The 70,738-nt window shown below is 31.8% G+C and overlaps 1 long non-coding RNA gene across 2 annotated transcripts; it reads left to right on the top strand.

The window, feature by feature from the left end:
- Positions 1 to 12,125: 12,125 nt before the first annotated feature.
- LOC130675562 (uncharacterized) lies at positions 12,126 to 48,734 on the top strand. Of its 2 annotated transcripts, none has more exons than XR_008991312.1 (4): positions 12,126 to 12,148; positions 46,343 to 46,426; positions 48,484 to 48,549; positions 48,624 to 48,734. It is a non-coding gene; the product is annotated as an uncharacterized LOC130675562 (long non-coding RNA). The 2 variants fall into 2 exon arrangements; XR_008991311.1 differs by lacking the exon at positions 12,126 to 12,148 and adding an exon at positions 43,572 to 43,645.
- The last annotated feature ends 22,004 nt before the right edge of the window (positions 48,735 to 70,738 follow it).

Here is a 70,738-nt window from a genome sequence, read left to right as displayed (position 1 = left end):
ACCTCATTACAACCTCCATGCTACATTTATTTCCCTTTCTGCAGGTAGGAGGTTGAATTGAGGTTGAAATATAGGGGAAGGTAGCCCAAAGCGGGTACCCCGCCTAAAGCGGGTAGGCGCTTGTACGCCTACGCATGAAACGCAAGGGACAAGGTATGCATATGTCGAGGTTACCCGAGTACTGCCGAGTTTCGCTCAGTCCCAAACGAGCATTAATGAAGCGGTATGGCTTAATTACACGCAATTAAAAAAAAATTAATCATTTCTTAAAAAAATTAAAGGTATATATTTTCTGATTGTTCAAAAACGAATACACTTATTATATCGTTGATAATTTTCTATTATTTTGAGCCTATTTAAGTTAAGATTGAGGGAAAAATATTAGCGTTTTGTTTTGAATTATTTGAGTTTAGCATCACTTGAAGAAAAAACGGGTTCTCGGGCAAAGCGGGTAGGGCAAAAACTGCTAAAGACTAATTAAAATAGTCTAAAATTATTTTTTACCGATACCTGGTGCGTACTGTACAGTAATACACCAAAATCTGCAAAAGACTGAATAATTAGTCGAATATTATTATTTATATAATTAACAAAAAAATTTAATTACAAGTTACCGATTAAATAGTCATTTATATTGAAGTATTGCTATATTTAATAAGTTAGTCGTTTAAGTTGTTAAAGACTGATTAAATTAAACTAAAATTATTATTTAAATATCTAAAATAAGCATACTTTCCTTAATTGTAGTGCCAACCCGCTTTGCCCGCACGGATTACCCGCTTTAGCCCCCCCCCCCCCCTAGGGCCAAGCGGTTTTTGGGAGTGTTTTTTAATTTTAATGATAAATCATAAATTAATACAACTTTATACAATATTGCTTATAGATTTTAAAGTTCAATAAGTTCTCTACCAAAAAAAAAAAAAATCATTATTGTTATCATACAAATACTAGATTTTCTCGGCTCTTAACGTTAACATACCCGCTTTAGGCCACCTTCCCCTAATCTTAATTCAACATCTTCAACCTCTAGGTCGAGATGGCTTTGAGGTTGAAATGAGGTTATTTCAACCTCATTTCGACTTTATAAACCTCTATCACAAATATCAAATGACCTTTAGCTTGCTCTTCATAATAGGTATGATTAATTAATTTATTGATAATGATTAACTTGGCTGTTTTTACAGATGAATAAAAAATGTCAGTTCACATTTTAACGAAAATTAATTAAACTAATATATTTGTAAGAAAATAAACCGATATTTATTATTTATCTGTGAAAAACAGTAAAGTTTATCACCATCAATAAAGTAATTAATCGTACCTATTATGAAGAGCAAGCTAAAGGTCATTTGATATTTGTGATAGATATTTAAAAATCCAATCTTACCATATTATCGAGTTATGGGATATAAAAATTATAGGAAATAATTGAATAATTAAAAATGACATTCCCGAAAAAATCTTCACTTGTTTATTTTTATTAATTCAATATCATCTGATGCTAAAACATAAAAATTAGTACAGTAACAAATTACATCAAATAGTTGAAAAAAATCCTGTATACACACATAAATAATAATAATTATAATTCCTTAAGTACGATCAATTGTTATTGGTATTATTGTTATTATTATTATTATTATTATTATTATTATTATTATTATTATTATTATTATTATTATTATTATTATTATTATTATTATTATTATTGTTATTATTATTATTATTATTATTATAATTATTATAATTATTGGTATTACTTTCAATATTACTAGTTTCATTATTATCCAAATTAGTTGATCGGCTCAATGATCCAATGATTAAAGGTGATTCTGCAATCACTCGAGCAACTGTCTAAGCTGAATTTTTCAACGATGTTTATTTTCTTTTTTTTTTTTGTAGCATTAGTCTTCTGGTATTTAATAATATCACTCATAAAATTTTTTGATCCAAAATCTCTAGTGTTTCCATTGGTGTCAATCAACATTCAAAAGCTCAAGATTTTTTTGATCACCTGAAGAATTAATAATACCATTAATAATCATGAGCGTGAAAGTAGATGATTATTGAATTAGCAGACAACTACTTTGTAACCGTGCAGCAGCGATTTTAAGACGTGAGAGTGAGGCTCTCTCGCTTCTATTTGTTCTCTCTCTCTCTCTCTCTCGTATAATTTTCTCGTTTGCGAGTTTGGCTGAGTCTCGGCGCTAGTCTTAGCGCAGCAGGTGAGCGATTTTCAGTCACTGCGCATAATTTGGAGGGGTCAACACGAGGTGTTGACCCAAGACAATTAATCTGAAGACGACACTCAAGTTCAAGTGGTTGAACCGATCGGTCTTATTCACTTTACACTCTATAAAATTTGTCTTTTCCGTGTATCAATTTATATAAAGAATAGTTAAGTTTAAGCACACTTGAGTTCTAGTGTGCGAGCCGATCGGTCACTCTCTTCCACTTTATTATATTGCCTAAGTCTATATTAAATTAAACCTAGTGATTTGAGTTGTTTATTGTGTGGTTGATTAAAACCAAAAGTGCAACAGTTGGTCCTGTGCAATCCCATCTCCAAGAGTTAGCTACGTCGTCGAAGCAGACTTCACCAACTACAAGGACGTACCACTGGATACCGGAGGGATGAACCGACGACCAGTACCAGCTGTAAGTTTTCAATACTTTTGGTCGCCACCCATATAAAATTTATAATATTATATTTAGACGATTTATTCTCTCTCTTCAACGCGGAAATTTCCCGCCAATCTTTGCCCATTATTCTCACTCGTTATCAATTAATTCCCGCGCGTTTCGAGTCCGCGAATTCTTTTGAATTACTTGTATATATATATATAAAATTAAATTAGTTTTAAGGAAAAGGGGAAAACTGTATATAATGAGGGATCTTGGTTAAATAAATTTCATAAATTAAATTTATCCGAGTAGTAATTATTGACTATCACCAGAGTCCTTTATCTTTAAGTTTATTTTCAGCCGCGTGTCCGGTCAGGACGAGTACCCGCTTCCTGAGAGTTTTCCCGTCTTTGGAACCAGAACTTTAGAATAAATTAAGGAGAATTAATGATAGAAAATTTAAGTAAAATCAGCAATTTCGGGAAACACTAATTAACTGTGGTCCGTGGCTACTAGACACGGAGTAGCCAGGGCCCACCGTTATATTTGGCGCCCAACTCGTGTTCCTCGTCCTGAAAATTTTTTAGACCTGGTGATAGTAGATAATTTATAATTATACCAATTTATAATTATAAAAATCACAAATAAATTTTAAATTTTTCTTGTACCACCCTATTACCGTTGAAGAGAGAAATTTTATACAACCAAAAATTGTGTTTTATTACATTGGTTGCCCCAAAAATTTAATTATGTTATAAACTTAAATTTTAATAATAAAATAATAACTGGGAGAAATAAAATTTTAAGTATAAAGCGCGCGAAAAAAAAAAAAAAAAAAAAAAAAAAAAATCGATAAATTCCTGTAGCGCCGGTTAGACAAAGCGATACTCACCGGCTTACGCATCGGTCGCACGCGTCATCAGTAAACAATAACAAACACCGGTAGAGAAAATAAAATAAAATAAAATAAAATAAAATGAAATAAAATAAAATAAAGTAAAATAAAATAAAATAAAGTAAATTCTTTAGTAAAATAACAAAGAAAATAAAATTTCTTTGGTGACAGTGTCATCCAAAATAAAATCAGAAGAATAAATAAAAATTTTGTTGAAAATAATTTTCAAAATAAAATTTTAAATAAATAAAGTAGTACTTATCTGGTTTATTCTGGTTTAGAGTAAACCATTCTTTCGAATAACCGGTAATTTGAATTTATTTGACATATGAGTCACCATAAATAAATTATTCTAGTATAATAAATTAAAATTAGTAATTACCGGTCGAGAACAGTCGTTAAGATATTTGTTTGAGGAAGTTTATTCCAAAAGAATAATTAGATTTAGTATAAAATAAATAATTAAAATAAAGACAATACTGTCGTCCTAGTATTGACAATAATTATCCAAGTAATCGGATAAACGTTCTCCGGAAGTTAATTACGGTAAAATAATAAATTTTCTTGAGAACAAATAAAACTAAAGCTGTCATTTGGGGATTAAATATTAGTCATCGGTTTAGATAAAATAAAATTTTAATCCGGAAATAAAAATTATCCGTGTATATATTGATAATTGTGCTTCGTCATTATTTGTTTAAATTTAAGTCTATTTGGGCTCGTAAGCTGATAATAGCCATCGAGTAAAAATAAATAATTGAGAATTAAGTTGTTTGAAAATGAGTAATACGCGACCATTGACGCGCCAAAATTCTAAACAACAGAATAGGCAGGATAGCGGGGAGGTAATATTTGACGGGGTTGGTTCATCGAACCAGAGTAATCAATCCAGGGTAGTACATTCACCACCTTCGAGTACTACCGTTTCGTCCGCGAACTCGACAATGTCGGTTCCCCCTCCCACGGTACCCAGTATACCAAGCTTGGTTGTCACTGCAGGCACGCCGCTGCAAAACAGACCACCAGTCAGGCGTAGTTTAGGAAATAATTTAGCGACGGTACCAAGTACCACGTCAATGGTCACCACGTTGACCACAACTATCGTTACAACCACACCGAGTACAGTAACAACTACACCGGTTACAACAATACATACACCGATAACAACTACTACTGTATCGGGGTTAGTCAGAACGAATAATTCACCGGCAATAAATTCGAATGCGCAAATAAACCAAAGAATAAATAATAATAATTCACAAGCGTCTGTGGACGGGGTATTTGTTGAAAACCCCCCACCGGTACATTTACCACCGATTCAGCCTAATGCGGGATTCGTTTCTTATCCTGGCACCGCTTCAGTTTCCGCACAAGCTGAACAAGGGGTTTCTCAAACAGCGATAACTCAACTTATGAGTTGCATCCAAAATTTGACCCTTGCTTTAAACTCGCAGCGGGAAAATACTTTACAAGTGCCTGTACAACTTAACACACAAACTGTTCGCACCGTAACTCACAGTTTTGGCGACGGGGAGTGTGGTACAGGACACTTGACACAAGATACTAGGGCTATGACGTCTTCAGCCCTCCCGGCGTACGAACAACCTGGTACCAGTGGAACCATGAATGTCCACAGTAACTTAGCAGGAATAAATAATAATATAAATAATAATTCAAATATTGATTCGAATGCAAATCCAAATAATTACCCACCACAAAACAACAATTTAAACAATAATATTAATGTAGATAATAATTTTAACAACAATAATCACCCGATCGGGCCACAAATTAATAATGTAAACGATAATAATTATTGCGAACTAAGAAATAATAATAATTATCGCCCGATGAATAATTACGGGAATAACGGTAATGATAATTATGATATATTGGGGGAAAACTTAGGAACCGGTGGCTACCATGACAGATATTTAAATAATAATGGCAGTGAGAGATACCAAGGGTTTTTCGAGCAACCCAGAGCGAATAATTTAGCGTTACCAGATGTCGCGGCGGTCTCGTTACGTAAATGGCGGGATATAAGAGAAATCGTGAGATCTTGGCCTGTACGATACCCGCAAGGCGATTTATCCGCCAATAGTTTTCTGGCTTCATTTGAAGCCATGGCGTTTCGCGAGGGTTGGTTAATTACGGATTTAATAAAAATCCTCGGCTATATTTTTGTCGGTAAAGTTAATAAATGGTACGATACTTACAGTAGGCATTGGATAGATTATGACCATTTTAAGCGGGAATTTTTACGAGCATTTGGCTCACATAAAACAGATACGCAACTCTTAATGGAAATTGGTCAGTTAAGACCAGAAGCCGGTGAATCTTCAACCGACTTTGTTTTCCGAGTACAACAGAAATACGGTGAAATGCGCAACCCTCCTCCCGAATCTGAACAGGTGACGTGTATACGTAACCATCTACCTAGAAACTTATCAACGTTGGTATTTTCTAGGCTAGTAAATAATTATGATGACCTGTTATCGGTATTACATGAAGCTGCCGTATTATTAGAGGAGAACAAACGCACGTTAGAGTCATCCGAGAAGTCGAGTTCCAAAACGAAAGAAAAATCGCGTTTCTCAGCAGTACATACGTCACCGCGTAACTCTATTTTGGTTGATATGATGAACGGGAAACAACCACTGATTATTGAAGAAATTCGTGAGGGTGAGGACGGTCAATTTATTGTTTGCGCGTCGGCAGCAACGGTACAACCTCCTCAACAAAGTTTTTCATCCTATCGTCCTCAAAATAATAGAGCGCGAAATTCAAATAACGCGAGTAACAACGGTAGTTTTAACGTCGCACCGCGCTCGTATAGTGAAGTTACTGCTGGTCGGAATTTAGACCAAGATTTCTGTCACAATTGTGGACAAAATGGTCACACATTTGACCAGTGTAACAACATTAGAGTTGATGTCTGTAATTTTTGTTTTAGAGCAGGGCATATTAAACAAAACTGCTTTCAAGCAAACGGTGGTTCACCCAACAAAGGGTTTAACCAAAATTTTAATTCCCGTCGGTCGAATGGTCCTGCCCAAGTAAACTATAATAATAGAAATAATTATAATAATAATAATAGAAATAATTATAATAATAATAATAGAAATAATTATAATAATTCAAATGTAAATAGAAATAATTATAATAATAATTCGTATGTAAATAGAAATAATTTTAATCAAAATCGTGGGCAATCTGATTTTAATAACGCGAACAGATCAAACCCGAATTTTATCCCGGGTAATTTTAGAGTAAATGAAAACTGTAATGATATCGGTAATCAGTTTCATGAGAATAATCGGGCAATTTCTCATTCTCAAGGCGATAATAATTTAAATAATAATCGTAATAATAACCCCTCTAATTGCGTCGAAGTTCAGTCGACCAGTGCTGGCGATGCCAGTTACCCTCAGTCGTCAAAAAACTAATCTCGCCCTCCTATTCCCCGAGGAGAAAGGGCGCGAAATCCAGAAGATCTAGGAAACAAATAATATGGGGAAATCGGAGTCCTAGTAGCCATAATTCACACGCGAACTGGTTAAATAAACCAAATAAATTTAAGAATACTGTAGATAACAAAAATAAATTAAATACGGAATCAGACGGCGGCTTTGCGCGTACTGTCGATTCGAATGCTCAATTTAATTCAGAAAATTTTATAAATTTTAATCAGGAGTCAGACGGCGGCTTGGTGCGTACTGTCGACCCGATTGAATATCTTAATTTTGAAAATGTAATAAACTTAAATCCGGAGTCAGACGGCGGCTTGGTGCGTACTGTCGACCCGATTGAAGAAAATGAATTACCAGATTTATTAAATTTAAATTTAGAACCAGACGGCGGCTCGGTGCGTACTGTCGGTTCGTTTGAGGAAATTATTAAGGAAAATTTAATTGAGAAAAATTTAATTGTAAGACCTGACAGCATAGAGAGTACTGTCGGTCAAGTTGTTCTAACCAGTGGTGAACAAATTGGTGATATAATTTTAGAAAATCAAAATTTAAATTTCATTGGCTCCGATATATTTAATAGTAATAATTTTGAGACTGAGGTCGATCTAATTGACCTACGCGACCCAGTTACGGTCGAAAATAATTCTAATTTAGAGGTAGAAGATTTAATTAGCTTCGAGAATGAGGATGAAGATGATAGAATTGAGAACGAGTGTGCCAAAGAAGACACTTTCTCGGAATTTTGTAAAATATACGATAATGTAAACGGTTTATCGGTCTTTAATAATTTGTCTGTTTTAAATAAAGATTGCCCTATTTTAAATAATTTATTTGTTTTAAATACTGACGAAATTAACCGATGGAAAGGCTTGAGGGAAGAAGCACAGCCCACGGTTAATTTACCAGATTCTAATAATTTAATCGAAGATATTTATGAAAATTTTAATCGGGATAATTCTTATGAAGTTCCTCTAAATCTTTTGGAAAATTTTGAAGTTAGTGATTTCATTGAGTCAATTGGTTCTGATGAATCTGAGGAACCAGGTTCCGTTAATGTTCCTGGGGTGCCATATTTATGTGGATTGGAGCCACTCGAAAATGATGAGGAGACCGAAGAGACGTGGGAGGAAGAATTGGATCCAGGTTTTGAACCTGAAGATCCCGCGTTAACTGACTCTCCACCGTCTTGTCCTTCATCCCCACGTGCGTCGTATTTACCAGAAATATTTAAAGATAAAATATTACCCTCACGTATCGCAAATCGTATTGCATCTCGGACCAAATTTTATTCCGGTACTGGTCCAGCACCACCTATAATTACAGCACGAATACCTGTGTCCATTTGGATATTCGGGGTGCAAGTAAACGGTATAATTGATACGGGAAGTGAAAGGTCCTATATCAATCGGCGAGTTTATGACCAAATACGTGAGCTAAGCTCTGGTCAATTACAATCAGACGATACGAACCGTCGGGGAGTTCTTCTCGCGAATCACACCGAATGTAAAACTATCGGCGGGGCTCCATTCATTATTCAAATCAGTACGATAGCCGGAGAGCAGTATCTGAGTATCCTCGAGGACCTGAGCTATTCAGTAGTCCTGGGTATGGACTTTGCTCTTCAATTTGGCTTATTGATCGATTGTGCTAATAAAACTTGGAAATTTAAAGGCACTGATGAAAGTCATCCTTTTCAATTAATAAATTGTAATGATAATAAAACCCGTTGTCAATCACTAACTTCCAATGAACAAAAAGATTTCGATGAATTTTTAAAATCGGAAATGTCAAAATTCGCGGAGTTACCGAACCAAGGTCTAACTGACCTCGTGCAGCATACGATTACTTTACAGCCGGGAATAAAACCCATACAAATCCGTCCATATCGGCGTAGTCCTGTTATATCGGCGGAATTAAATAAACAAATAGACGAGCTGCTCGAGAAGGGTTATATAAGGCCCAGTAACAGTTTCTGGTCGTGTTCTCCGGTCATGGTGACCAAAGCCTCCGGCGATTGGCGTTTCTGCGTCGATTATCGACCAATCAACAAATATACTATTTTACCTGCTCACCCTCTTCCAAATATGCTACGTATTTTAAGTGCTTTACATGATGCAAAATATATAACTACGATGGACCTCAAGGAGGCGTTCCATCAAGTTTTAATGGCACCGGAGTCCATTCCTTACACTGCCTTCTCCGTAGAGGGTAGGGGGCAATTTGAATGGGTTCGTATGCCTTATGGGCTCGCGGGTGCACCATCAACTTTTCAAAAAGCGATGGATAAGCTCCGTGAACGTTTTGTAGCTAGAGTACATGAAAGAAATCTACCGAGGTCTTGGATAGACAAAGTTTTCGCGTACCTGGACGATTGGGTAATAATAAGCGAGACCTATAGCGAACATAAAGCTATTTTAACTCTAGTTTTTGAAATATTTCGCGAGGCTGGATTATTAATAAATCCAAGTAAATGTAAATTCGCGAGGTCGGAGGTGAAATTTCTTGGTTTTATAGTAGATAGGGAGGGTCTACGACCTGACCCTGAGAAAATAGCACCTATCGCGAATTTCCCGCGTCCGACGACTAGAAAACAGGTACGCAGTTTTTGTGGATTAGTTAACTGGTACCACAGGCATTTACAAAACGTCGCGAAGGTCCAAGGACCTCTAAATAAATTATGTAGCGTGAATACTGAGTGGAAGTGGGGAGATGAGGAAGAAAAGGCTTTCCAAGATCTTAAACAAGCTCTTGTTAACGCGAAACCGTTGGCTGTACCTCAGCCAAATCTTCCGTACTATTTATACACCGATGCGAGTGATACGGGTCTAGGCGCGTTCTTGGTTCAAAAAGAACCAGATACCGGGAAAGAGTTTCTTATTATATGTTTAAGTAGACCGTTGCGAGGCGCCGAAACACGCTATACTACAACCGAGAAAGAGTGTTTGGCGGTTGTATGGGCCGTAAGAAAATTAAGATGTTATTTGGAAGGATTTCCATTTGTCGTAGTTACTGACCACGCTTCGTTAAAATGGCTCCATACACTAAAAAACCCGAACGGTAGGCTTGCCCGTTGGGCAATGGAACTTTTGGCCCACCAGATCACGATTGAACACCGTCGTGGGACCGAGAACGAAGGCCCGGATGCCTTATCGCGCTTATACGAGGACCAGGAGCCCGTGGAGTGGTCCGAAGTCCTCGATGAAATTAAAAATAAAGGTGTAGATTTTGTACATATTCAAGTTCGCTCGTGGTACGACGTAAAGAAAGCAAATGTTAGAAAATACCCGAAAAATTTTGTTGATTGGCGAATAAATAATGAGGATAAACTAGAATATTATAAACCCGATTATCTAAAAGAATGTATAGATGATCAAGACGCGTGGAAATTGGTTTTAACTGAAAACGAGATTCCCGATATTTTAAAAGCAAATCATGATGTGCCAGATGCGGGACATTTGGGTCGCGATAAAATGTACCATCGGATACGTACACGTTATTATTGGCCTGGTATGTATCGCGATGTAGGCGAGTATGTAGATAATTGTGAGACGTGTAAAAAGGTCAAATATAAACAGACCTCGTCTCAAGCGCCGATGCGCACGCGACAACCAATTGAGCCCTGGGCCATTGTTGCAGCTGATGTGACTGGCCCATTTCCGCGATCTAAAACCGGCTATCAATATGTGTTAATAGTACAAGACCTATACACGCGATTTATTGAGGTCTTTAGACTTCGTAAGCAGACTGGATTAAATGTCAAGAAAAGTTTTCGTCGCGTTTTTTCACGTTGGGGATACCCTCTATTTTTAATCACCGATAATGGGAAAGAATTTATTAATCATGAAATTAAAGATTATTTAAAAGAAACGGGAATAAAATCTGTGCCAACAGCGATCGCGCATCCGCAAAGTAACCCGGTTGAAAGAATTAACCGTACTCTGAAACCAATGATACGGGCATTTATTTCGAAAGATCAGACGTCGTGGGATGAGCACTTAGGTGAGTTCCAGCTCGCCTACAATAGTAGTTACCATGCTTCATTACATATGTCGCCATATTATTTGGTTCATGGTAAAGAACCACGGCTGTCGGGTAAAATAACCGAACTAGAAATAGATGACTTAGATTCAGATGATAATTCGTGGCGCGATCGAGTAAATCGTCTTGATCAGTTACGACACAAAATTGAAGCTATAATGAAAGTAGAAAGTGAGAAACAAGCCGTATATCATGATAAGGGACTTAAAGAGCCGCCTAAATTACAAGTGGGTGATTCGGTATATTACCCAAACAGAAAATTAAGTAAGAAAATTGATAAATATTCGTCTAGTTTGGCTAACAAATTCTTGGGACCAGCCATTGTCAATAAAATCATCAGCCCTTTAGTTGTTGAGTTAAAATCAGATACTGGGAAAATTTTGGGCAATCATTATGTACCCGATTTAAAATTGCCCAGACGCAGTCAGAGGCTGATGAAGACCGTTTAATTTGTTGCCAAGAGAAGAGAGTGATCACCGAATCAATGGAAAATTGACTTAATCTTTTTCAGCTTCCGAGCCCCAATCTCAAGTCTGGCGACGGGGAGTGTAACCGTGCAGCAGCGATTTTAAGACGTGAGAGTGAGGCTCTCTCGCTTCTATTTGTTCTCTCTCTCTCTCTCTCTCGTATAATTTTCTCGTTTGCGAGTTTGGCTGAGTCTCGGCGCTAGTCTTAGCGCAGCAGGTGAGCGATTTTCAGTCACTGCGCATAATTTGGAGGGGTCAACACGAGGTGTTGACCCAAGACAATTAATCTGAAGACGACACTCAAGTTCAAGTGGTTGAACCGATCGGTCTTATTCACTTTACACTCTATAAAATTTGTCTTTTCCGTGTATCAATTTATATAAAGAATAGTTAAGTTTAAGCACACTTGAGTTCTAGTGTGCGAGCCGATCGGTCACTCTCTTCCACTTTATTATATTGCCTAAGTCTATATTAAATTAAACCTAGTGATTTGAGTTGTTTATTGTGTGGTTGATTAAAACCAAAAGTGCAACAGTTGGTCCTGTGCAATCCCATCTCCAAGAGTTAGCTACGTCGTCGAAGCAGACTTCACCAACTACAAGGACGTACCACTGGATACCGGAGGGATGAACCGACGACCAGTACCAGCTGTAAGTTTTCAATACTTTTGGTCGCCACCCATATAAAATTTATAATATTATATTTAGACGATTTATTCTCTCTCTTCAACGCGGAAATTTCCCGCCAATCTTTGCCCATTATTCTCACTCGTTATCAATTAATTCCCGCGCGTTTCGAGTCCGCGAATTCTTTTGAATTACTTGTATATATATATATAAAATTAAATTAGTTTTAAGGAAAAGGGGAAAACTGTATATAATGAGGGATCTTGGTTAAATAAATTTCATAAATTAAATTTATCCGAGTAGTAATTATTGACTATCACCAGAGTCCTTTATCTTTAAGTTTATTTTCAGCCGCGTGTCCGGTCAGGACGAGTACCCGCTTCCTGAGAGTTTTCCCGTCTTTGGAACCAGAACTTTAGAATAAATTAAGGAGAATTAATGATAGAAAATTTAAGTAAAATCAGCAATTTCGGGAAACACTAATTAACTGTGGTCCGTGGCTACTAGACACGGAGTAGCCAGGGCCCACCGTTATAACTTTTTGAAACTTTTTGGATATTTTTTAATCAAATAGTTTAGAAAAAAATCTAAAAAATTTAATAAGAAAAGTTTTTGAAATTTTACATGTGCAAAATAAAAAAAAAATTTTTATATTATTATTCTCATAACATGTAAATTCCCTGATTAAACAAAACGACTCACTCAATATTGAATGTATATCTATATTAGGGTGTGTCATTTTAAGGCTATATTTTTTTTTTACTGTTATACCAGAAAATCTGGTAGTATATAGAAAATAAAAAATTATGCCGCTGGGCTAAAGGGTTTAAGTCCAATAGCGGCTGAGCTCATCAAAAAATTCGATTTCCCATTTAAATAACACGGGAAATTTTTTTTTTTAACTTTGAGTATTTTTAACTCGTGAATAAATCAATAGATCGAATTGACTAATACATACTTTTGTAGGAAATTGAACGCTCTACAAAAAAGGTTTCTTATCATTTTTCGATCAATCGATCTGTTCTAAAGTTATTAGAGCTCGAAGTCAAATTATAGTAAATTTCTAGATCTTTTTACTTTTCCGGCAAAACTATCAGACTTATCGTAAAATGTTGTAGGTTCTTTTTTTTTGACAATCTTATTCTCTACAAATTATTATCAGTAAAATTTTTTCAAATTCCGCATTGTTTTCTAGTTATTTTTATTTTAATTTCAAGCTCTTAAAAAAGTAGTGTTCTGATCGATTTCAAGAGCTCGGCATTGAAATGAAAATAATTAGAAAACAATGCGGAATTTGAAAAAATTTTACTGATAATAATTTGTAGAGAATAAGATTGTCAACAAAAAAGAACCTACAACATTTTACGATAAGTCTGATAGTTTTGCCGGAAAAGTATAAAGATCTCGAAATTTACTATAACTTGACTTCGAGCTCTAATAACTTTAGAACAGATCGATTGATCGAAAAATGATAAGAAACCTTTTTTGTAGAGCGTTCAATTTCCTACAAAAGTATGTATTAGTCAATTCGATCTATTAATTTGTTCACGAGTGAAAAATACTCAAAGTTAAAAAAAAAAATTTCCCGTGTTATTTAAATGGGAAATCGAATTTTTTGATGAGCTAAGCCGCTATTGGACTTAAACCGATCAGCCCAGCGGCATAATTTTTTAATTTTTATATACTACCAGATTTTCGGGTATAGCAGTAAAAAAAAAATATAGCCTTAAAATGACACACCCTAATCTATATAGTAGTAGAATTGAATCGTTTTGAATTGTATTTAATCGTTTCCAATCATTTTGAATCGTTCGCTTCAATCAGGATTGTTTTTTATACATTATGGAAATAAAATTATTTGTATAAACATTTTTTGCAATAAAATTAAAATATCTCATATTTAGCGCCTACCACATTAATAAAATATTGTTAGTTATAGCAAAAATATTTATTCATCACAATAATCAAAGCAAATGTATCATCTTCATCGATGTTTAAAATATACCTCAAATAAAAATAATAGAATTAACTTTGCAAAAAATCATTTCCCAGTAAACACATTGACGTAAATTTGACGTCAGAGTGACGTTACGCTATGTCATCATTTACGTAAGGTATAAGTCACGAATGAGTCAGGTGTGACTCATTATTTCCCACTTTTTTACGTAAGATTATGATGTAAAACTAATGACGTATGCATGATGTAAATGTGATGTCTGTGTGACTTTCTATGACGTCAATATGACATATGGGTGATGTCAAAATTATCAATTCGGAAAAAATATTTTGAAAAATAAAAAAATAAAATGAAATACCGAATTTTTGATTTGACTATTACCGCACGAACGCATTGTGAATTCTGAAACAAGATTAGATAACGTTAAATGATGAAAAAATCCTGGGCGTCTGCTGGGTTCGAACACGGCTCCTCTTGGCTGGTAGTCCTGAACGTTGCTCACTGGTCCACATCACGAGAGTTCAAATCTCGTGCTTAATTGATGTATTTAGAGTGAAATGCCGGAAAAGACATAGTTAATAAGTTTTCGTGATGGATTTTTACAAAATTCAAAAAACTCCATGAACTTATATGAAATTTTATAGAAGCAATATTTGTCGACCTCGATGATAATTGTATAAAATTTCATTAAGTTTCATCAAATTTTGTAATTTTTTGTTGTAATGTGAAATTTAAAAAATCTTAAATAAAATTTTGCGAAACATTAAATAATTTCACAAAATCGTATGAAATTCAATCGATTGAAAAATTGTGATACTAAACTTTAAAATCATAATAGCAAAAGAGTTCAAACTGTCGTTACATTTTCTTTGTCATCCTAAATGATATTTTCGATACATCATTTAAAAAAATAAAGTTAATTTTTTTATGCTCACGCTATTGTTTTAATCTAAAACGTCTGAATGATCTATTATCGAGTTTATCGATTACTTTGACCCCAAAAATGTTCGACGTTTAGTTGTTATTTTTACACATTTATACATGTTTGAAAATTCATTCTATGATTGTTTTATTTCAATAAATAGATGATAAAAAACTATGACTCGGACATTACATCAGCATTGCGTAAAATACTGACTTGTCACTGATGTAAAGATATGATTTAAGAGTGGCATCCACATTACGTATAACCGTGACTTTGCTACTGACATAAATGTATGATTTTAAAATTACGTCATTATGATATACGGATAATGACTTTATTACTACATAACAATGTGATGTAGATTCTATGTCAAACGTACGTAATACATAAGACATAACTGTGACATAGTACAAGAGTCATGCTTACATCAAGATGATGTCACAAGCTTTACATCATATTAAAGTCATGTAGAACGTCAGATTGACATCAAATTTACATCAGATGTCGTGACATTGCTATGACCTACGTATGACGTCAAAATAAGGTCATGTGTTCACTGGGTTGCTATATGGATATATATAAAATATTAACGGTGAATTTTAAATGCTTTTTTCAAATTAAAAACATATACTCTGATTAGCTATTAGTAACTTCAAATCAAAAGATCGAGAATATTCGAGAATACAATACTTGATTCTAACCTCAAAAATTTAATTTTATTGCAAACATAATTTTTATTTTTTATATATTTGATAATACTAATTTCTTAGAGAGTATATTGTGAAATTAATAAATTTCTTACAGTTTAAGGTTAAAACTCGGATTCTCCTTTTAATACTGATATTTTTTTCTTTTTTTTCTCATTTTTAATTTGTAAGCAGCGTCCCCCTGATTGAAAAAAGTGATTTGAAACGATTCGAAATAAAAAATTTTAAATACTTTTTAATGCTTTTGAATACCTTGAATACTTTTGAATCCCTCTTCTTATGGGCATTTAACATTGCAAATCGTTTTAAATCGCTTTTTTTAATCAGGGCCACTTTTTGTTTCGTTTTAGGTAACTTCGAGGTAAAAATAATTTCTGTCTCTTCATAATCAATTCACCAATTAAGCCAAAGGGAGGAGTTGTTTTGGATATTTTGCACAATATTATTTTTATTAATTACGAATCAGTAGCAATTAAAAAATATTCATTAGGCGTCACTTTCAACCATGTTTTATTTTACGTCTTTATCTCGTAAACACCGGAAACCAATGCGCCATATGTGGCGACTTGGGGCACTAATTTCTTCGCCTTACCTATATATATATTATCGTATGAAACCTATTAGTTTCAATAATAATAATACTGATAATAATAATAATAATAATACGAATTATTGTAGTGAGGTTATTCAGGTTGAAATGATGTTGAGAAATGTATAAAAAATAAAACAAGATTAAGATATAATGAGGTTATAGAGGTTTGTTTGAGGTTGAAAGCAGTTACAGCGGATCTATGAAGTTCTTGAGGTTGGAAAGCGGGTGAGATTGAGGTTCGATAAAGTTATTGAGGTTGAAATTAGATTCAATATTCGACTCAGGCAAGTTATACAGGTTCATTTAAGGTTTCAATGCGGTTATGGAGGTTCAGTTAATGTTCTGTGAAGTTTTTGAGGTTGAAATGAGGGTAAATTTTTCGACTCGGGGACCGCCGCACCACCGCTGCACCACTACCGCACCATACCGCCGCACCATAGCTGTGATATTTTGTTGTAAATTATTTTTTATTAGTGATTTAAAAGTGGTATATTCTTTTCAATCTCATATAGCACAAGTAAACATAGTAGTCACTGTCGGTAGCGTAGCCTAGTCGTTAAAGCGTCGGTCTTTCGTGCGTAAGGTCCCGGGTTCGAATCCTACTAAATCGTGTGCGTTTGGTTGATATTTATAGCGTTTTTTTCCTAAATTAAAAATTTCTACTCGGTTAGAAATTAATTTCATCACAAATCTGATTGATTTCCGCATCGTCAAAGAAAAAAAAAAAACTACTAAAATTGAGTGAGTCTTTTTTTTTAATTTAGTTGAAATTTCTATACATGGCTATGTATATATTGAAAATTTTAATATATGGCCATATATAATTCACTTTTACCGGACAATTAAATTTCTCTCACCATAAACCGGGTAAATTAATTAATTAATCATAAGATATTTGGGCATATAAATGCCATTTTTTTTGTGAAATCGGCGTTATGCTCAAGCATTGGTGCGGCGGTCGTGCAGCGGTGATGCAGCGGTGGTGCGGTGGTCGATAAAAATTTATAATTTTTTCGTAAAAATAATAATTTCATTTTTACTTGGGATTTTTTTTTATCAATTCAAAAAAAAAATTTTGCCCAGTTGGGCTTATTTTACAAAATATCACTCTGGAAATTTTTGAGGATTTATAGACAACTTCAGTGTTTGACAAACTGAAATGAAGAAATTAATTGTAAGTGGTAATCCTCAAAAAAATTTTGATTTTTTTCAAAAAATAGAAAAAAAAAAATAGCAGATACATGTAAATAATTTTACTGTACTTTTTTTCAAAAATTACACCTGAAACTGAAGAGAAAAACAAAATTACCATTTGGTTTATTTTTAGGTAGATTTTTTTAAAAATCTAGGTATTGTATTTGTCCTCATGGTCGATTTTTCAAGGAATTTTGTCACAACCTATCATAATTAGTTGAGTAGAGTTCGAAAATACCATTCGTTGAAAAATTTATATATGTATGTATGTATATATATATATATATATATATATATATATATATATATATATATATATATATGTAATAGAACCAAGTTTTGAGAACACGATTGCGCCTAGAATCCTTATCGGATCCTAATGAAATTTTTTACACTTATTCTATGGGCGATTACCACGGTTAAGTTCGAAGATGGGCTAAATCGTTCGATTAGTTTAGAAGATATGGCTGTTTCAAATTCCCACGATTTTTCAAAAAAAAAAAATTTTATCCACTTTCAAGTTCATATAACTTTAAAACTAAAACTCATAGATAATTTCCGTAAAAAGTATTTGAAAGCTTGTCTAATAAGCTTTAATTTATGACCTTAAATTTGATGTTTTGACCATTTCTTCAAATAATTTGATAGCCTTGAAAATTTTAATGGAATCAAAAAATGTTGAAAATATGGTTTTCATTCAACATCATTTATGCATTTCCCATTATAATCAAATTTCGTCAGTTGTATTTTGTTGTGCACAAAATAACCTGTAAATTTCACAGCTATTTTATATTTTAAAAGTATTTCTTTTATTACTTATGATGTATCAAATGTACCTCTACGACGTATGATTATAGCTGGTCTTGTCATTACGATAGCACCTACAGTTCTTATCGGATCTTAATGAAATTTTCCACACTTATTCTATAGGCGATTATCTTGATCAAGTTCAAAGATGGGCTGAATCGTTCAAATATTTGTGAAGTTATGGCTGTTTGAAATTTCCACGAGTTTTCGAAAAAATCAGTTTTTATTCACTGTTGAAGTTCATATAACATTAAAACTAAAACTGATAGACAATTCCAGTAAAAAGTATTTAAAAGCTTTTCTAATAAGCTTTAATTAAAGACCTTCAACTTAATGTTTTGACCATTTCTTCCAATAATTTGATAGCCTTAAAAATTTTAATGGAATCAAAAAATGTTGAAACATGGTTTTCATTTCACATAACTTATGCATTTCCCATTATAATACAATTTTGTCAGTTGTATTATAGTGTGAACAAAATAACCTGTAAATTTCACTGCTATTTTATATTTTAAAAGTATTTTTTTTATTATTTATGCTGTTTCAATCGTACTTGTACGTCCTATAATTATAACTGATCTTGCCGTCGTAATAGTAATTACAATTATGATCTCATACTAATTAAAATTTCTATACTTTGTTTACGTGAAGGTTAGTTTAGTACATTACCTATATAATGTTTTGTCATATCAACTATCTGAAGTTCTCTATCGAAAATAGTCGTTGTCTTTTTTTTACTCTTACTCTTAGAAAACGAGCCTAATTTCATATCATGACTATACACTAACATGTATCACAAGATATGTATGTATGAAACTTTTTATATAGATTAATTGGAAAATCTACCTTCCATTTCGGCTGCCGAATGGCCTTTTTTTTACCATGTGGTTGATTTCGAAAAATAAATCTAACGCACACCGCTATTTCAAAAGCCTGTAACTTGGTCAAAAATACACTAAATGGCAATTTTATTTTTCATTCTCTTTAATTGCAGGTGTAGTTTTTGAAAAAAATTACAGTAAAACTATTGATGGTATCTTCTATTTTTTTTTTCAATTTTTTGAAAAAAATCCAAATTTTTTTGAGGATTACCACTTCCAATTAATTTCTTCATTTCAGTTTGTCAAACACTGAAGTTGTCTATAAATCCTCAAAAATTTCCAGAGTGATATTTTGTAAAATAAGCCCAACTGGGCAAAATTTTTTTTTGAATTGATAAAAAAAAATAGAAGAAAAAGTCCGCCCACTCTGGAATTGGCGGGAAAAATGGCAGAGTAAATTAAACTTTTTTTTGAGGAAATAAAAAATAAAATAAAAAATGGCGAACTTTAAAAAAATTACGGTTTTTCTCAAAAAAGCCGAAAATTTTATAGAGTTTAATATTTTTTAATTTTTTTGTATTTTTTTTCTAAAAAATTCATTTGAAGAGAAAAATTTTGAAAAAAAAAACGTCCCAATTAGTCAATTTTTGAAGAAGTTATAGCTATTTGGAAAAATCAAAGCCTTATTTTTGAAAAATCCATAACTTTTTTTGGGTTGAGTAAAAAAATTTGTTAATTTCCTGTAAAATGATTTTAATAGGGTAGAAGAGGAAAAAAAATTTTCAGGCAAATCTAGAGGGGTCGAGGTCAAAAGTGGTCGATTTGGCGTGGAATGCCCCATTTATAATTTTTATAAATAAATGCGTGTTGTTAGAGAACTATAACAGATAAACGTTAGGTTTAAAATTTATAAAAAAGCTTAACTCATACTGTATAAAAACGACTCGAAGGTCGAAAACTGTATCTGCAATAGTTGCAAAGTTACATCAATTTGTTTGTTGACAAATTGAGTCAGTGCTCGAGCTCTGTCGTACTCCAAAACCCAGATGTTTTTTTAAAAATTGAAAAAATTTCTATTTGCCATATTGTTGCAGGTTGCTGTTTTTGTAATTTTTTTATGTTCTAGAAAAAAATTAAAATAAAAAAAAAAGTTGTCAAACAAACAAATGAATAAATTGTTGAGAAAAAAATTTTTTTTTTGCCATTATATTTAGAAATGCAAATTATGATTAAAAAAAAAACGATTCCTTGATGAAAAAAACGATTATAAACAATAAGATATAGTTTTTAAGAAAATTTTGTTTTTCGAAATCATTATTTCCTTACGCTAACAATATGGTGAAAAAAATTTTTTCAATAATATTTAATTAATCCATTTGTTTATAAAAAATTTATTTGTTTATAAAAAAACAAAATTTTCTTAAAAACTATATCTTATTGTTTATAATCGTTTTTTTCATCAAGGAATCGTTTTTTTTTTAATCATAATTTGCATTTCTAAATATAATGGCAAAAAAAAAATTTTTTTCTCAACAATTTATTCATTTGTTTGTTTGACAACTTTTTTTTTTATTTTAATTTTTTTCTAGAGCATAAAAAAAATTACAAAAACAGCAACCTGCAACAATATGGCAAATAAAAATTTTTTCAATTGTTTAAAAAACATCTGGATTTTGGAGTACGACAGAGCTCGAGCACTGACTCAATTTGTCAACAGACAAATTGATGTAACTTTGCAACTATTGCAGATACAGTTTTCGACCTTCGAGTCGTTTTTATACAGTATGAGTTAAGCTTTTTTATAAATTTTAAACCTGACGTTTATCTGTTATAGTTCTCTAACAACACGCATTTATTTATAAAAATTATAAATGCATTTTTAAGAAAAAAATTTTTTTTTTTAAATTATTATTTCCTTACGCTAACAATATGGTGAACAAAAATTTTCCAAAAATATTTAATTAATCCATTTGTTTATAAAAAGATTATAAAGTTTATAAAATAGCATGAAAAATTTGAAAACTAATCATATAATGCCTAACAAGAATATTAAATCAGTAATAGCTTAAAATTAAAAAAAAACACTTGAGAATACAAAATAATAATGCTCACTGTACGTATCATTAGAGTACGACTGATATACTATATATATATTTATCATTTAAAGACGCCGTAAAGTATATATTACATACGGAGTGGGCCAAAAACATTGACTAATTTTTTCTGTCATAGCTATATCGAAAATATTATTCAGAATGACAAAAAAAAAATTTCATGAAAGTTTGAGCCCTTAATATTAATTTTAAGAGGTCTATCATCGCTATTTTTAATTTTAATTCATAATTTGATGTTTTACGTCAGAACTGCTAAAACATTGGAGTAAACAAAAATCATTTTTACTTATTCTTATGTAAATAGTAGATTGTATAGCGCGTGTGCAAGGAGAGAGATATCTTGATGAGCGTGATGCGCATGAACTGATAGCTTATGGCGCAGTCACATGAGTACGAGTGTGAATAACGCACGAGCCGTAGGCGAGTGTGGCTATTCACACGAGCTAATACACCATTTTTATATAGTGGAAACCTAAACATGCAAACATGCAAATAACCTTCTCAATAAGACAATTTATAGATAAATTGAGAAAAATATAGATAGCCCGAACTGGGAATCGAACCCAGACCAATTCGGTATCGCGCCGAGTGCTCTACCAGTTGAGCTATCCGGCCATATACTATATTCCATTCAATTTGATCTATAACTTATTGAGCCACACCGTCCATCGTACGGTAATACACCATTTTTATATAGTGGAAACCTAAACATGCAAACATGCAAATAACCTCAATAAGACAATTTATAGATAAATTGAGAAAAATATATTTGCCCCAGGTATCATGCGTAGGGCTAAAAATGAGCAAATGTATCGGATTTATAGTAATTAGACGAAAAAAAAAAAAAATTTTTATGAAATTCTGGAGGTGCCCCGTTTTGCCTACCCTACCCCTTTATGCCCCCCCCTCCTCTCCTATATGTATTAGGATGACCCAAAAAACCCGACTATTTTTTTTTTCGAGTCTCTTATGAAAATTTATTGGTTTATGATGTTTTAAGAAGTCGCTCTAAAAATCTGCTCTACAAAAAATTTCCAAAAGGTCGCTCACGAATTTGGAAAACATAAAAAATGATCGAAATTCGGATTTTTCGTTTCTAAATGTTTTTTTTTTTTCTCGTGGCAGCAATAGCTTATATTTGTAAAATCATGATTATGCTGAAAATTTCAGCTCAAAATTTGAATATTTAAACGGCGCTCAAGAATTTTTAACATTAACTGCATCTAAATTAAAAAAATAATAAAATAAAACGGAAACAATAATTATAATTAATCTAACAGTTTCTATTAATGACTAACTTTTATTTATGAATATGAACGAGTATGCTTAGTCATGTATGATCAAGCCTGAATTTTCATAAATATTTTTCACTATTTGCATATAACCGTGAAAGATTAAGGTTGACCAAACATAGCCTTGTACGATCATGTCTGCGCTGTGCATGATCATGGATGACAGAGTATGCTCAACCATGACCTTTTCCGAGGGATTACATCTCTGGATACAATTATTTCTAACGTAAGTCATGAGTAAGGTCAAGAATTTGGTTTTTTTAAAAGGGAGAGATAAAAGATGGGAGGAGCTGAATTTCTGATTGGTTGAATTTTTATAGATTTGTATTTGTTTATTTGAATGGACTGAAAAGAGCGATGAAACACAAATAAATTTAACCAATGCAAAACAAATATACTAATCACATAACCATGTATATTTGTAATCTTGATGTGGAACTTCTTATTCGTTGGTTGAAACTCTAAAATATGCAGTCAACTATATTTTGAATGAATAGAAGCTGTCCAGCGTGCAAATCATGTTCCAATTAAAGAAAAATTTTGTAATCCGTCGACTCAAGTAATATCATCTAAAATATTTGCAAAATAATACCCTTAGTTTAAATTCATTCAAAATATAGTTGGGTGCATATTTTAGAGTTTCAACCAATAAAGTTCTACATCAAAATTACAAATATACATGGTTATGTGACTAGTATATTTGTTTTGCATTGGTTAAACTTATTTTTGTATCATCGCTCTTTTCACTCCATTCAAATAAACAAATACAAATCTATAAAAATTCAACCAATCAGAAATTCAGCTCCTCCCATCTTTTATCTCTCCCTTCGAAAAAAACCAAATTCTTGGCCTTAGTCATGAGCAAGCCTGATCTATATAAAATGAATCATGCATGATCATGCTTGATCACGAATGAGTCATGCAATGAAGAAGCTTTATTATTAATATTCAAGGGTCGCTTAAAAACGTCCAAAAGACAGTACTCGGAAACATTCAAAATTCTTGAGCGATGTTTAAATATTTAATTTTTGGGCTGAAATTTTCAGAGCAGTCATGGTTTCACAAATATAAACTACAGCTGTCACGAGAAGGAAGAAATTTAGAACAAAAAAATCCGAATTTCAATCATTTTTGATATTTTTCCAAATTTGTGAGCGAAATTAGTTATTTAATAAATGTAAGGTAAAGAGTAAAAAAGAAAAATTTCCAAAAACGAGATAAAACAAGAATTTTTTTACTTCTTTTTTTTACGTTTTACTCGGCGGTTTTTTTTTTCGTTTTTTGGAAATTTTTTTTTTTTTCTCTTTATCTTACATTTACTGAGTAACTAACGCAAAAATGAAAGAAAATCCGAAAAAAATTAATTTTTTCATTTTGATAACGATTACACAATTTAAAGTCAATCTGAAAATCTGAAGATCAATCTGAAAATTTCGAAGGTTTTTGGTTTTTACATTAAGCTGTAAAATCACCCGGCAACATTGACCTTTCCATCAATATTTTAACTAAAAAACCAGAAAATGGTCATTCTTTGTGGGTTTTTCAAATTGATGTTAAGGATAAAAGAAATTTTTTTTTTTTTTAAATAAAAAATGTAGCCTGTAGGGAATTTATTCAAGTTTCTTAAACTGCCCTTCTAAGTACTGTGCAACCATTAGTTGCTGAGATATCGATAATCAAAGATAAAAGGATCCTTTTTCATTTGACGGCTGATATCTCAGCAGCAAATTGTTGTACAGAGAAACAAGAAAAGCAAATTGTAGCTGATTAAATTTCCTAAACGAACCATGAATTGGTTTTTTCGAAAAAAATTTTCCCGGCCCCGTAGACCTAAAAAACAAAACTAAAAAATTTTGTCTCGACCTTATTCTTACACTGAGAGAAAAAAAAATTAAATTCAAGTAACCATGTTTACTTAACTCATACTACTAAAAACAAGAAAAAATTTACTACATCGAAGTATAATATTTCTTATCTTTATAACAATTGTTTAAATCTACTCATAAATTTTCTACAGACAATGCATTTGTACTAAAATTAAGAAAATATTTACTTGGCACTATTTAAGTAAAATAATACTTAAATCAAGAAATTTTACTTGGAAATATACACTTTTTTCTCTCAGTGTATGATTCCGCAAAAACCGTGGCTGAAAAAATTATTTTGCTGAATTATCTTCAAACTAGAGATTTCAAGCTTCAATTTGCTTTTTTCATTTTTTTGATACGATCATTTTTCACGAAATTACAGTCTTCCAAAAATCACTAAAAAATTTAGAAAATTTTCTTGTTCCTTTAATTTTTTGGATAAGTGTATTAAAAAAATAATTTTTCATGTTCGAAAACCTGAAAAAAGCGCGATGTGCCGTTGACGCGAGTGAATTCGAGCGTTGAATTTGTTCGGATTTTCTGCGCAGTGTTGCCAATTACCACCAGCGACTCATTTCCAGCTCATTTAATTCATCTCTTTCTTTATTATTTTTATAAAAAATAACATAATAAAAACAGCTGTTGTATTTCAAGCCGCTTATCGATCATAATCACGACAATTAAAATAGTCAATGATAAAAAGGAACCCTTATTAAAAGAATCGATTTAAAACGATTAGAAAAAAAAAATTTTTTTAATACTTTTTAATGCTTTTGAATACTTTTAAATCACTCTTCTTATAGGAATTCAACATTGCAAATCGTTTCTTTTAATCAGGGAAGGAAAAATTAAAAGGGAAGTATAAATAAATAATCTATTGAATTAATTAATACTAAATTTTTATTTACTTACAGAAATATACATTTAAATGATTTATATTTACAATATTTAGTTCTTTTCGCTCTTTTTGCTGGTTCCAGAAACTGGTCCATTTCTAAGGGATCTTCCTTCCTCCCCTTTTTCGAATTGGACTGGACCAATCCTTCCTGACTGAGCAATTTTGCCTGGTTCTGTTTTCGGCATGTAGATATCGGCACAAAAAAAAAGTTATCTTGAGTCAAGATTAAATTTGAATCCCTTCAGAGCTCATTTATTTTCTTGGCTCATCATTTATTTTTTTGTGGGCGTTCCTTCAGCACTTTGTTTACTACTATCCCGCCCGCGTTTCCGTTGTAACCTCGTTCCCTTGTATGGACCAGAGTATGTTTTTACTGCAGGAGCTTTCGGCCTAGCACGTGCTTTCGGCCTAGCACGCGCTTTCTGACGACGCTCTTCATCCCTTAACTGACGAAGACGGTCTTCCTCCATTTTTTTTTCTAACTGATCTAATGTCGCCTTTAACCGCGCTCGCATTTCTACAGCCTCCCGAAGTTTATCGGAGGCAATGTAAATAGCCACAGTTGCAACATCTTGCAGATCTTGTCTGCAAGGTGGTGGTGATGGTGGTAACGGCGGTGGTGGAGATTGAGGTCCGTGAAGAATTCTTTGAACTGGCATAGCTGCAGTGATCTTCGACTGTGTAATCTTTGGCCCTCAACAAAACGAAATTCTTATTGATATAATATGGTAGTAGTACGTAGCCCACTATGGACGATGATTGAGAAGTACGAAAAAAAACGTAATGTGGTAGGTTCAATAAGTATTCTCACTTCCTTATTGTTTTCAGAATTCAAAGTGTAACAAACAACTTTTTATACATATAAGTATAAAACAGAATTGATGATCAAAAACACCTCGATGTTTTTATAAATGATAATTGAGAATCAGAACTGCACCAGAATATTGAATTCACGTACTTTATACTTGGCCACAAATGTATTCACTGATCGCTCAATTTACAATGAAGCTACACTGAGACTTGGCCAGACCGTGAGTAAAAATTTCCCCCTCCTAGCATCCTGCTCCGTGATAGTTTACCATGGGAAGGGGAAAATTCCTAGTCCTTATGCTGAAAAAGAGAGCCCGTGTTGGCAGGAAGCCTAGTACATGGTGGGGACAACTGAATCGGTCACAGCGCTAGCTGTGAGCACAATTTTGTTGAATCATGCTCTCGCCACGGGAAGGGGAAACTTCCCTTCAGTTACCATACAATAGGGACGGGCGATAAAAATCAATTTATGAAACTATCAATAGATTTACAAACAATCGACTACTATCTAAGCGATATTTTGTGCATTCAATTGATCTATTGTTGATATTTTGTTTGTTCCAAAAGATCGAAATTTGATAGGTAAGTTTTGAAAATTTTAAGGGGCCTACTTTGCTCCCTGGGGCCCACTTTGCCCCCTTCTCCCCTACATAATCCGAATCCCACCATCGGCCAGGGCTGAAAATTTCTAGAATTGATAGAAGTTTAACGTAAAAAAATTTCGAAAAAATCAACGAACACAAACAGTTTTAAAATCACGTTTAAAATGTTAGTTTTCAAAAATCATACAAAAAAACACTTGCTATAATTTATTTGTATTCTTTTTTGAAAACAACATTTTATAGCTTGAAATCTCTAGTATCGATGCATTTTCATCAAAAACGTTCAAGAGCTAGAGTTAATGCGTAAACAGGAGAAATATCGCGAGACAAAAATTTTCGAATTTTTTTTTTTTTCCAAAGAGTCCACGGGCCGTGGAAAAATTTTTCCAGCTGAACCAATTCATACGTTCATTGGCAAATTTATTCAGCTAATAATTCATTTTTTTTAACCTTGTAGGACAATTTGTCGCAGGTATATCAGCCAACAAACGAAAAAGGTTTTTTTTAGCTTCGATAATCGGTTTCTCAGCTACTAACGATTGATAATTAACATAATAAACAGGCCCTAATATATATTACTAGGCTTCGGATAATTCCATATCCAGTCAACTGAGTCGACTTGAAATTTAAATCAAAGTCAAACAAATATAAAAGAGAAAATATAAACTCTACAACGAATATAAAATAAAAACTATAAGCTCTACGACAAATATTAAAATATAAAATTTACTCATTAAAATGTATTTGTCTATTGATATTACTTAAACGAAAACTTCAAATAATAAGATTAAGTAAAATATTTGTAAATGAGAGATAGATAAAAATTGTAAAATTAAAATAAGTGTGAAGCAAAAGAAAGATTAGATAAACCCAAAACCGATGGAAACTGCTGATCTGTTCTAATTACTTATGGTCTAGACTTTATGTAAATCCTATTGTTAAAAGTGCGAACTTCAAGATGAGTGTCTGATAAGGTATAAGTCCGTCGGCTGAAGAGGAGAGCCTGTATAAATTTTGTTAGCACCAGCTAAACTCAACGTTTGTTTACGTATTTTGGGTCAAGGATCACGAAAATCGGGTCTATTTTGCTCAAAAGTGGTGCAAACAACAACAATTTAATTGTTTAAATCGAAATAACTCTCGAACCACTGGTTTGTTGGGACAGTTTATCGGAAACAAATTGTTTAAAATGAAAAAATACACAAAAAAGGTAACATAGTGTTTTTATGTATCTTAAATATTTCGCAAGATATGATAAAAAAACAAGCCAGGCGCTCGGACCTCTCCCTTTCGCACGAGCAGCTGCCTATCGGTCGCGCTCTCTCTCCGCCAAATCTCATCAGATGCTTGATAGGCTGAAGTTTTTTACATTAAAAATGAAAGAAAAAGAAAAATCGACAAAATGTCGATACCACCAATCGACAGAATTTTTTCTGAAACGAATTTCTATCGTATTGTCCACAGACGTTTTTTTTTTTTTTTTATTTTAAAATTAACGGATTTAAAATCCGTTTCAGAAAAAATGCTGTCGATTGCTGGTATCGACATTTTATCGATTTTCTCAATCCAATCTGGACTTTGAAAGAATACATTTGTTTATAACATTAGTTAACATAAAACAAAAACGTCTCTGGACGATACGATAGAAATTCGTTTTAGAAAAAATGCTGTCGATTGGTGGTATTGACATTTTGTCGATTTTTTTTTTCTTTCATTTTTAATGTAAAAAACTTGGCAAAATTCCAGCCTATCAAGCATCTGATGAGATTCGGCGGAGAGGGAGCGCGACCGATAGGCAGCTGCTCGTGCGAGAGGGAGAGGTCCGAGCGCCTGGCTCGTTTTTTCATCATATCTTGCGAAATATTTGAGATACATAAAAACACTGTGTTACTTTTTTTGTGTATTTTTTCATTTTAAACCTTTTTTTTCAATAAACTGTCCCAACAAACCAGTGGTTCGAGAGTTATTTCGATTTAAACAATTAAATTGTTATTAACAATTGTTTGCACCACTTTTGAGCAAAATGGACCTGATTTCCATGATCCTTGGCCCAAAATACGTAAGTAATCGTTGATTTTAGCTGGTGCCAACAAAATTTACACGGGCTTTCCTCTTCAGCCGAAGGACTAACATGTGTTTTCCGAAGAAAACGAAGTGAATTGTTATTTTCTTAATTTTTTACCGACGATATTCTCCGAACTAATTAACCGATTTTGATACTTGAGTCGGCATTCGACGTAGTTTTTCAGCCTCTCATGCTAAAACGTTATTCCGCCGTGCTAAGTACAGAAGCGGTAACTTGCTATCATGGTATTCCTATACAAATACACCGCTCCTGTGATGAGCACGGCAGTATTAGAATTAATAAGTTTTGCGATTATTGAGTTTATAAAAAAAAATACTTTTTTTAAATTCTTTCGACAATAATATCTCTTGAACAATTAATCCGATTTTAATTGTTGAGGCGGCATTCAACGCGGATTATAGAGTTTTAAAGCTGATTAGATTTTAAAATCGATCTATCAAGTACACTACAAGTTATCAAAAAAAAATATTTTGCAAAAAATTTTATTTTTGAAATAACTCTAATCGCACTGTATCGATCAATTTTGCATAACACCCTGAAATTGATGAACCGCTTAAAACGCCATCTCAAAAATCCAAATCGGTTTATTCGTTCATAAGTTACAAAATATTTACATACGTTCGTACACACACTCGGTCAAAACTCGGTTTTCAAAAATCGGACCGAAACTCATAACTTCCCCTTTTTTTTTTTTAATTTTCAATTTTTGCAGAAAGTTAAAAAAGTACACGGAGAGAAAATTATGGCAGCGGTTCCCATAATTTTGTGAAATTTTTTCCTATACCATCATAGGAATTACGACCATAAATTATGGGAATGGTTCCTATAATTTATAGTAACCATTCCCATAAATTATAGGAACCATTCCCATAATATTATGGGAATGGTTCCTATAAAAGTATGGGAACTATTCCCATAATATTATGGGAATGATTCCCATAATGCAATTGGAATGGTTCCTATACCATTATGGGAATCATTCCCATAATATTATGGTAATGGTTCCCATAATGGTATGGGAACCATTCCCATATCATTATGGGAACCATTCCCATAATGGTATGGGAACTATTCTCATACTATTATGGGGATGGTTCCCATAATATATAGAAACCATCCCTATAGTAGTATAGGTACTATTCCCATACCATTATGGGAACCATTCCCATAATGCATAGCAAAACTTCCTATAATTTTCTTTCCGTGTAATTCATTCAAATTAAAATCGAATAAAAATTGTAAGAATATTTCATCATTCAATAATTTTGTAAATATAGTAATTAATTTTTTGTTATTGCGAATAGTAAATTGATAAGGCATTTTTAGTAAATTAATAATGATTTTTATTGGCAAAAATTAAAATTGAAATTCCTATCGTCAACTAAAAAAGCATATATTTTATATAATTTTAATAAAATTTTTGAATATTTAAAACTTCCAAAAGTAAAAAAAATTTTATGCAAGGCGATAATTATCCTAAGAATTTGTGCAGATAAGAAAAGGGACAATTCGGAGACATAATTATACCCATATGTCTGCTGCTGCTTTGTCTAGGAAAGTACATTGTATTTAGGTACAGGTATAGAACAGTTAAGGTAATGAGATTATAAAACCATTAAATATTAAGTACATTGATTATATAATATTATCTATTGACTAAAATACATGTATACTTATACAAAGCATCCTTATAAATAACAAATCCTTTATCTGTCTGGCGTCTATAGTGAACAATTGGTAAAGTAAGTTAGGATTAAAACGTTTATGGAAATCCCTTCCGTAGAAGAATGATTTCACCATATTTTGTACAACAAATGGGCTGATGGAATTCCATAAGTATTTATTGAATTTCAAAAAATTTTAGCCATTTACTGTTGAAAAAAATTATTAGATTAAAAAAAAAGTCAATCGAATATTCCGAGTACATACCGTATGTGTTCTAAGGAAAGATGCATTTAATGCTCCGACTAAATGCTGCTATCCCCTGCGTTGACCCACGTACGTCTACGCATATTATTAACTAGTAGGAGAGACTGGGGCAAGACAGTACTCGGGGCACGAGAGATCATTCCCCATGAAAGAATTAATAAAAATAAATATATATTATAACATAAAAAATCTATATTTTAAGTATAAGAAAAATATAAAAAATATGTTTCTAATAGCTAACTTTTGGCCGATTTTTGTACTTATATATTTTAAATTTATCTTAGAATATATTAAATATTAGACTGGGCCAAAAAAATCGACTATTTTTTTTTTAAGTAAATTGAAAATATTATTTGGGATCACAAAAAAAATTATGGTGAAAATTTGAGCCCTTAACATTAATATTATGAGGTCTATCTATCATCGCGATCTTTTATATTTTTTTTTATGAGCGGGTTTTTGTCTCATAACTCTCAAACCATTGAGGTAAACAAAATTGAGTCAATGATTAATCATGAAGAAAATTGAATGCTCTACAAAAAGGTCTGATTACAATTTTTCGTCAGATCAACCGTTTCCTTATAATCATGCCTTGAATATTGGCATGATTTTACAATTTGATTCTTCAACTTTGGAATTTTGTAATTCATGAAAAATAAATGGAAAAGAAAATTTTTTTTCTTTCAAAACTAAACATTTTTTTTTTGTCAAAATTTTGAAGGTGGCCTTTCATGCTCGAAATGGATCGTTTTGCCCCGGTCTTCCCTACTATTTATTCTTATACGTACACGTGCGTGAATCAGTGCAGTAAATAGCAGACTTAGACGCATAATTTTTTTCGACAATAAATACTGCCTCTAAAATTTTTTGGAATTCAATGAAAACTTATGGAATTCCATTAGTCCATTTGTTGTACAAAATATTGAAAAATTATTCTTTCACGGAATAGATTTTCATAAACATGTTTATCCTAGCTTAGTTACCAATTGCTCATTTTGGACGCCAGACAGATAAAGTATTTAAGTTATTATAAGGGTGTTTTGTATACACTGTAAAAAATCACCGGGGTAAGTCCAAGCGGTGTAGGTGTTAAAATCGGCGGAGTTAAATTTCAACACCGAAAGCGGTGTGAAAATAACGCCGCCACCATTGTGAATATTCTGTACCGGTGTTAAAAAAAATTCCCTGGTGTTAAAATAACGCCACCGCCGGTGTAGATATTCTTTACCGATGTTCAAATACTTTACTTTGTGAATATTTTCACTTACTCGGTCACTATACTTTTTAATAAATAATATTCTTTATTCATTTTCATAAAGAACTGACAGTTTTTGTGTTTAATAATCTTGAAAGTTAATACTTCAAGCGGACGCAGTTTACCCCGTTTTACACCAGTTACTCCCGGGTGAAAATATTTGGCCGAAAATAGGCCTAAACAGCTTAATTTGGCCGAAATCACGCCGAAACTATAAAATTTTATTGTAAGAGGCCGAAATTTGGCCGAAAAATTTGTATTCTTTATAAAGAGGCCGAAAATCGGCCGATATTTGGCCGACAGTTGAATCAGCTTTTTTTCGGCCAGAATATATATGGCGGCAAAATTATTAATATTGATTAATATATGATTTATCATATATAATAATTTATACATTTAATATTATAATAATCCATATCATTTATAATATATGTGATTATATACATGTGATATTGTATCAAAAATTATATGTCCGCTTTATATATTAATTTATAACGTAAAATATATGTTTCATCTTATAAATTAATTTATAATTTCAATATTATTATAATCCATATAATTTATAATATATGTAACTGTATACATATGATATTACATCTCAAATTATATTTTCGTTTTATATATAAACTTATAATTTCAATATTATAATAATTTCGATATTATTATACATAAATAATTTAAAAAATACACTCATACCAAAAATTAAAGGAACAAAAAAATTTTAGAAATTTTTTAGTGATTTTTGCAAGACTGTAACTTCATGAAAAATAATCGTATCGATATTTAAAAAAAAGCATTTTATAGCTTGAAATCTCTAGTTTTATATTTGTGCAAATATATATAAACATATATCTATATAAATATATATTTACATACATTTATACAAATATATGTGAACATATATTTATATAATTATATATTTACATGTATAAATATTATATGTCAGTCATATAATTAAATCATATATCCTATCATATACCTTAAAGTATAGTATAAAATATTATAAGCAATATTTATAAGTTAGCATGTAAAAAAAATATATTACCGATATATATGTTGCAAATTATAAAATCATATAATATTTCGGCAAAATTTTGTATATGGCTCCATATATGACTTCTTATAATTCCATATAATTTATCATATATTTCGAATTATACTGAAGCTCATATATTGCTTTTTCATACGGGTTTTATTTTTCAATAAAATTATCGCGAGTAAAAATCTTTGGCCGAAAACAGGCCTAACTTTGGCCGACAGTTTAATCGGTCTGCTTTCGGCCATAGTATTTTTTTTTTTTATCATGGTACTTAAAGAAATTTTTATGCAACTCAAAATAAAACATATAAAATTTTCAAGTTGTGAAACTTAAAAATGTATTTGACAATTTTGAGAAAAATTATGTTTTCAATTTTTAAAATGTTTTAGTAACTCACTAATTAGTGTAGTATAACTTAATTAGTGTAGTATAACTTGAGTTATAATTTTATATAAGAGTGGAAACATTTAATTATTTAATAATTAGAGAAACATAGTTTTTATGGGAATAGTTTATATTTTGGTACACTATAAAATTTTTTTTCGTGGTATCATTGTTGTAAGTTATCCCGAGTCGAAATCTGAAATGTGGTTTTAGCCTAGATAGCCTCAATTCTTTTGTTAACAGGCTTGCCGCTCGCAGTTGAACTGTAATTATGACCTCCATGCCCTCAAAGTAGCATTGGGAAGGTAAAATCATACTTCTAAAGTAATTTTAGAACTGTATTTTATCCTCCATAGCCTAAAATTTTGATTTAAGACTATACTTGTTGGACTTATAAATTTTTCGACTTTTGTTACTCGATTGAATTTTTCTAAGTCCAAAAAATATTATTTTGGACTTAGAAAAATTCAATCGAGTGACAAAAGTTGAAAAATTTCTAAGTCCAAAATAAAATTGTAAAATTATTCTGGACTTGAAAATTTTTCGACTCTTGTAAATCCATTGAATTTTTTTAAGTCCGAAATTTTTTCTCGTTTATGTTTATTTAAACCTGACAGCTTTGAAATTTCAATGAGGTATTTATAGATGTTAATTCTGATCCAAAATCATCCTATGTAAACTCAGAAATAACTAACACAACTGGCACAAAATACAATAATACTTATAACGATATTTATAATCAGTACTACGATCCGTATTGTGAACCAATATGCGATCAGCCATCTTTTCAGTGTTTGTAATATTAAAAATTGTTAAACCAAAAATTATTTATGTATTGGATTAATAACTAAATCAGTCTTAACAATAAAGACATTTTTATTATTTAAGAGATGAAAAATCAATGAATACAATATTTTCAATGATAAATTTTTTGGTTGCTTTTGATTTCATTAATTTTATATTATCTAGATTATAATTTATACTTGGATCGTTATTGATATTTATATAGCTAATACTAGCGCCAAAAATTCCCTGACTAGAAAAAAAATTTCTTTGATAAATTAAAGTGATAGGCAATTATTTCGATTCCGAAATCAATTATTTTTATTTTTTGCATGCGTCATTGTTTTCACTTATTTTATCGATACTGTAAATTAATCTATAAATATGTGTAATGTTTTTGATTTAAAAATTCGTGCCTATGGCAGCCATTTTAATCTTATATTTAATACCCCCTTCGCCCCTTTGTTCCCCTTATCTACCAACGAACATCCGATAACGATCTTGTCCACCATTAAAAAGTAGGTTTTGGAGGGTATTTTTACATTCCTGCCGACTGTAAATTTATCCTACATTTGGTAAAAGCGGACAAAACTCCCAAAGTTAGGTCAAATTTACAGTTCTGCTCAATAGCATGCCTTATTGCTCGAATGTGATTTTACCCTCAATACCCTCATATACCTATAATTTCAGCCTCAATAACCTAACTTAGACTATGGAGGTCAAATCCACACTTCAAATTTTGACTCGGGATGTGACAGTTTGCGGCTCAGTGAAAATATATTAATGAGCAAAAATGAAAAATCGATTTCTTTAACTTTATACGAACAAGATTTTTCATTATTAACAGATTATATTTTTAAACAGTTATTTCTTATGATCATATGTAAAGGGAGCTCGTAATTATTCCGTAGTCAATATAAATGTCTACCCGGGAAAAAATGTTCAGGCCTGATCAGACATGAGCAGGCATGAGTCTTCAGGCCTGATCAGACATGAAAAATGACCATGCCTGATCAGGCCTGGTCAGGCGTGTTCAGGTCTGATCAGGTCTGTTCATGCCTGTTCATGCCCATTCTGGTAAAACGATTATATATAAAAAATGGTCCTATATAATTATATATAATTATGCATAACTATATACAATTATATATAATTATTTCTATAAAAATGAAAAAAAATAAAAAATATGGGAGTGTCTAGGATTCGAACCGTGGATCTTGCGCTTGAAAGTTCGCCTCGTTACCTGTTGACCTAAGAGATTGAGTTGAAAAGTAGGTCTCGTACGAACTTCAAGTACTGAAAGTCTTAAGACTCATACCTGTTCATGTCTGATCAGGTCTGATCCTTTTTTCCCGGGTTATACGTGATAGATTCTTGGTCAAATAAATTTTATATCTATGAACAGACATGAACAGACATAACCAGGCATGAACAGGCCTGATCAGGCCTGAGCTTATTCAACGCTTCAGACATGAACAGACATGGTCAGGCATGAACAGACATGGACAGGCATGGACAGGTATGATCAGGCCTGAACGCATATAACGCTTCAGACATGAACAGACATGGTCAGGCCTGAACATGCATGAACAGACATGATTAGGCCTGAACGTATTTAAAGCTTCAGACATGAACAGACATGAACATGTATGATCAGGCCTGAGCATATTTAACACTTCAGACATGAACATGCATGAACAGACATGGACAGGCATGGACAGGTATGATCAGGCCTGATCATGTCTAATGTCAGGCCTGATCATACGTGAACAGGCATGATCAGGTCTAATTTCAGGCCTGATCATACATGAACAGGCATGGTCAGGCCTGATCATTTTTTCCCGGGTAAATATAAAAGACCTAACTTCACTATACGTATTAGTAATTTTTTTTATAATTAATATGTTCTAAAATTTCCCTTTGGAATGAAATTCACTCCTGGGGATTAAAGAAATAGAAAATCATTCACTCCACGTTTACTCCGCTTTTACTCTGCAAATTTTTTACAGTGTAAGCATAGTAGTTAATCATACAGAAAAAATGAGTTACGTATGACCTATACCCCCATGAAAAAAATATATTAAAATCACATAAAAAATATATTTTAAATAGCTAACTTTTGGCCGATTTTGGTCTATATTTTAAATATATTAAAAATATATCTTAGAATATATAAAAAAATACATGTATAAAAATATGTTAGTAATATATTTTAAATCTATAAGAAATATACTTATGACAATATAAAAAATATATTTTTAAGTTAATCAACAATGTAAGGAAAAACATATAAAAAATATGTTTTTTATATTTCTTTTTCTATGTTGTTGATTAACAGAAAAACATATTTTTATATAATTTTTTGATATTTTTATAATTATATTTTTTATAAATTTAAAATTTATTACGAATATATTTTTTTATCTCACCATACCTATATTTTTGTTATATTTAAAAATATATTTTTATACATGTATTTTTTATATATTCTAAGATATATTTTTAATACATTTTTGAATATGAAAAATATATTTTTTTTATAAATTTTTTTCATGGGGGTACATGGCCATATATAGAGCCTATATATTTTTTAAATAATTTTATACATAACTATATAACCAAAATTACACATATCACAATTACTTACACGCAGGATTATATAAAGCTATATTATTTATACCGCGTTACTTATTCCAAAGTGACATAATAAATAAAAAAAATTACATTAGTTAAAATTAATTATAATTATATAAACATTACCAGTAAAAACAAAATTATTTAAAATTTATAAAAATATTTATTGTCAGTATAATTTTACATACAATCCATTAAAAAAATTAAAAATTAAAATATGTACATAATTTAAAAAACATTATTAAAAGAAGCGATTTAAAACGATTAAAAAAAAAATTAATTTTACAAATATTCAGTTCATTTAAATAAATCAGTTATTGCCTTATTGATGTAATCTCCATAAGCCCAAATTAAGTCTTCTTCGTGATCGCTTGATTCTTTTGCAAAAGCCGATAATTCCGGAAACAATTCATCCCTTTCGTTATTAGAGTTAACTGTTTCCGATATTCTTTTTTCAGATCTTTTATTACATTTTTTGTGATCCGATTTAACAAGAGCCGGAACGAAATTATCCCAGGTACTATCTTCACAAAATAGAATTCTAACAACATTAGACTGTACCCGAGTCGAAATTTTTTTAAAATTAAACCCGGTTTCAACCTAGTATAGTTTTTAGTCTGAGCGTCAGGTTGAAATGGGTTTTAGAAGATAGAGAACTCCATTGGAATTAAACCCTATTTCACTCCAGTAGCGCCTACATACGTTCGTTTTCAGGCGAGTTAGGTTGAAAAAGGTTTTAAATTTAAACTCCCTTTCGGCCCTCTTCATGCACGTTTCCAGGCGAGTTAGGTTGAGAAAGGGTTTTAATTAAAACCCCGTTAGACCCTAGTTCGTCTGATGACCTATATTTATGAATATCATGATCTACATTTTTTTCACTAAATTTATAAATAATATAAGAAAATTATAAATAAAATTATACTTTGAAATTAAAACAAAATTAATTGAATAATATCGCAGAATTTTACTTTTTCCGTGTGTTTTCAATTTATTTAAGATATACCTTTAATAAATTACCTTATAAAAATATATGTTATTATGAAAATATATATTTTTCTAATATGATATTTATAGTTTTAACATGCTTATATTATTTATAAAATCTGTATCTAAAAAAATATCGTCGAAAACTAGTAGACCTTGCCGTTTAACGTCTAAAATATTTTTTCCAAACTAAATAAATATTTTTTTTTATTTTCTTTAATCGAACGAGCGACAAATTTATCCAGATTCGAAACAATTTTTCAATTGGAGCCGATCAATTTTTAAATCCATCGGCTTAGTCGGCGCGCATTTTATGTACCTAAAGATCGAAACGTTTTTCTCGCAACGAACTTGAAAATAATTCATGGAATTCGTGTCTAATGGCGGCTTAAGGGGTAGTTAAGTGGGTAGCCTGCCATTTTCGGGTAACGTGCGGAACATTGACGAAATCTAGATCCAGTAGATTTTTTACTTCTCATTTCTTAGTTTCGTTCCACGAAAAAAGTTCCGATCTTCAGGTTAAAAATGAATACAAAATTTTTTTTTTCTTCTATGATTTTTTTCGTAATATCGTAGTAAAAATATTTTTTGAATTTTTATCAATATCTATATATGGGGCATTCCACGCCGAATCGACCACTTTTGACCCCGACCCGTTTAGATTTGGAGGAAAATTTTTTCTCTTTTTCTACCCGATCAAAAACGTTTCTCATAATTTTTTCATATTTTTTCACTCAACCAAAAAAAAGTTATGAATTTTTGAAAAAAATGGCTTTTTTGATTTTAAATAGCTATAACTTTTTCAAAATTCAATTGATTGGGACGTTTTTTTCTTAAAAATATTTGTTTTTAAATTTACTTTTTGAAAAAAAATACAAAAAATTATTGCAACCTATCTTCATTGTTTTTTTGTAGATATTTGGAAAAAATCAAAAATTTTTCGATGTTTACCATTTTTGTTTTTTGATTTTTTTTTTTTTCATATAATACTTTGACATTTTCTGCATATCCTCAAATTTTTTCAGAGTGGCGTTTTTTCGATTTATATTTTTTTTTTCAAATCGAAAAAAAAAATTTTTTATAACTGCTGCCTTTAAAGTTCAATATTCGAGCGTCGTGTGGCGCGAGTAAAATAGGTCTTTCTCTCGATAACTCGACGAAACTATAGAACGATGTCGAAAAATCAGCTGTTGGACTTTTCAGCATGATTTTACTGTGCTGAAAAGTAATTGCCTATAGGAAATGTATACAAATTACCAAGCAACCGTCGTTCACTCGAGTTAGAAAAAGATAGTGATACTTTTTTCTCCATATACTCCTACTGTCGCATTTATCCTGAAATTCGCACATGCGCAGATAGAAAGACGACAATTGGAAACCTGCATAGTGATCATATGTTTCTTATTCTTATTGAATATCATAACTTGTGTGTTTGTATTGTGAAAATAATATTATTATCATATTATTAATCGTTCATTAAAAATTTTCACATTTTTAAAAACAGTCACAGATTTTAATTAATAAAATCAATAAACTAATTGATAGAATTCAATTGAAAAATAAAACATGAATAGATTGTTATTATGTACACTTGTACAACTGTATATATTTAGAAGGTAATTTTTTATTCTTTAAATGATTGAATTCCTCTCGATTGAACTTTAAAGGCAGTCGTTATAAAAAATATTGTTCGATACAAAGGATTAAAAAGAGGGATACGGTATGCATGTATTGTCAACACTCGTCTAGGGAATGTTACATTCACAACGAGAACTCGTACCTACATCTCTCTCGCACTCGCTTCGCTCGTGCGAGAAAGATGTATGTACTCGTTCTCGTTGAGAATGCGGCATAACCCAAGACTTGTGTCGCCAATCCAAGCATGCCGCAAACCCTCTTTTTAATCCTACGTATCGAAAATAGCTATTATAACTAGCCTTATTTCTCATAACACCATGTTTAAAATTTTTGAGAGTGCTCAGAGAACTTTTAAATTTGGAAAAAAAAAAATGAAAACAATAAATTTAAATGGTAATCATCGAAATAATTTGAATTTTGTTCGAAAAATCCAGTTAAAAAATAGAAGGACCTTCTGAATAATTTTTTGCACACATTTGCACACACACACATTTGCACACACACACATTTGCACACTCGCACACATTTGCACACACGCACACATTTGCACACACCTTAACACACACATGCACGCAAACACACACTCGCACACAAAACTCCGGAACTCCGAGTCGCGAAGTGAATGCGGAGTGAATTCGGATTTAATTTTAATCCGAATTCACTCCAGATTCACTCCGGATTTTTCACCGTGTACTCATGTAGATTTTACATAAACTATAAGTAAATATTACATAAAGTAATATTGTATAATCTACAGAAAAAATATGTAATTTTTGCAGAATATTATCTGCTAATATTACATTATGTTATTTATAAAAATAACATTTATGAATTTGTCAAAATAACATATTTTATCTTTAAATTTTACAAATAATGTCATCAGTAAATTTTACAGATTTTGTTCTGTAACTTTTACAGAACTGTTTTTTCCATGTATAAAATTCTAAAATTACTATACAGTATGGTAACTATTAAAAATCCTCGATGAGAATCATAACCATAAAATTCTCAGCTTATACCATTACTTATATTTTTGTCTTCTATAAATAAATTTTTTATTTAATTAAAATTAATTGGGTTTTAATGATAAATTTAGTAAATATATTATTTATATTAATAAGTTATCAATGGGTTACAACAACAGCTATCGTTAGAATGAAACCCGTAATCTTTTTAATAAAATATTATCTTTTTCACTCTCGCTTTTGTTACATTATATATAATATATAGGGGCGGGAGGGGCAAAAGGGGGTACTTAAGGAAATACCAAGTTTTCGAGGACTCAAATACGCTAAATCTTTTTTAACTTCCCGCTAAGAAAATTGTAAATTTTCAAAAATTCGGAAAGTTATTGGTTTCGGTCCGATTTACGAAAATCGAATTTTCACCAGATGTCGACGTTTTGAGGTCCAGGAGCTCGAAAATAACGGGAAGTTTCAGGGCTGGCCCACAGAGTCAACCGATAGACCGATTTTTTTTTAATTGCGAGCATCTGTCTAAAAATGGATTAAACGAAAACTCCTTTTTTTATTTTCTGCGTTTTTGAATGTAGTTTTCAGAAAAAAATTATTCAGAAGGTCCTTCTATTTTTTAACTGGATTTTTCGAACAAAATTCAAATTATTTCGATGATTACCATTTAAATTTATTGTTTTCATTTTTTTTTTTCCAAATTTAAAAGTTCTCTGAGCACTCTCAAAAATTTTAAACATGGTGTTATGAGAAATAAGGCTAGTTATAAAATTTTTTTTTTCGATTTGAAAAAAAAAATATAAATCGAAAAAACGCCACTCTGAAAAAATTTGAGGATATGCAGAAAATGTCAAAGTATTATATGAAAAAAAAAAATCAAAAAACAAAAATGGTAAACATCGAAAAATTTTTGATGTTTTCCAAATATCTACAAAAAAACAATGAAGATAGGTTGCAATAATTTTTTGTATTTTTTTTCAAAAAGTAAATTTAAAAACAAATATTTTTAAGAAAAAAACGTCCCAATCAATTGAATTTTCAAAAAGTTATAGCTATTTAAAATAAAAAAAGCCATTTTTTTCAAAAATTCATAACTTTTTTTTGGTTGAGTGAAAAAATATGAAAAAATTATGAGAAACGTTTTTGATCGGGTAGAAAAAGAGAAAAAATTTTCCTCCAAATCTAAACGGGTCGGGGTCAAAAGTGGTCGATTCGGCGTGGAATGCCCCATATATAGATATTGATAAAAATTCAAAAAATATTTTTACTACGATATTACGAAAAAAATCATAGAAGAAAAAAAAAATTTTGTATTCATTTTTAACCTGAAGATCGGAACTTTTTTCGTGGAACGAAACTGAGAAATGAGAAGTAAAAAATCTACTGGATCTAGATTTCGTCAATGTTCCGCACGTTACCCGAAAATGGCAGGCTACCCACTTAACTACCCCTTAAGCCGCCATTAGACACGAATTCCATGAATTATTTTCAAGTTCGTTGCGAGAAAAACGTTTCGATCTTTAGGTACATAAAATGCGCGCCGACTAAGCCGATGGATTTAAAAATTGATCGGCTCTAATTGAAAAATTGTTTCGAATCTGGATAAATTTGTCGCTCGTTCGATTAAAGAAAATAAAAAAAAATATTTATTTAGTTTGGAAAAAATATTTTAGACGTTAAACGGCAAGGTCTACTAGTTTTCGACGATATTTTTATCAATGCTAACAATTATCCGTGCCCACGTGATGAGCTGATAAATAATAACGCTCAGAATATTATTGTTTCCTTTTAACTTTTCACATATCTATACAATAATTATTTTAATTATTTATACGCTCACACACACAATATTTTAAGACAATTCTCAGCCAGTGTCCCCCCACTTTTTTAAAATATTCAATGACTTTCAACTGTCATAACCGTATTAACATTTTATTAATGAATTAAAAAAAAATTAAAACCTTAATTGAAAAAAGGACAATGTAGTCGTAATTTCGTTGAGATATAAAATTTAAAAAAAATTACTTACAATTGATATCAATTGGGAGTTAAACGAAATTTATTGAATAAATTTTAGTAAAATCGTCATGTCAATTCTATAATTCGAATTTTTAAATTTTATCGGCTAAAATTCATTCAATAAATTTCGTTTAACTCCCAATTGATATCAATTGTAAGTAATTTTTTTTAAATTCTATATCTCAACGAAATTACGGCTACGTCGTCCTTTTTAACTTCCCGCTAAGAAAAATGTAAATTTTCAAAAATTCGGGAAGTTATTGGTTTCGGTCCGATTTACGAAAATCAAATTTTCATCAGATGTCGACGTTTTGGGGTCCGAGGGAGCTATTCTGACTAATTTCACGATGATGTCCGAGTATATGTATGTATGTATGTATGTACGTACGTACGTACGTACGTATGTAAATACCTGTATCTTTTGAACGGATGAACCGATTTTGAACTTTAAGGGGTCATTCGACGCGGCTTGTCAATATTTTGAAGCTGAAAGAAAATTGAGCTTGATCGGTAGGACTCGTTCAGAGATATTCCAAAAATAAAATTTTTTCAAAAGTGTTTTTTTCGGATAACTTTTAATGTGCTCGATGGATTGATTCCAAAATGGACTGGGCTCTAGAACTTTATAAGCCGCGTCGAATGCCACCTCAACCATCAAAATCGATTTATTCGTTCAAGAGAAATCGCTGTCGAAAGAATTAAAAAAAATTTTTTTTTTAATTTTTTTCGAAATATCTCAAAAACGACTTGATAAATCGAATTCAAAATTTGATCAGTTTTAGAACTTGATAAAACGCGTCGATTGCCACCTCAACCGTCTCAATCGGTTGATTCGTTTGAGAGATATCGTTGGAGAAAAAATGGTAAAAAACTATTCGTTTCGAAACGAACGGCATCCAAAAGTATTTTCAAGCTCGAAGAGCTCGAAAATGTATTTACGACAAAGTTTTTGAGCTCAAAGAGCTCGAAAACAGCGGGAAGTTTTAGAGCTGGCCCGCAAGGTCAACCGATAGACAGATTTTTTCAATTAAGGTTTTAATATTTTTTTTAATTCATTTATAAAATTTCAATACGGTTATGACAGTTGAAAGTCATTGCATATTTTAAAAAAGTGGGGGGCACTGGCTGAGAATGGCCTTAAATGACTATATAAAGCCGTCAAGTTGGACACTAAAATTATCATTTTCAAAACGAAACTTTCGTAGTATACTGGTAAGTTTTAACTATATTCATATAATAATTGATAAAGTTTTTTCTTTTACTTGTAATTGTGAATATTTACTTGCCCGGGAAAAAAAATTTAGATCTGTTCTGATCAAATTCGATCAAATTAGATCAGCTCAGATCCAATCTGATTATAATTTACACTGAACCCAGATCAGAGTAGATACGATTTGATCTGTTCAGATCAAACTAGATCTGATCAGATATGACATCTTTCTTTGGGGAAAAATAGTCTAGATCTACCCTGATCAAATCTAATCAAGTCAGATCAACCTAGATCAAGTTAGATCAACCTAGATCTAGTCAGATCAAAATAGATCAACATTGATTAAACGATCAATTTATGAAGTAAATATGAATAGATCTAATTGGATCTGTACGGATCAATTCAGATCTGAGCTGATATAACTTTTTCTCAGAAAAAAAAGTTCAGATCTGCTCTCATCAGATTAGATCTGTACTGATTATAAAGAAATATTTCTTCACATTATATTATAATTATGAGATTAACTAGCTGAATTTTGACACATTCACCTAAATATCAATAATTATAAAAAGTCTATCGTAATTAAAACAAATACATTTTTTTGTTTATTCAGCTAATAATTATTTTATTATAGAAACTATAACTATGATAATAATCTACTATCGATATTATCTGATATTCATATAGGTACTTTATACACTGATCGAAAGGTTATCTTGGTTCAAAGAGAATTATCTTGAGTCAAGAGAATATTTAGGAAAATGGAATAAATCTTGGTTGAAGAAAATTTTCTCTTAATTTTGATTATTTTGATTCAAAAAGTTATGTTTTCGACCCAAATGGGTTAAAGTTTTAAGTTAAAAATATATGATTTTAGTTCAAAAAGAAAAAATATTTAAAGAAAGTAAATTGTTTTTTGAATTAATATTTTGAATTTCTTCATTCATGTATATTGAATATTTTATTCTATGAAATTTAACTTCTCTACGTAAGGAGTCAGATTTCTTAAACCAACTAGTGGCTATTGCTTGAAACAAAAATAAAAAAAATTCAAGTCAAGAAAATCAAGCTCTTGGTTTTTTTCCATAGCAGCATTCGGATAACAGGAGCACTCGAGTCTATGCAGCTTCTCTACTTCGGACACTACTTTGTGTATGCACGTAGACGCCCGAAGATCCCAAAAAAATGAAACGAGTCTGTTCAGCGCTGGCGCCGCATATGTGCAATTATATGTATATTACACACCAATATTCTAATAGTATTAGTTTATTAATTATACAATTAACTAATTTATATACATAAATTGTTTTGAATTGAAGTGTTCGGTAAAAATGTAAGTTATTGTAGTTATTAGTCATTATATCTGGTGTTTTTCCTGATTCACGTTAAGTTAAATGGTGTCGTTTCAATCACAAAAAAGTAAGTTAATTATTATTTATGCTGTTTTTAATCATATCAGATACTCAAGTTTGTTATCATTTCTGATCCTAAATTTATATAAAATTGTTTCCTTTTTAGTGTGGTATATATCATGCAGTTGATGCTGTCGATGGAGCCAGGATAAATAACCTAACCTTTCATTTATTTTTGTAACAAAAAAAAAAATTTTTATTGTAATAAAGAATCAAAATATATTTTGATGATTAATTGTATATACTCTGAAAATTGAATTTTTAATAAAAACAATTAATTTAAAATTGAACTGAATTATTGTATTTTAAAATAAAAGTATTTTTTATTTTACGTTAATGTATAATTTAGTTTTAAAATGAGTTTTTTATTTTTTTAATCTAAAATTAATTGTTTTCAGATAAAGTCTACATTTATTTTGAACTAAATGTTATCAAATCTTTAAATAAATTAATTTTTACTTGGAGTAAGTTAAATGTGCCTCCGTTTAAAAACTCGATGTATCGAAATGAATCGATATCGACTACATTCGAGAGAACGATGTTTTTAGAATGAGTTGGTATCTTCTAAAACCAAGAGCTAAATTTTCTTGAGCCAACCAAGTTGTTTTCTTGTTCGGAGAAACTAAAAACATTTAAAGCAAAAATTTATATTTTTAAATCAAAATTGAATTTCTTTATTGAAGAGCTTTATATACTCTAATTAAAAAAAAAAAATTTTTTTACCAAGAGAAAATTTTTTCAAACAAGAAAAGAGGATATTTTAATTTAAGAATTTATTTTTGGAAACGATTTTCTTCTTGACCCAAGAATTCCTTTTTTTGTGTGTATACATCGTTACATGATTTTCTTCGATTTCCAGTTCGGGCTATCTATATTTTTCTCAATTTATCTATGAATTGTCTTATTGAGAAAGTTATTTAGCATGTTTGCATGTTTAGGTTTCCACTATATTTTAATGGTGTATTACCATACGATGGACGGTGTGGCTCAATAAGTTATAGATCAATTTAAATATAGTGGAAACCTAAACATGCAAACATGCAAATAACCTTCTCAATAAGTTAATTTATAGATAAATTGAGAAAAATATAGATAGCCCGAACTGGGAATCGAACCCAGACCAATCGGCATCTAAACGAAACTTTTGAGCCTGGTTCCGAGAAAAAAAAAAATTTTTGTTTTTTTTGAAACGCCCTAATGATCATATATAGTTATATATAATTATGTATGATTATATATAAAAATTTTTTCTCGGGGTACCAAAAATATTTTTATAATTGTTTTCAGAATCATCGAATAATTCAGCAATCATGAAGTTTTTCCACTACTTAGTACTTTTCGTCGTCATGCTGACTATTGGTTTCAATGCAGGTAATTTATATATATAATTATGAGTATACATTTGAAACAAAAAGTTACATATGTACCTGATAATAACTGCACTAATTTCCGTCCATACACTGAAAAAAAGATTTATTTGAGCCAAAGATATCGTATATTTAGAAATGGCCGAATAAATATTTAATTGTGAGAAAGATATAATATATTTGAGTAGTTTAATTGCGTGAAATAATTGATATATTTGTGGTAAAAAAATGATCTAATTGCTACAAATAAATAAGGGCTTCAAATATATGTATAGTATCGCCAAATTTTAGGTTATTTGTCATAAATTTAATATCTTTACCACAAATATATCAACTACTTACCACTAGTTACTACTACTAATAAATTATATATTTCCGTCAAATTAGAAAATTATGTGAATCAACTGTCATATTTTGTTGTACCAAATATATTTATTTGTCATTAAGAAATATTTTTAAAAAAGCCACAACTAAATTGATTTATTTGGGATAAATATTTCTTTTTTTCAGTGTACTTGTTACATTAAATAATAAAAATAAAAAATTTACTGACAGAGTTTTTCACGTACGTTTAACTAAAAATTACATTTAAAATATAATCGTAATATTGCACGCCTCATAACGCGAAGCGTTTGAGGTTGTGCATTACTCTCAACATGTCCCAGTCAAGCAATTTGCCGGACTTAAATTGCGTGTATTTCATTCATTTTGTATTTGTAAGGTAATACAAATGCACCATTATCAAGATAAATGCTCTAATTATCACACTCGATGTGTTTAAAACACACATATTTTGTTTAACATTAATAAAAATATGATTAAAAAACTTTGTCGTGCTTGTCCGGATGTCTGTACGTGTGGATGTGCCACAATCACGGCCGTCAAACTAAACGTATCGGGACCATTCTTGTTTTATTAGCTTCAGAACGACACCGGATTTTTTGCTATTTAAAATGACTTTTTAATTCGCTGTCGTTTAATAATAATTAATAAAAAATATTGAAAACACTGGTCTTTTATATATCTATATGTATATAGGTGTATTTCTATGATTGTACGACTTCAGCCTTTGGCCACCTTCGGGCGCTGTTAGCCGGGCTGATAAATATGTACACGCATGCGCTGTACGTTTCTCATCGGACGCCAAAACCGCGAAAGAATGAACCCTAGAATTCAAGTAACTAAAAGTGATATTAAAAAAAAAATAATAATAATAATAATAATAATAAAACCAATATCATTTATTTTTTTATTTATTTATTAAATTCTAATTCCTTCGGTAGGATACTTAAATAATAAATTATTTTGTATTTTTGAATAAGCGTTATGAGGCGTGCACTTTTGGATTTTCCAAACTTTTTTTAACTTCCCGCTAAAAAATCGACGATTTTCGAAAAATTCGGAAAGTTATTGTTTTCACCCCGATTTGCGAAAATCGAAATTTGACCAGATGTCGACGTTTTGAGGTCCTAGGAAGCTATTCTGACTATTTTCAGAATGATGTCCGAGTGTCTGTATGTACGTATGTGTGTGTGTCTGTGTGTGACCGGTCTATAACTTTTTAACTAATGCACCGATTTGGATGGTTAAGGCGGCAATTGAAAGAGCTTGTTGGCCATCAACTTTCCTGAAAATTTCAGATCACTTGATAAAGTAGACTCGAAAATATTGGCAAATTACGGAAAAAAATTTTTTTTTTTTTTAGTTTTTTAGTGATTTCTCAGGAATGACTTAAACGATCGACTTCAAAATCTAATCAGCTCTAGAACTTTATAAACTGCGTCGAATGCGACCTCAACCATCTTAATCGGTTAATTTGGTCAAGAGATATCGCGGGAGAAAGAAATGGTAAAAAACGATTTTTTTCGAAAACAATGAGACACAAAAGTATTTTCGAGCTCTTTGAGCTCGAAAACAGCGGAAAGTTTTGAGGCTAGCCCGCAGGGCCAACCGATGCCCAGAATTTTTTTTATAAAATGCGCGTTTGAGATCCGAACTTGTTATTTTCAAATTTATATTCACGTACATTACTTATATTATTTTATTTTATATACATGGTAGGAGTAAATGCTAGTCCATCACAAGTTAAAAAACGTGCTCCTGAAGATCTATGTCCATCTGCATGGTGTTAGTATTCATTATTATTTTTACGTCAATAAAAGAAAGTAGTGATTCCAAATTTATTCTTTATTTATTTACAGGTGGATCTTGAATAGAAAATCAAAGTTATTCCAATTACCATATATTAAAAAATGTAATTGTGAAAAAAATAATCTGATGCAATAAATACATGAATTATTAAACAAACAAAAAAGCCGTCTTATTACTTTCAACATAATCAAATAACTTTAGTATCAAAACATTATTTTTAAGGTTTTATTTTTCTTTCCCACATTATTCATTTGTTTTTTTTTTACTGTCAAAAAAATTTGTTGAGAAAATATATTTTCAGTCGTTTTTTATTTCTAAATGCATATATATTTATTATCTTTGAATTGTGTACACTATTATATATCACATATAGAAAACAATTTGTTTGAATATTCTGTATATAATTACGTTTTTTTTTCCACTATCAAATCGTTCTGTTCACATCTTAAATAAGCACAACTATTACCAATTTTTTTCAATTTTTTATCAATTGGAAATAATTTCTCGTGAAAGATTCAAAAATTTTACACTGATTCGATCAAAAAAATTTTTTGCATGGAATAACTTAAAAAAAAAGTTATTTTCTAAATTTGCTCTTAGTTATTCGTTAAGAAGTAATTTTTTCCAGTTCAAATGTCGATAAAAACGCAATTTTATAGAATGTTATGGTAATTTTCCGAAAAAATCATGCTTCACTCATTTCAGAAAGTACTCCATTGTGCCCGCAGAAAATACAAAGATTTTATAATTGAATATAATTTTAAAATTTTTTTTTTCAACCAACAATTTTCGTAAGTTCAATGAAAATGTCAGAAGTTGCATATTTTTTCTCTCCAAAATTGGTTTCCAATCGAAAAATGAATTTTCTTTGTTTTGATCGTTCGTGTGTTATAATACTTTTTTGAAAATTTTTAGATTGTTGACTGAACTCTGAAATTCCAGAAAAAATAACAAAAACAAAAATTAAGTGTCAATCATAAAAAAAGAATCAATTCTTTTCTTTAAATGTCAGATGAATATAAAAACGTTATACGGGTGCGGAAATAGGGGTAGATTTCATAATAAATGACCTAAAAAATCTACTATTACCTGAGTGCACAGAAAAATTAAACATTCATGCATTCGATTACAATATTTCCGGTAAAAAAATAAAGTAGATCTACATTAGGTAGATATAATATGCATACGAATTTCGGCGCTAAATAAAGCACAATATTGTTTGAGATATACATAGATTACATAGATGAAAACGAATTTTTTAGACTAAAGGAAACTCGTGATGTACCTAGATCAACGTCTATCTACGAACATTTACGTAGATCTCCGTAAATCTAACAAATGGCGCGAGAGATAGGCGTAGATATACGTAGACGTGAAAAATTTTCTCCCGGGTTCTGATTACTTTAAAATCATGAACCTCTTAAAACAAACAAACGTTTGAAAATAAGATTTTTAAAACAATTCCATAACGAATGTTAGAGTAAACTTTCACCGATTAGTGAATTCTATTATGTTTTTTTTATTGAAGATACGATAATCCAGTATATCCTTGTTAATATTAACACATACATTTACACATCCACAATTACACACATTCCTATCTGCTTAGTATATACATTATCTTACATGTAATTTTACTATTCAGTTATTCACAATAAATCTTACAGAGCAGACGTGCTAGTTTAAGTTAATAGACGTGTTCGCTGGCATTTTTTTTGGCGCAGACGCTCTTAATTTTAATCTGCGCATGCTCAAAAAAAAGATGGCTATTATTTATTTATTTATTTATTTATTTATTTATTTATTTATTTATTTACTCACAATGTGTCATCTCTGACTTGAAACCCCCCAAGCATGTCTAACTTTGATTTGGCTTGAATAATTAGTGTGCTACATGGCTTGGGGAAAAATCTAGCAGGGGACGAACAGAACAAGCGGATAATTGCTTGTTGGGAACCCGAAAGAGACAAGTGGAGTAGCCCTTTACATAGGGTATGGGGAGAACTTGCGTCCCACCACTAATCTATGCAAGCAGCTGACCAGAGCTGAAGTCTGGTACCATGGGGGATCCATTCCAAGCCCCACTTCGACCAGAGTCTCTCTATTTCCTGAGATAGGAGGAGTGTTTGGGTCCAAATGAGGTCGGTCTCGTGGTAGTTGTCGGTGAGGCACCCGCATACAATGTATGCCTAATGGGTAAGCTAATGTGGGCTTATGTTCATATTTCGCTTTTATAATATATGGTGGAGTTGATTATAAAAATAGGGACCACACGCAACGCGAGTATGCCCAAAAGGGCGAGGTATCGGCTTCCGTGGAGGAGGTGGACTTAGGTCCCGTTACATTAATTAATTAATATCTGACTTGAAAATTAACCTATAGTATTATTAGTTTAAAAATATTAATAAAAATATGTCTGCTAAATCGTACTTCGCGGAGAGTATCTGTACAGAAAAAATTTGGTATGCAATTTACCCGATTGTATCTTTTCCTGTGTTCCTTTTGAAACCCAAATAGGATATTATTCACTAGACTCGGGATCTAAATAAATTCTCTTCACGAAATGCAATTCAGCAGAAATATTTTTATTAATATTTTGAAACTAATATTATGATAGGTTAATTTTGGAGTCAGATATGACACATTGTGAGTAAACAGACAAATGGGTGGATGTCTATCACACAAATTATCCCCATGAGGCAGATATATTGATGATCCAGAACCCAACTATTCAGATCCCGAATATCCAGATTCCCGATGATACAAATTTACTCTGCTACTTACTTACTGACAGTAAATCTTCGAAAAGAAAATGTTGGGTTCAAGAATTTCTAAGAATTTTCAAAGAATTCCTATAGAAAGTCTATAGAAAATCAGGGCTTGTTACCGTCTAAGAAAATCCATAAAAAATCAAATCTTGTCACTCTTATTAAAAGAAACGATTTAAAACAATTAGAAAAAAATAATTTGAAATATTTTTTAATGCCTTTGAAAACTTTGAATACTTTTGAATCACCCTTTTTATGGGCATTCAACATTGCAAATCGTTTCGAATCGTTTCTTTTATAATCAGGGCAGTGTGTGAAAAAATCCATAAAAAATTTATAGATCATTAGAACGTCAATATTGGAGAAAATCTATAGAAAACCAGGACTTGTTACTGTCTAAGAAAATCGGTTGAAAATCAGGACTTGTGACCGTCTCAGAAAATCTATATATAGATTTAGTATATATAGACCAAGTAAGTTCAAATCGGTTGATTCGTTCCAAAGATATCGTCGGACATAAAAAGTTTACATACACACATCCAAACACACACACACACACACACACGGACGTCCACCCGGAAATAGAATAGCTTCCTAGGACCTCAAAACATCGACATCTGATGAAAACTCGATTTTCGAAAATCGGATCCAAACCAATAACTTCCCTGTTTTTGAAAATTTGCAATTTTCATAGCGGGAAGTTAATAATAGCTATCTCTTTTTTTGATCATGCGCAGATTAAAATTTAGAGCGCCTGCGCCAAAAAAAATGCCAGCGAACACGACCAATTACTATCGTTGTTATATTTTACATTCCTTGTGTCACATACTTCATACGCATTTATTTCACAACCATTCCAATTATGGACCCAGATGGACATGTGAAGTCTCAGAGGAAGTAGAGATAATAATTTTTTTTTTTTTGGAGGAAAAGTTTGAATTTTATTTGTGAAATTAGTTTTGTTCTTTGGTGAACAAACGTGGCTATTCCTTAGATTTATAATGGCAGAGAGTCACGCACATTTTGGTATCGTGAAGCTTAATAATGAAAATTATCAATTGTGGAAATTTCATGTGAGATCACTATTGATTAGAGATGGTATATATAAAGCAATCACTTCAGCAAGACCAACAGACCAACAACTTCAATCAGCATAGGACAGATCAAACTCTAAAGCATGGGCTACAATTAATTTATTAGTAGATGATAGTCAGGTGAGTCTCATAAGAGACGCTACATCAGCTAAAGGAGCATGGGAAACACTTAAAGAGTATCATGAGAACGAAACTTTAACTATAATGTCGTTCTTTTGCTAAAGCAATTATGTTCAATAAAATTGAGTGAACATGGCGACATGGAGGCACATTTGGCTAAAATGCAGGACTTGATGACCAAGATAATATTACTGGGAATGGAGCTACTTGAGAAATTAAAATTAGCTACGATGCTATGCAGTGTACCTCATTCTTACGATGGATTAATTACAGGACTAGAAGCCAGGCCGAGTAATGAGCTCACTCTTAATCTGGTCAAAAACTAGCTTATCGCCGAATATAAAAGACGTCAAGGTCAAGGTGAAATAAGTGAGTCTTCTGAAGCTACTTTAAAGGTAAACAGAGAAAAGAAGCAAATAGTTTGTCGTTTCTGTCATAGAAAGGGACATAAAATTGCTCAGTGTTTTAAATACAAGAATTCGAAATCACATAAAGATAACAACACAGTAAATAAAGTATCAACAGGAGCGACAGAAACAGCACTTTATCAAGATCCAGCCTATTGTGTTAGACGAAAAGGAAATAATCCTCTATTGCTTTTCGATTCGGCAGCTACCAAATACATGACTAATGATATCAAATTTTATACGTCACTTAATACTAAATATGAGTCACAGGTACGTGTTGCAAATAAACAGTACAGTAAAGTATATGGTATAGGTTCAGGTGAAATAAAATATATTAATAAAAATGGTGAAAGAAGAATTTTGAAATTAGAGAATGTCTTAAACGTACCAGATTTTGATACTGGTTTGACATCAGTTAGGATGCCCCTGGCGGTTTTGAATCACCCTGGAAACAGCCTGGAAACACCCTGGGAGTGGAAACACGGTGGAATCACGGTGGATCCAGGGTGGTTAAACAGTGGGTTTGTGCCATTTTATCACCCTGATTCCACGGTGGTTACACGATGGTTACACAGTGTACCCACCATGATTTCACGGTGTATCCACGGTGATTACGCGGTGTACGTGGAATCACGGTGGGTACACCGTGTAACCATTGTGGAATCAGGGTGAGTACACAGTGTAACCACCATGGAATCACGGTGATAAAATGAAAAAAAAACTACCGTGTAACCACCGTGGATCCACCGTGATTCCAGGGTGATTCAAAACCGTCAGGGGCTTAACAACGATGGATACAGTGTTTTGGTAGAAAATGGAATGCTCGTTGGATTGAAAGGTAAAACTGAAGTTGCTGTTGGTGATGTACATGGTGAGATGTGTGAGTTGAGACAAGCTTAACGTGCTCTTATGGTACACAATGGACATTCTAAGAATTGTATTCAAACATGGCCTCAGAGATATTGTCATCGTGATCCAGAAGCAATAAAAAGCTAGTCAATGACGAGTTGGCGTCAGAATTAGATTGGCGCGTTGTAATATAGAAGCTTATTAGCAGAGTTGCATTCAGGGGAAGTTATCAAAGACACCATTCCCGAAGAAATTAGAATCAAAAACTACAATACCACTCCAGCTAATTCATACAGACTTAAGTGGGATGATTCCCACGACAACACCAGGTGGTCGAAAATATATGATGACAATAATCGGTAACTACAGTCGACATACAAGAATCTTTCATCTTAAATCAGAATCCCAGGCGAGTCAGGTAATCAAGAATTTATTTAAACATTCTCAAACACAATTTAATAAAAAGCCACAAGTTATTAGGTCTGACCGTGGTGGAGAATATATGTCACATGATTTAAGAGATTTTTTACAAGAAGAAGGAACAATGGACAGCACCCTATTCACCACAACAGAATGGCGTTGCTGAACGCAAAAATAGATATTTAATGTAAACTATCAGGACGATGCTAATAGACGCAAAATTAGCGGATAAATATTGGGGTAAGGCAGCGATTATGGCTGGATACGTACAAAATAGATTACCTACGAGAGCTAAGAGCTTAACTTCATATGAACTGTTCTATGGCATCAAGCCTGATGTTGCTCATTTACGACCTTTTAGGTGCCGAACATTTGCTCATGTGCCCAAAGAATGTCGAAAGAGGTTAGATAAAAAGGTCGTACCTTATATTTTTGTCAGCTATTCACCAGAATCTAAAGCATTTAGATTACTGCATAGAAGTATTGGAAAAATTTTAATTAGCAGAGATGTGCAGTTTATTGAAGATGAACGTGATTCAGAAAGAGTAACAGTTAATTTTAATATTGATGAAATTAAATCCACTGTCAAAGAAATACAAAACGAAGTCTTACATAACAATGTTGTTAGTTTTCCAATCGTTGATGACAGTAATTACGTTGAAATAGGATCAAATACTACAAGTGATGTTGATTACGAGACTCAAAATAATAATAATGAGTCTCCCGAACCACATAGTTTGTCACAAGCTAAAAGATTAGCAAGACTTAACTAGCTAATAAAAATGATAACACAGGTGAAGATGATCAAGAAACCGTAGCGTGTGTAGTTAATGCCGAAATGATGACAGCTCCTCAAGAACCTGTGAACATACAAGAAGCATCATCTGGACCAGATGCTAAGAATTTTCTGACGGTGGATAGTTTAACATGGAATTAAATTAATAACCAGCATCCACAACTCACCCTCGACCTATAATTTCCGAATAACTTATCCATATTCATCACCTTCTTTTGTGTCCTCATACCATTGACATATTTAACAATAAATATGAAACTCCTCCAATGGAATCTCAATGGTATGTCTACAAGATACGAATATTTAACAATAGTTATTGAAAAACATACTCCTAATCTTATTTGTTTACAAGAAACAAACTTTAAGGGAAATAATTTCATAAACCTATCTGGGTATAAATGCTATTTTAAAAATATAATTAACTCTGCACCCGCCAGACTACGTCAGTCATCTTATCTCAGAAAATAGATATATGTTACATATATATTCCAAACAGTCACGTATTAAGTACTGATGAACTGAATGACATCTCCCAACAAATGCATCATCCCTGCATCATCATCGGAGATTTCAATAGCCACAACCCGATATAGGGATCGGACAAATTCGATCCAATTAGAGGCAAACTTATTGAGGACTGGATTGACCAATCTAACTGGACCATTCTGAACAATGGAAGGCCAACTCACATATGTCTAGCCACAGGAATAGAAAGTGTAATTGACTTATCTTAATCCAGCCCTGACCTCATACATCTCCTGTCGTGTTCAGTAGATGACAACCCACATGATAGCGATCACTTTCCCATTTATTTAAACCTCGAAGAACCAAACACAAACCTCCAGAAGCCTCATACACCTAAGAGGATAATAAACAAAGCACAGTGGACCGAGTTCACCAAAATTTCAGAGCAAAAGATAAAATCACTCCCTCCTGTAAATCCTGATCTCCCAATCGACCAACTTATAGATAAACAAGTCACAGCAATTAAAATTTCTGTCAATCTTACTATTCCAAAGACAGTTGCGAACTCCAAGAAACAGCCGCATGAATGGTGCACTGATGAAGCCAAAAAATCAATCGAAGATAAGAAAAGAGCATTGAAACGATACCGGAAAAATAAAAATAGGATTAATCTGTTAAAGAAGAACCTCTTGGCAAAAATTCGTGGCTACACTAAACGTCGAAACACTGACTGATTTGATATGGAAAAAAATAAGGAAAATAAATAGTAACAATCAAAGCAAGACCATCACGACACTTCTGAATCAAAAGGGCATTCCCATTACCTCTGATTCCGGAAAAGCTGAAATCCTAGCCGATTCTTTTGCATTCAACTCCAGTGATGAAAACTTCTCAACTAACTTCCTTACGATATTAGAAGATACAACCAAATGTAAACACCAATCGAATAAATACAATAAAACAGAAACAAAAGACCAGAAGCTGACATCTGATCAAGATCTTGATGATATTAATCAACAAAACACGGTATTTACAATGGATGAGCTCACCGAGGTATTAAAAATAAGTAAAAATTCTAGTCCTGGCCCCGATGGTAGACCAGTAATACTTCTTAAACACCTACTATCAAAAAATAGTCTTAAATATATTCTGAGTATTTATAATGTCATATGAACCAACAATGTATTTCCTCAACAGTGGGGAATTGCAACAGAGGCCCCCATTACAAAACCACACAAAAACCACTCGAATTCGGCCAACTATCGCCCTATGTCATTAACCTACAACCTAGGTAAAGTAATGGAAAAAATGGTGAACAAAAGACTGACGTGGTTCCTGGAAAACCTCCAATGGTTTTCACCAGCACAAAATGGATTTAGAAAAGCAAACTCAACCAACCACCACCTACACACACTCCATAGCTTCTTAAATGAAGCTTTTGAAAATAACCTGTCAGTAATTGCTATGTCCCTAGATCGAGAAAAAGCATACGAGATGGTTTATAAGCCTCGAATAATTGAGATATTATCAGGAGAACTAAAGTTTCACGGTCACATCATTGAATACATCATAAACTTCCTATAAAATAGACTCATACAAGTAAAAGTAAACAATACTATATCCAAGCTGAGGGAAATACACAATGGATTACCTCAAGGATCCGTAACCAGTGTCTCACTATTCCTAATAGCCATCAGTGAAATAACCAAATGTATCACAAGTCCCACCAATGTTCTCCGATCCGCTGATGATCTATAACTATCTACTGTTCCGGTGAGAAAATCACAAATATTTGTAGCATACTCCAAAAATCTCTCGATAAACTAGGCGAATGGTGTAATGAGTCTGGATTCAAATTTTCAGAAATCACATCTGAATATATGATATTCTCACAAAAAAAATACATTGACCACTAAATCAAAGTATACTTAAACAACAAACCGCGACGGCTGGTACCCCACCTAAAAATCCTGGGCATATACTTTGATAAAAGACTAACCTGGAATAAACACATATCAATCTTAAAAAGTAAATGCTACCAACGTATAAATCTCTTAGAATCAATTGCATCAAAAGAATGGGGAGCTGATACCCAGATACTCATAAGCACCTATAAAGCAACCACTAGATTTGTTCTAGACTATCCCTGGCGGTTTTGAATCACCCTGGAAACAGCCTGGAAACACCCTGGGAGTGGAAACACGGCGGAATCACGTCGGATCCAGGGTGGTTACACGTTGGGTTTGTGCCAATTTACCACCGTCTATACACGGTGGTTACACCCTGAATCCACGGTGGTTATACGGTGTACTCACCATGATTCCACGGTGTATTCACCGAGATTCCATGGTGATTACGCGGTGTACGTGGAATCACGGTGGGTACACCGTGTAACCACCGTGGAATCACGGCGATAAAATGAAAGAAAAACCCACCGTGTAACCACCCTGGATCCACCGTGATTCCAGGGCGATTCAAAACCGCCAGGGATGGTTCAACTATATATCAATTTGCATCTAACAGCCAATTAAGTAAACTTGATTGAATCCAAACGACATTCCCCAGAGTAGCCCTTGGAGCATACAGAACGAGCCCTTGAGACAGCATACTAGTAGAAGCCGGGGAAGTGCCCCTAGACCTTAGAAGGATGCCACACGCAATGGGGATTTTTGATTATACCCCCGGTAAATGTCCACTCTTGGTTCCGACTGAGAGTGTCGTCTGGGTGGAAGAGATGGGATTACGCAACGCGAGTATGCCCAAAAGGGCGAGGCCTCGGCTTCCGGTCGGCGGAAGCGGACTTAGGTCCACGTTACATTAATTAATTAATTGCCCAAAGGAATAAAGTCATCTTGTTTTTTCGCTGATGAGTCCAGTTTACACAAACGAATTTGCACTTGTACGGAGAATTTTGCTTCCTTGGACTGGGACCGTGAGTTGGAAATATCATCAGCTTGTTTTGGAGACAACTTGAACCGAATAATATTCTGCTGTGGCTGTAAACTTGTAGGCTCGACTAATTCGGTCAACAAGTCGAATAACGGGGACTTGCTGAATTCAATATCCGGATCTAAAATAATGATCTCGGGTGAATTTTTTGATTTCGAAAGAGTCTTTTTGGGAAGTTGATACGGCCGAGATTGACTGCGATTGAGTTTTAACTTTGATATTTTATATAAAACATCCGATTGCTGGTACGGCAATGATATTGAAGTACTTACTGGTGTACGTTTGAAATGTCAGCAGAATATTTTCAGTTATTTTTGGAATACACTTCATTTTTTTCTCGAATTTGCTGTGGTTACTTCCCAATAAATTTTTGAGTAATTCTTGGTCGTATCTCGATGGCGTGGAGTTTCCCATTTTGCACTACACTGGTCTGTAGAATTATATATTTAGTCACTATAGTCCGGTTGAGTTTATTAATGTAGTGTAAATATTGTCCGAAAAATGGCTGACGGCAAAACTACTTGACGTTTGAAAGGAACACTGTTACTTGACTGAGGTCAAGCGAGGTTGACGTGTTAATTCTTTTTTTTTTCTTTAATCTAAAACGTAATTTTCTGTGTTTTTTTTTCCGAGCAAAATAATTCAAGTAAACTTTAATATTAAATATTAAAGTCATGATGTATTATAGGATATACTTTAGTACAAATCAAAAGGATACTTGTAACTCTGTCAAGTGACAGAAGAGTACTCGAACAAAATCGTAATGAAATTTGGAATATAACACTTCTGAAATAAATGTCTTACCAGGGACACTACATGTCGTAGGCGCGATCTCGTGGCGAGCACCGAACTACTCCCGCTGCTGCTGTCTAGCACCGGTTTGATCAAAAAAAAATTTTTTTTTTTTTCGCCTAATTATTATAAATCTGATATGTTTGCGCATTTTTAGCCCTACGCATGACATTTGGGGCAAAATGGACAAGCCCAAAATTTTGAAAAAGTGATTTTTTCATATTTTTATCGTCAAATTAAAAAAAAATTATTATAATTCCACGTTTCTAGCCATACGCATAACACCTGGGGCAAAATGGACCAACCGAAACTTCCGAAAAAATTATTTTTTCATATTTTTCGGCCGTTTCTCTATGTAAGAGGCAAATTTGGTCACTAAAAATATATAAAAAATAAATACTTTTTTTTTAGTTGATAAATTTTTGAAATAAAGTAAAACGATAAATTTGTTTTTTTTTTATTAAATAACAATTAGTAATTAAGGTAATCGAGAGTGAACGATTTATTACACCTTAAAAAATTTTTTTTGAGTCATATAAAACCAACAATAGTTGTCAAGAGAAAGAAATACATCCTTAATGATGAAAACAATTTAAAAAAAAAAAACGAAAAAAAAAATTTTTTTTCAGAATTTTGGCAAAATATCCATAAATTTGTTCGAAATAGGACAAAAGTAAAGTGATCTTATAGTTGAAAGCCACAAAAAGTAATAATTGGCTTAGGGGGGCCGCTCTGCCCCACCCTCCCCTACATTTAAACGCTGGCCCCTAAAATTTTAACATCATTCAGTTTCAAACTCGAACCAAGTTTTCTCTGAGCATAAGCAAAAGCTTCAACTCCAAATATTAATAATCGTAACGATCATTCAATTTTACAACCAAATCATCATGAGTGTTCAGTGTGTTTTATCTTCAAGTCCACAATCTACAACTGGATCCAAGCGGTGCGCCGTTATTTTTGACATTGAGGATGATGCTTAATGCAAAAAACCAAAAATTGAAGAATCTAGTGAAGTGGCTTCATCCAATAGTTTTTTGCCAACATGTGAGATGGACGGAAATTTAAACTATCGTCCAGTGAACATTCAACGGGTGAGAGCAACCATTAGCGTCAATAGAAAGACGAAAATGGTGCCCAGGAAGAAGATAGTTTCGGTGCCTGAACCTGTCATTGTAGAGGAGGAGGTGGAACTGATCACAGTTCCTAAGCTAGTGAAACCAGATCTTCAGCGGAAACAATAATGTGAGTGATGCAGCCAGTTTGGAAAAGCCACGAGATGTCTGGGCTTTGTTCCATTATATGAAGAAACCACGTGCACAAATATATCGTCATTTGTAAATATTTTTCTTTATATATATTTTTTTTACTGTTGGTGCTCATGTGTATATTTGTATATTTATATATTTAAGAAATCTCAGTGATTAACGTGAAATAAGAACACTTATATGTGCAATTATTTTCTAATTTTTTGCTTACGTTTTGTCATTATTTGTTATAAGTTTGACACATTTCTCAACGTAGTTTTTTTGATAATTAATTTTTTAATAATAGTGAGCATTTTTTTTTATATATATTAGACATAACTACAAAGTTAATTTTTTTTTGTTACATAATTTTTTTTTCAATTTTATGTAAAAATTTTCATGACAAATTATTTCTATTTTTTTAATAAAAATTTATTTTTTTGTATTTAAATAATTTTTTTAATATTTAAAAATAGTTCCAACATTACCCCAATCCCATTACGTATAATTTATAAATAATATTAATTATTCTCTACAAGGACGATAATTTAAGCTTATTTTATTATTTAATTTTAATTAGTTTAAATTAATATTAATTTTTTTTTTTAATAATTTTGATTAACTATATCTAAGTCACTTTTTATTTATTAAGTGCAAGATTGAATACCGGCGAAGATTGGAATTTAAGGTAATTATTCAATATTCATATTTATTTGATTTTACAGTGTATTTCTAAATATTTTTATTACGTGCGGTTCCGAAGTAATCCTAAGAAAACTATCATAAAAGAAATTTACCAAATTTTTGTTCGTCTTAAAAAGGATCTTCGAGCTTCAATAAATATTTTTCGATAATTAAAATTGATTTTTGATTGCTCCGGAACCGTGCATAATTAAAAAATGTGAAGACCCAGATCAGAAAACTAGACACATGAAGCTACAGTTTGACTTTTTATTTTTATTGTACGACTATTTTCCTTCGAGTTACAAACTGTTGAAAATTAATAAAAAATTTGAAATTTTTTGAATATCCTTTAATTTTCGTAACTAGTATATTTTAAATTTATTTAAATCATAAAATTTCTTATTAAATCTTTCAACTTATACATTTTTAACATCGAATAATCAAAAGTAAGCAATATTAATTTATTTTATTGCCCTTTTCTTTTAGTTTCTCGCATAATTTAATTATCAAATTTAATTATTAAAAATGAAAATGCAATAAAAACTTTGAATATCTAAATGATACGAATAAAATTTTTAAATCAGGTAAAAATATGAAAAACTCTAATGGAAAACCGGGAAATATCAGGGACTTTTGAAATCATTTCTTGTGGCCACCCTGATTTTCGATATTGCTTATAGTTATTGAGTTATTAACAAACATTTTGCAAATATTTTAGATGATATGACTTTAGCCGACGGGTTACAAATTTTTTCTTTAATTGGAACATGATTTGAACGCTGGACAGCTTCTATTCATTCAAAATATAGTTGACTGCTTATTTTAGAGTTTCAACCAACGAATAAGAAGTTTCACATCAAGATTACAAATATATATGGTTATGTGACTAGTATATTTGTTTTGCATTGATTAAACTTATTTTTGTTTCATCGCTCTTTTCACTCCATTCAAATAAACAAATACAAATCTATAAAAATTCAACCAATCAGAAATTCAGCTCCTCCCATCTTTCATCTCTCCCTTTTAAAAAAACCAAATTCTTGGCCTTAGTCATGAGCAAGCCTGATCTAGAATGAGTCATGCATGATCATGCTTGATCATGAATGATCCGGGCCATGGATGAGTCATGCAGGATCAAGCCTAAATTATGCATGAATCATGCACGGTCAGGCACGAATCATGCATGAATCCTGCATGATCATGCATGGTGATTTTATCCAGGGTGATAATATGTAACTAATAGTTTTAATTAGTTTTTGTATTTTTTTTTAACTCAATCATTATCATTTTATTAAAATATAACTTTTGCACAACCGAAAATATACAGGACAGTCTTAAACAATAAAATGGGATAAGTTTTGAATGAGCCAAAAAAATCGAAAAATTGAATTGAAAAATAAAAAAGGAAGAACCGTCAGTAAAGCACCCCTAGCGCTTTCGCGCTTGAGGTGTGCAAAAGTATGTAAATAACTTATTATTTATATTGCTATTCATTATGATACAAATTGATGGTTAAAAAATGAAGAAGCTTTATTATTAATATTCAAGGGTCGCTTGAAAACGTCCAAAAGACAGTACTCGGAAACATTCAAAATTCTTGAGCGATGTTGAATTTGTTCGGATTTTCTGCGCAGTGTTGCCAGTTATCACCAGCGACTTATTTCCAGCTCATTCAATTCATCTCTTTCTTTATTATTTTTACAAAAAATAAAATAATAAAAACAGCTGTTGTATTTCAAGCCGCTTATCGATCATAATCACGACAGTTAAAATAGTCAATGATAAAAGGGAACCCTTATTAAAAGAATCGATTTAAAACGATTAGAAAAAAAAAATTTTGAATACTTTTTAATGCTTTTGAATACTTTTAAATCACTCTTCTTATAGGAATTCAACATTGCAAATCGTTTCTTTTAGTCAGGGAAGGAAAAATTAAAAGGGAAATATAAATAAATAATCTATTGAATTAATTAATACTAAATTTTTATTTACTTACAGAAATATACATTTAAATGATTTATATTTACAATATTTAGTTCTTTTCGCTCTTTTTGCTGGTTCCAGAAACTGGTCCATTTCAAAGGGATCTTCCTTCCTCCCCTTTTTCGAATTGGACTGGACCAATCCTTCCTGACTGAGCAATTTTGCCTGGTTCTGTTTTCGGCATGTAGATATCTGCACAAAAAAAAAAGTTATCTTGAGTCAAGAAAATATTTTGGAAGACAATTTGTTTTGGTTAAAAAAAATTCGTCTTGGTCGGAGAAGATTTTGACTTTATCTGAGAAAATTTAGGTTTCTAAAAAATTTTTCTTCAATCAAGAATATTTACCTTCAGTCGAGAATTTTCTTTTTTCTGTGTGCTATTAAATTTGAATCCCTTCAGAGCTCATTTATTTTCTTGGCTCATCATTTATTTTTTTGCGGGCGTTCCTTCAGCACTTTGTTCACTACTATCCCGCTCGCGTTTCCGTTGTAACCTCGTTCCCTTGTATGGACCAGAGTATGTTTTTACTGCAGGAGCTTTCGGCCTAGCACGTGTTTTCGGCCTAGCACGTGCTTTCTGACGACGCTCTTCATCCCTTAACTGACGAAGACGGTCTTCCTCCATTTTTTTTTCTAACTGATCTAATGTCGCCTTTAACCGCGCTCGCATTTCTACAGCCTCCCGAAGTTTATCGGAGGCAATGTAAATAGCTACAGTTGCAACATCTTGCAGATCTTGTCTGCAAGGTGGTGGTGATGGTGATGGTGGTGGTGGTGGAGATTGAGGTCCGCAAAGAATTTTTTGAACTGGCATAGCTGCAGTGATCTTCGACTGTGTAATCTTTGGCCCTCAACAAAACGAAATTCTTATTGATATAATGTGATAATTGAGAATCAGAACTGCACCAGAATATTAAAGTCACGTAGTTTATACTTGGTCACAAACGTATTCACTGATCGCTCAATTTACAATGAAGCTACACTGGGACTTGGCCAGACCATGAGTAGAAATTTCCCCTTCTTAGCATCCTGCTCCGTGATAGTTTACCACGGGAAGGGGAAACTTCCTAGTCCTTATGCTGAAAAAGAGAGCCCGTGTTGGCAGGAAGCCTAGTACATGGTGGGGACAACTGAATCGGTCACAGCGCTAGCTGTGAGCACAATTTTGTTGAATCATGCTCTCGCCACGGGAAGGGGAAACTTCCCTTCAGTTACCATACAATAGGGACAGGCGATAAAAATCAATTTATGAAACTATCAATAGATTTACAAACAATCGACTACTATCTAAGCGATATTTTGTGCATTCAATTGATCTATTGTTGATATTTTGTTTGTTCCAAAAGATCGAAATTTGATAGGTAAGTTTTGAAAATTTTAAGGGGCCTACTTTGCTCCCTGGGGCCCACTTTGCCCCCTTCTCCCCTACATAATCCGAATCCCACCATCGGCCAGGGCTGAAAATTTCTAGAATTGATAGAAGTTTACACTGAAAAAAAAGTATAAGTCCTACGCTTATAAATTTAAGTGATATCGCAATACTTGGTATTGCGAATATACTTATACCAAATATAAGTCTCAACGCAATATTTTTAAGCGTATGACTTAAACTCGCTTAAGTCATACGCTTAAACCGAGTTTTAGCGCCACCGCAAAACTCATATAAGCACTACACTCAAATCCTTACACTCATAAATTGACAGAATTAGAAAAGAAAGGTTATGAAAATAAATATTGCTATATTTATTTAAAAATGAAATTTATTTAAAAATTAATAAATAATTAATAATAATTATAATTGTAGTATAAGTCACAGAGTATTAACCCTAGATGTGACAAGGTATATTAATACTCATATAATTAGTTTTTAAAATATTTAAAGATGAAATAATAATTTTAATAATGGTTAGATCGTACAATAATAAATGATTTATCAGAATCAGAATCAAAAAGGAATCCATAAATGATTATTTTTAATCCCAATTATGTAATTAATCTTTTGAATGCTCTTAAGAACGATGTATAGGTTAAAGCAGGTTAAAGGTATAATATTAACACGGGGAAAAAGATGCGAAATACGCACTGAGTCTTACTTTTCTTACTATACTCTCTGGACTTGCTATAGTATCGTACGGAAAATATAAGTCTCTGACTTAAACTGAGTATTGCGATAATACTTAAACTTTTTATATCATATCCGCAATACCAATTCATTAAAAAAGAGTATACCAATAGGACTTAAACTTTTTTTTCAGTGTAACGTAAAAAAATTTCGAAAAAATCAACGAACACAAACAGTTTTAAAATCACGTTTAAAATGTTAGTTTTCAAAAATCATACAAAAAAACACTTGGCATAATTTATTTGTATTCTTTTTTGAAAAAACATTTTATAGCTTGAAATCTCTAGTTTCGGTGCATTTTGATCAAAAACGTTCAAGACCTAGGGTTAATGCGCAAACATGAGAAATATCGCAAGACAAAAATTTTCGAATTTTTTTTTTTTTTTTTAAGTAGTCCACGGGTTGGAGAAAAATTTTTCCAGCTAATAAATTATTAAGCTAATAATTCGTTTTTTTTAACCTTGTAGGACAATTTATCGCAGGTATATCAGCCAATAAACGAAAAAGGATCCTTTTAGCTTCGATATTCGATTTCTCAGCTACTAACGATTGATAATTAACATAATAAACTTTACTTATTAGGCCCTAATATATATTACTAGGCTTCGGGTAATCCCATATCCATGGACTGCAGTCAACTGAGTCAATTTCAAATTCAAATCCAAGTCAAACAAATATAGAAAGAAAATATAAACTCTACGAGAAATATAAAATAAAAACTATAAGCTCTATGACAAATATTAAAATATAAAATTTACTCATTAAAATGTATTTGTCTAATAATATTACTTGAACGACAACTTCAAGTAATAGGATCAAGTAAAATATTTGTGAAATAGAAGAAAGATTAGAAGAACCCAAAACGAATGGAAACTGCAGGGTCTGTCCTAATTACTTATGGCCTAGACTTTATGTAAATCCTATTGTTATAGTTGCGAACTTCGAGATGAGTGTCTGATAATAAGGTATTAGTCCTTCGGCTGAAGCGGAGAGCCCGTATAAATTTCTATCGTATCGTCCACAGATTTTTTTTTTTTTTGTTAACTAAAGTTATGAATAAATGGATTCTATCAACGTCCAAATTGGATTGAAAAAATCGATAAAATGTCGATACCACCAATCGACAGCATTTTTTCTGAAACGTATTTTAACATCCGTTAATTTTTATATAAAAAAAAAAACGTCTGTGGACGATACGATAGAAATTCGTTTAAAAAAAAATGCTATCGATTTTTTTTTCTCTTTCATTTTTAATGTCAAAAACTTGGCAAAATTCCATCCTTTCAAGCATCTGATGAGATTTGGCGGAGAAGGAGCGCGACCGATAGGCAGCTGCTCGTACGAGAGGGAGAGGTCCGAGTGCCTGGCTGGTTTATTCATCATATCTTGTGAAATATTTGAGATACATAAAAACACTATGTTGCCTTTTTTGTGTATTTTTTCATTTTAAACATTTTGTTTCCAATAAACTGCCCCAACAAACCAGTGGTTCGGGAGTTATTTCGATTTAAACAATTAAATTGTTAGTAACAATTGTTTGCACCACTTTTGAGCAAAATGGACCCGATTTTCATGATCCTTGGCCTAAAACACGTAAGTAATCGTTGATTTTAGCTGGTGCCAACAAAATTTATACGGGCTCTCCTCTTCAGCCAAAGGACTAACATGTGTTTTCCGAAGAAAACAAAGTGATTTGTTATTATCTTAATTTTTTACCGACGATATTCTTCGAACTAATTAACCGATTTTGATATTTGAGTCGGCATTCGACGTAGTTTTTCAGACTCGCACGCTAAAACGTTATTCCGCTGTGCTAAGTACAGAAGCGGTAACTTACTATTATGGTATTCCTATACAAGTTACCGCTTCTGTGATTAGCACGGCAGTATTAGAATCAATAAGTTTTGCGATTATTGAGCTTATTAAAAACAACACTTTTTTTTAATTCTTTCGACAACAATATCTCTTGAACAATTAATCCGATTTTAATTGTTGAGGCGGTACTTAACACGGATTATATAGCTTTAAAGCTGATTAGATTTTGAAAACGATCTATCAAGTATACTGAAGGTTATCAAAAAAAAATATTTTTCAAAAAATTTTATTTTTGAAATAACTCGAATTGCACTGTACCGATTAAGCTCAATTTTTCATAACACCTTGAAATTGATGAACCGCTTGAAACGCCACCTCAAAAAGCCGAATCGGTTTATTCGTTCAAAAGTTACAAAATATTTACATACGTTCGTACACACACTCAGTCATTCTCCTAAAAATAGTCAAAATAGCTTCCCATAGGACCTTAAAACGTCGAGATCTGCTCAAAACTCGGTTTTCGAAAATCGGACCGAAACCCATAACTTACCTTTTTTTTTTGAAAATTTTCAATTTTTGCAGAAAGTTAAAAAAGTAATTCATTTAAATTAAAATCTAATAAAAATTGTAAGAATATTTTATTATTCAATAATTTTTAAATAGTAATTAATTCTTTGTTATTGCGGATAGTAAATTGATAAAGCATTTTTAGTAAATTAATAATAACTTTTATTGGCAAAAATAAAAATTGAGATTTCGATCGTCAACTAAAAAAGCATATATTTTATATAATTTTAATAACATTTTTGAATATTTAAAACTTCCAAAAGTAAAAAAAATTTTATGTAAGGCAATAATTATCCTATGAATTTGTGCAGATAAGAAAAGGGACAATTCGGAGACATAATTATACCCATATATCTGCTGCTTTGTCTACACTGAGAGAAAAGTCGATAGTTATTTTAACTAAGAAGACTTCAACTATTAAAAGTTAGTTATTGGTACTAATGCGTTAGTATGGCTAACTATTCAGTAGTTGCACGAACTAAAAAAAAATTAATTAAAGCAACTAAAATTTTTCTGTCTCCGAAAATTGTTGTTTTAACTAAAAAAATTTAGTTGATAGTATATGAATTTTAAAATTAACTATAACTTAATTTTTTTAGTGTATAAATAAAAATTGTTTTTATTATAACTGCTGATTTAAAGTTAATATAACTTAGTTGTTATAAATATAAATTTAGTTAATGGAACTAAAATTTTGAAGTTACTGTAATTGAGTTAAATGTAGGCAGGAAATGGATTTTTAATTATTTTTCAAAACTTAATGATTGAGTAAATAAATGTTTTTAAATCGCCAAAAACTTTTTCTCAAACATACTTTTTTTTGTAAAATTTTTTCCAAAAAATTTTTTTTCTTAATTTTTTTAGGAAACTCCAGTTGTTAAAAATATTTTGAAAATAGAAATAAATGTTTATATCAATTATTTAAGATAAATTGGAATACTTATACTGCACTGTCGTATAAAAATTTTCGATTTAAGCTTAAAATAAAAAATTAATTCTAATTAAAACTCTATAGAGTCTCTATTTAATAATTAAAACCATGTGAATGGTATATTTGTACGAAAAAAAATTATTTATTTAATGCACTGAAAAAAAAGTTTAAGTCTTATTGGTATACTCTTTTTTAATGAATTGGTATTGCGGATATGATATAAAAAGTTTAAGTATTATCGCAATACTCAGTTTAAGTCAGAGACTTATATTTTCCGTACGATACTATAGCAAGTCCAGAGAGTATAGTAAGAAAAGTAAGACTCAGTGCGTATTTCGCATCTTTTTCCCCGTGTTAATATTATACCTTTAACCTGCTTTAACCTATACATCGTTCTTAAGAGCATTCAAAAGATTAATTACATAATTGGGATTAAAAATAATCATTTATGGATTCCTTTTTGATTCTGATTCTGATAAATCATTTATTATTGTACGATCTAACCATTATTAAAATTATTATTTCATCTTTAAATTTTTTAAAAACTAATTATATGAGTATTAATATACCTTGTCACATCTAGGGTTAATACTCTGTGACTTATACTACAATTATAATTATTATTAATTATTTATTAATTTTTAAATAAATTTCATTTTTAAATAAATATAGCAATATTTAATTCCATAACCTTTCTTTTCTAATTCTGTCAATTTATGAGTGTAAGGATTTGAGTGTAGTGCTTATATGAGTTTTGCGGTGGCGCTAAAACTCGGTTTAAGCGTATGACTTAAGCGAGTTTAAGTCATACGCTTAAAAATATTCCGTTAAGACTTATATTTGGTATAAGTATATTCGCAATACCAAGTATTGCGATATCACTTAAATTTATAAGCGTAGGACTTATACTTTTTTTTCAGTGTGGATTTAACCAAAAAATATTAATTGAATTAACTAAAAAACATTGTAATGATACTTAATATTTTTGTTTGCTTTAATGAAAAAGTTATAGATGAATTAAATACCTAAGTTCAGTTTAACAAATTAAAATTCCTCATTGAATACAAGTTTAAAAATCAGTTAAATTAACTATTTATATAGTTAATTGAACTAAAAAATATTTAACATAACTACTTAGAGATATTTATAATAACTATGAATTGGTGTTGTAGTAACTCCGAAAAAATAGTTGAAGCGCTATTTAACTGTCACTTTATAGTTAGATTTACTGGATTTTTCTCACCTCCGGGCGGAAAGTGCAACTTTCGTCCCGCTGTGCAAAACGAAGTTGCCGCTTTCCGCCTTCGTCGAGGAGAAAAATAGTACATAGAGACATTTCTTACTTTACTTCCCTAGGTGTGTAATATACTATTTCTCTCAGTATACAGCCAGTCGAAACAAAAGCTAATTTCAAGCCGATGCTGCAAACAACTGCTAGCGAATTCGTAATTCGTAAAAATACCTTCGTACAGCGGACAGAAACAATTGTGTTTCTTCCCAAGGGAAGAAACACAATTGTTTCTGCCCGGTGTCTGTTATATTCAATGTTCATTTGCAGCCTTATTACTCTCATTTTTTTACTTGTCACTTCAGTTTACTCATTTCATTTTTTAAGTGACAGTTTTAATTAACCAAATAAAATTACTGAAACATGAGTGAAAATAATATTTTTGTCTTATTTACTATTTAATAAGTGGCTGTAAATCACGATTTCTCATTCTCTAACAGTTCTCCGCATCATCGGCTTGAAATTAACTTGTTTCTTACTGGCTGCTGACACTGAATCTTGAAGTTTCGATGCAGGTAATCATGAAAAAAATATAGTGTGTGACTCAGGATAAAACACGATTTCGGACTGCGGGTAAGGTCTACCAACCTCACCCTACTATAGTCTGAAACCGTCTTGTTTCATCCCTTGTCACACAATATACTATTACACACATACAAAAACTCGAGGATCATTTTGAAAATAGTCAGAATAGCTTCCTAAGACCTCAAAACCCCTACATCTGATGAAATTTCGATTTTCGAAAATTCGGGTGAAAACAATAATTTCCCGAACTTTTCGAAAATCGTCGATTTTCTTGGTGCCACGACCACTCAACCGAAGACAGTTCAACGGTGACAGTTCAACCGAACGACATTTTAACTGAAAATAA

This window comes from Microplitis mediator, chromosome 10, assembly GCF_029852145.1.
Source record: "Microplitis mediator isolate UGA2020A chromosome 10, iyMicMedi2.1, whole genome shotgun sequence".
Classification (NCBI taxonomy): domain Eukaryota; kingdom Metazoa; phylum Arthropoda; class Insecta; order Hymenoptera; family Braconidae; genus Microplitis; species Microplitis mediator.
This window is presented reverse-complemented; position numbering and strand designations above follow the sequence as displayed.